Genomic DNA, 69056 nt, shown 5'->3' with positions numbered 1-69056 from the left:
TACTCAAGAAATCTAGCCTTTGCTCCGACAATCTGTTAAATCACCAGCCAATCTAAAACCTGTTTTTGGTAAAGTCTGCCTATCGGCGACATCATTTTCCAGAAAAGGCATTCCTTATGGTTGTCAACGGCTTGCAAACGGCTGTTGATGCAGGTGATTTTGCGCTACTTTTTTTTACTAGATCAAAGCTCTACCTTCGACACTATCAATCACTCCATCTTATTGAATCGCCTGTCCGTAAGGTACGGATTTACAAGAGTTGGGATTTTTTGGATCTCATCCTATATCTGTCGGACCGTTATCCATCTGTCACCCTCCGAGGTGTCTCATCTACTCCTAAACCTCTTTGATATAGCATTCCCCAAGGATTTTACTTGGCCCCATCCTTTACATCCTGTATACTGCACCGGTTTAAGGCATTGCTTATAAGTCCTGCTAGACTCTGAGGTGTCTCATCCACTACTAAACCTTTTCGATATGGCGTTCCTCAAGAATTAGCAATTGGCCCCCATCCTTTACATCCTGTACACCTGTGCCAGTTCACGACATTGCTAATAAGCACAACGTTCTGGTTATGACTCTGCACGTTTAAAACCTGAGGGTCCTTTCCAATTCTCCCGTCTAATTCAGTTCTCTTTCTTGGTGCTGAGCTTGATTCTCAGCTCTCCAGTATCCATAAAAGTCCAAATTTTCGCCATTTGTAAGAAGGTTCTATTTCAACTCAGCCGGTACCTTAGATGAAAAGTTTCATATCGAAACCCAACTTGGCTCAATTGCTTCTACGCATTTTTTCTCTCTACCCTCAACTGCAACAGCTCTATTCTGGTTTGTTGCCCGAAATCCAAGTTAGCTGTGCTTTAAAAGGTTCAAGTACACAACAATCCTTATCTTAAATCTCTCCATTAGCTTTCTTTCCCATCAGCGCATAGATTTCGAGACATCACTGCTTATGTTTCATTACCGAAATGGAACTGCACGATGCTGACTTCTCTTGTCACGTGGTATGAACCACCCATTTCTCCTCGTTTAATATCTTCACTAGGGTGTCCCATTTTTACATTTTGTTTTTTTATTTTTATGACGTTGATACCTGGGTTGGATAGCACTCTTTTAAATAGATTCCCAAAAAATAAAAAAATAATAAAAAATATTTAAACCCCCCACCATTAAAATTTTTTTGTTTTTGTCCATTTTTTGCACTTTTTTAACGATATCTCAGGAAGTAAACTAGTAAACTGTAAAGTAAAAAAGAAAACTATTAAACAAGTACGACAAGCAACATTGTTGACTGTACTTGAGTCGTAGAGGTCTTGACATGTTTCCCTAGCTGGTTGATTATATACCAACTGTGTCTCTGTGTGATCTATTATGGTCTAGATTACCAGGTCGTGAATTTTATTGAAACCAAGGAAAAAGTATCTCAACAGGATTGAAACAAAAACAAAAGAATCTGTACGGATGATTCTAGGGGGGAGTAAAGGGATTGACTTGGTGGAGACGTGGTTATTTTAGATTATTAATTGCAGATTGGTTCTGGAAAGGAAACTGAGGTTACGGAAAGGAAAAAGCGATGAAGAGGGATGAATCAATGCGCGGGGTGAATATGCATGTAAATTCGTTACAGTGCTTGACTTTCGTCCTGTTGATTTTTTTAAAAGATTATTCATTAGTTCTTTGAATTATAAATCATTCTTTTTAAAAATATATTTTTTCTTGAAATTTAGAAACGAATGGCTGCAACTCTCAATTGTTTTTTCTTGCTTCAATCCTCCCCCCATCTGAATTGCTGGAATGCTATTGAACCTGAGAAAACTTTGTGTAATAAAAGAATATGGGATGAAACATTGTAACAAAGGTTTTCTTGAAAAATCATTCCATAGTATCTTATGTCCTAATGGTAACTTGGTCTAAAAACTTCAGTTAAAGAGGGGAATTTATTGGTTCATTTTCACAGATAAAACCCTTGTTTAGTTGTGCATTTATGTTGTGCAGCTGTTGTGTCCACCCAAGAGGATATGATTGATTATCTCGTCTGTCGATATCCATATTTTAAGCTTCATGCAACTGAAAAGTTTGTGACTGACACCGACTGCGAGAAACTCATTGGTGTACTCGAGTTGGTTGGCGCTGCCTGTATTTTACATGGAAATGCCAATATCCGAAAATATGGATAATCTTGTTTGAGGGTGGCCATGAAATTTCAATTTCTTGAAGGAAGGATTGCCCTGCCAAAGCGCAGTATTCTTTCATCTTCTTTCGATTAGTTTAAAGGAATAAAAGAGAAATCGAGAAGGCTGAAGATCTTCGGGCATTGTCAAGGCAACAGCGAAAGCACTGTAGAACGCAAGCATTCTTCACCAGTTGACGTATTCTCAAGAAATTCGGATGCTATCCAAATCGATTTGTTATCAATAATCCATATAAATTTGTTCTCAATAATTGGGATACGTGAGACCTTCATTGTTCCTGGGATTATGACATCATATTTTTCTTCTTTGAACTATTTCTGGGACATTTCACCAATGGCGCTCCGTTGAAACACCTAGACTTAGTGTTGGTGATCGTAGGCGAGTTGAAAATATTATTTCAGGATCGCAAATGGCTTGAATCACAATTGACCAAGGAAGATACAGTGCTGACCTTTGATAGCCTGATCTTTTCGCTAAGATTTCTGTGCAGTTATTTGGAGACTATCTAGGAATATTTTCCGAAGGCATACTTATGAGAAGAAATTGGAATACATCTCAGATGTCATCATCATGGTCGGGAAGATTACTTTGACCTTACCGGAAACCAAAGAGCAGAAAGCTATACTACACAACTTGATCGAAAAGCACCTGCAGGTTTACGAACAAAGGTGCTCAAGTGTCGAGTCCAATCCCATTTTAAAGTTATCGACCAAAACTCCTCTACAGTACATTCAAGAAGAAGATCTTTTGCTAATCAGAGTTTTACTGAAAGAATGCGCCAACCCTAATTTAAAAAATCATGAACGTTGCACTGCACTCCATCTTCTTGCAGAAAATGAATGTCGGTACATCTTTAAGTGGGTAGTCCAAATTATCTATCACATTCAGAGAATTTCACTTCAGCAGTTAAAGCGATATAAAATTCAGGATTCTATAGTTACCAGATGAACATTCATGGCAACATAGTTTTTGAAACCTTTCAAAAACACCCGTGAAGAATACTTAAACGCTGATTTCTGCCTTTTGATTGACAAATATACCAAAGAACTCTTGAATTATTATTGAAGCACTGTTGCTTTTTACCACACAGCTATAAAGTTATTTTTATTGAAAGTTTTTGCAAACAATTTGGGCCAAAAATAGCAAAATTGATGCCAAAAACGGTTAATTTTGGTGTCGAAACGGTCAAATTTGGTGCCGGACGGACAACAATATTTCAATTACGATGAAGTGTGGTTACATGGGGTGCCGAAAACGACAAAATTAAAGTGCCGAAAAATAGTGCCGAAGCGGGTGGCAACCGGGTTTTTGTCGTTAAGTTTTTGAGAAAGCTTTCTCGGGTTCTTGCAGATTGTATCTTAAGTTAAGTAAGAAAATTTAGCTAAGATTTTTTAAGAAGAAATTATAATTTTACCCAGAAAATCTTTCAGGATAGGGTAAAAAAAACTTTCACAAAACGACAATTGATTCTCCAGAATCGAATAAACGGCTCCGGCCAACGATTACAATTAATCGCCCAATTCTTTGGGGACAACAGGCCATAAGGCCATTTTTCGTTGGTATTACTAGTCGTCAATTCCATTCTCAGACATTTTGACACCTTTTACTTAAAATGGGCCGTCAAACCATGACATTATGCGGCGGAACACTAGCTACTTTCCTATATAGGGATGGCACCCCTTTTAACAAAATTCTCTGAATTTGAACTTATTTATTTACTTTATGTCTACGGCATTAACTTACTTCTCGAAGAAATGGAAACTTTAATTTGCTTTCAACAAGATACAGCAGCATCTGACAGCCTCAGATGTTGCTGTATCTAAAAAAGTAAACAATGGATTGTCTGGCAAGAAAAGGGAAGACATACTTCCAGGTTAACGTTCTAAGGAGATCACTGTGCTTGAGTATATCTTGCTGAGGCCTAATGAATTCATAGGATCAGTGGAGGCTAGTTAGTTGTGGAGAGTGGCATAGTCGGATTATACACGATCTCGCGATCAGACAAAGGATTGCAACAAGTCATTGACCGATATTGTAAGGTATTTAAGATGAAAAGTGTCGAAAAAGCAAAACCACTTTGGAAAGATGACTTCATATATTTCAAAACAAAGAGTTACCATGCAAATCTCCAATTGTTGTGGAAGACTGCTGACCCCAATTAGTTAATTGTGGGCAAATGAGAAGAAAAATCAAATTTTCAAAAAGCTTCGTCCAGGCGTATATCTTTTAGATAACTGATCAGAATCACCAGTAAGATCTCGTTCTTCCTATTTCCAGTCTTTCGGGAAAGTAGAGGTTATCTGTAAAGGTTCCGAAATCCAAGCTGCAAATTTAAAGTCCTATTTTTTATGTGGATGGAGGGATTAATTATTTAATTTTTCAAGATGTTCTCAATAAAGATGGTTGCATTAAGAACATAAAAGCATTAAGAAGTTCAAATTTTTTATATTATAATGCAATCACAAATAAAATTTTGTTCGATGAAACCACAGAAAGAGATGAGGGAAGAATTTAAAAAAATATGATATGGAAAGCAAGTTAACAAAATGCATATTTCCATTCTTAAATATCAGGAGGGTTAGTCAGATTATCAATCCTTCCTCTAAACAGCCCTCTCAAATTAGCGTAGCCAAAAGAAATAGAAAACTTCACTTTGCTTGGGGGGCCTCCCTGCCGTCAGCTCAGCCCTCTAGCGGCTTTAAAAAAAACACAATACATAGCGACATCTGGGGTCATGAATGAATACAATTTAAGGGGAGAGTGGAGTCACTTGAGACACGTGATGTTAGTTTAGTTGATTTTTGAAACGTTAGCGTTATCCGTTAAGTTAACGGAGCTTTCTTTTTTTACGTTAAGTTAACGCATTAATTTATATTGTCCGTTTTTGAAAAATTTCAGGAATAAAATAAGAGGAAAAGAAAAGGACCGGATGAGCACACCAGTATAATTTCCGCCAATTTACATTGCAACAGGTTATACTTTTAATCCTGTTCAAGAAAATTCAAGGCGTGGCTGTAGAAGAGGCGATTGCAAGACAGGAGCTAGCAACGAGAAGAGTGAGTGAGTGCTCATGAGAGAATGACGAGAGAATTTGGGGTACTCAGAAGGCGATTATTATTTGAAGAAGATGAAAACAGAGATGAAGAAAATTTACGCCGAGCACTTGTAGAAAAAGGACTATGGGAAGGTAAGAAGAAAAAAACAGTACTTTTAGGAGTAATAGTATACCGAATATCGATAGACGTACGCAGTTACCAATAATCGGAATATTTCTTTAATGATTTAAACGTGCACTAGTAGAATTTAGTTCAGAGGCCACGGTTATGTCAGATAGGTTATGGAGGACAGAAGTTGGGGGAGAGCCCGTTTATAGTATAGGAGGAAAAGGTAGCAAGCTGGAAGTCCTAGGTCGAGGATGACGAAGAAGACATGAAAATAGGAAAGGGTTAATCAATTTAAAAAAAACATACTACGAAAAAAAACGTGCTGTACGATATCATCTGGGTAACGTTCATCTAAGAAACAAATAATGTGATTGTTAATCTTGGACAACAGAAATTCTCCTTCTCCCATTCTACGAGAAACGGCGAGGCAAATAGCAGGGTCAACTAAACCAGAAATAAAAAACCTCACTTAATGAGTAATAAATTTAGGATTTGAGAGTGGTGTGAACCTCACTTAATAAGGAGTAAATTTAAGACAATGTGATGAAATTAAAAATAAATTTTAAAAAACATAGTTCATTTCTGGATCAGATTTATTAGTTCTATCTGGCCAGATTATTTTTTTTATTACGCCTTATTTTTTAAGTTGGGAAAAAAGTTACAATTTTGAAATTACTAAGACAGTACAATTTTTCTATTTCAGTTTTTTGGTATTTTCTTCGATCATCCAGTTAAGATAATGTGAGCAATTAGCGTGTTTATGTCCTTGGTCGTTGCAATTATGGCATCGCATTTTCACAACTCAACTTTTTGGCTTAACCCGTGTGTGGTGGCCAATTTCGTAGCAGTTGAAGCCCTAAATAGCTATAAATGGGTGTTTTCACAAAAAATAAAAACAAAATAAAAACACGTTAACAATAAACATAGATTAGATTAATTGATGATAACCTATATATTTCGGAAATTCTTTTTCCTTCCCACCAACCATTCGTAGGGGCCTGTCAACTAGAATTGTATTCTCTACTACAAAAACAAAACAGAACAAATTTGTTATTTAATTGTTTGTAAATAGAGGAAGATATGTCTCAGAAGCAAGAAGATACATAAACAAAATAAATGGTACGTCGAGGTGATTTCTTTTCCCCAAAAATGGGAAAAAGAATCGTAATTTGCATCGCGCCTCTGATGGCAATCGCTCAAAGACATTCGTGCTGGCGTTTCATTTTTTTCTAACAAATGGTGGCCGGGATCGGCATCGATCGATTGTGCGCAGGGAATTCGAATGATGCCGCACATTTTTCTTCGTAGACAGAGAAATAAAAGAAATACAACGGGTCTCATCTGCATATCGTTCTCCGATGTGACCTTCTCCCCTTTTTTTATTTCAAATTTAGGAGCCGAACTATTCAAAATGTCATCGGAACAATCGGAGGATTTTTTCCGCGTTGGCCCGTCTGGCAACATACACACGCAACAGAGAAAAATCAAACGACATCCTCCAGCGGATGAGTAGTGGATGGATGCACTTCCGTTATCAAAACGAGAACACAAAGACACAAGCAAATGGGAAAAACTGGAGCACTTTATATCCTCATTTCCGAGTACATCATCCAGCAAAGCACCGGGTATTATTGAAAATTTAATTTTTTGTGTTTTTCTCCCTAAGCAATAGAGATTCCCTGGATTCATAAGAATTGGAATTGAAGAAAAAATTGAGCAAAATTTTCTTGCCAGCAACTGTGGCGCTCACGATGAAGAAGAAGAAGAGGCTTCTAACGAGTCATAACATCTCGAAAGGATGTTATTACTCTCGAGACGAGCCACTGGTCAAAGTCAATCAGGGTGGCTGACTTTGGTTAATAATGGCACATAATTTCTCCCCATTTTTCTGTCAGATCGGGTGGCAGCTTAGAATGTGACTTGACAGAGCAATCCTGGTGCCAACAGTTCATGGATTGTCCGCCATTTGAAAGGTCAGCAAGGGCGGCTTGAATTTCCACTGAATACACACAGAGTGATTCAAAATCCCCATCCTTGGGGTCGGCAAGCTGCATAAGGCTCTGAACGGTAGCTCAGAAGACTAAATGCGGGTTTCCGTATATTCTTTGGAGCCTCTCTCACGCTGTACTATACTGGTACTATACTTTCTAACGGTATTGTACTGCGATCCAAAGAGAGTTTGCCATGCTTTTTCGGACCCTTTCAGTCAAGTTATCTTTGAGAAAGACAATAAGTTGCGCGTCGTATTGGACTACATTATGCACCAAGCTCTTGAAATTTTGTTGGAAATAAGACCAATTTTTTGGATCTCCATCATACCTGGCAATTTTAATGCCAGTCATGCAGATGGGTAACTCCACGGGATAGACTAAGAAGCATCGGTAATCCAACCGTCTGAAGTTCGAGGCACATACAGCAGGTGTTGACGTGTGTTGCTGGTTGTGCCCTTGAAAGTTCATTCCGTTCCCAACGAAGGTGTTTGATTGGTCATTGACAGACGCTGGAGTGGGTTAAAAAGTCGGGAAGAAATCGTTTGATCGCTTATAAGGGTCCATGGCAAATCTGACGCCAGGCATAGAGGCAGCAGGACCAAGACAGATCGGGCCACCACTCCCACCAAAGATAGACGCCGGGTGAGCGTTAGGACGAGCTGAGTGGTAATAACCAGCTGTAGCTTAAGGTGTTGGGCCGGTGGTTACATGAGCCGGATAAACAGCATAGGTCGACCTGAATGGACCAGCAGGAATAACGGACGTCGTGTTGCAGGTGAAGACTGAGGTTGGATGACCGGCTGTAGCTGGTAGCAGGATGCCACCGGGTAAAAGTGCAGATTAGCTAGTGTAGGTTATTTGCCGGCTTTATCATTTTATGCATTATCATATAATATCATATCATATTTCATACATTATCATATTTTTATACATTATCATTTTAGGGCCTTGATTCTTTGTGCCAGAACTAAATTCAATCCGGAATTAACTTTTACTGAATCATTTAGTCAAACAAATCTCATTTGTGGACTTTAAGTTAACTTTCAAAGAGGAAATGGTAACCACATTTTACGAAAGTCTGATATTAAGGAACTCTTTAATATAATGGTTCAATGACTTTTTTCCCAACGTGGAATTGTATTGTTAGCAAGGAAATCTGGATTGAGAAGATTTCTCAAAGACGAGTTTAATTCATGTGCTTAACTAATTTTGACTGTGGGCCAGAAGGAAGGTTCTCCCATACGCTTTCGTGAAGGACGGAAATATTCTCCGTCCAGTGTTGGTGAGACTCCCTACGCCGTTAGCCCATTCAAACCGGATAAAGAAAAGGCTTCGGGCTAAAACTAGTGTTGTCGGGTGACTCGTAGACTATCGGGTAATAAAAACAAATTGAATAAAATCATTATATTTAACGCTCAATCTAAGGTCAGGAATTGAAGCAAAAAGAAAAAGAAAAAAATTTAAATTTTATTAACGTTTAAAAATAAGAGATATCAGGGTTTCCAAAGTAATAATTCTTCAGAAACAGACAATTCTAGCTGCCAAAATTTAAAATGCAAACAAGTTATTTTAAATATAATCTTGTTTATTGTTATCTGCTCATTATTAAATTTTTTTAAGGGAATAAAATGAAAATAATAAAAATTCCGTGGTTTTTCATAAAATTTGATACATTAATTTTAGTTTTCTTGTGTATAGATGATGAGAGAGATACAGCTATAACCCCAAAACGCAATCTGCTGGTACATGATTTTCTATTTTTCAACTGACATATCTCTATTTATTTATAAAACATAATCAAACGCGCGCTTTATAAAATAAATACTTGTTTACACAATAATTCCAGTTAATTACGTTTGGGGGAATCACACCTTCGTTTTTGACGTATTGATTGTTATTTGTTGCTTTGTGCAATTAATTGTTCAAAGTTTAAAATATGGCATCAACATCTCGAAATATTGGTGGTGATGCAGATGAAAACGATGTTGTCCAATTTAATTTGGTCATGGTCAGAATGACTTGCAAGACATAGCAGATGAATTACAAATCGAGGTAAGTCGTTATGCCCATATTCCCCTATGATTAAAGAACACAATAAGATGTGATTTCATGCGTCGTTTCCTTCAGATAGTTGAACCTGCTTCTGAGTCGTCCAAAAGTAAATTTTGGCTTTATTGCAAGATTATTGAAATAGGAGACCCACTTAACGACAAAAAGGCGATATGCAATTTTCTATTCGATTATGGTAGGGTTTGTGTTTAGTGCAGGATCGTTCAGGTGGTTCCACATTTAATATTATACGGCATCTGAAGTAAAAAAAACGGAGTTAACCCTGGTTGCAAACAAAAAGCTCGTGAAGATAACCCTTTGCACCCTCCTCCCAAGGCGTGCTAGTATAGTAACGGAATTGACTGAAAGTGAAAAAAAAAAACTTTATGGCCTGTACACAAGTACACTAGTATGTTTCAAAAGTTATCTGTCCTATCCATGTTCAAGTCTTTACTTAAGGCATTTATAAGTGCCTTGCATCCCGATTACGAGCTTCGTACTGCCCTTAGTGAATCTTTGGTTCTGGTAAGTATGGCATTGGAAATGGAGCTATGGCTAACGGAGACATTAACGATTTAGAAAATGTCTCTTCCGTTAATCTTAGATACTTAAACATCAAAAGCAACAGAAAACTATGAGGCAGTTTTTGCCCACTTTATTGAAAAAGATTATAAATTTTGATCCTGTAATTTCGGTAGATACTATCCAGTCATTAGCAAAAGTTGCTGTATATTTGTTTTATCCAATCTTATAATTTATTTAGTTTTGGTAATCTGAAACTTAAAAATATGGTTTTTAAAGATGCCACTTTTAAGATTCAATTCAAATAGACAAAGCTTAACAGCCAGACAATACCTGAGATGACTTTATTTGTTGAGGACCAGAGAACAAGAACCAGTATACAAGATGAGATAAGACAGAGAGAGAGGATAGACGACGTTGAAACGTTATAGAACGACAAAGAGACGATCTTGGTGAGTAGATGAAAGAGAGGTTGGTTTGCATGAATGACCCTAGATGTCATGAAACTTAACACATCCCCTCAAACCAAGCTATAAAAAAAAGACGAAAAGTTGAATTGAGAGATCGGTTCATCGGTATAGAAGTTTCGTGAAGAGTATCGGTTAGTTAATGTTTAGTACATTGAGTCTGAGCTGGCACTGAGTGCCACACCATTGCCGTCTTCGCTGTCGTATAAATTGACGAAATTGACTGCTTTAGCGAAATTCACTCGAGACGCCTTTTGACATTTTTAGACTTGTTTCTCTCGTTTGCTGAGGCATATTGTAAATATATTTTGGTGCAAGTTCAGTCCAAATGGCATAAGCAGTTTTTGCAGTTGACAAACGCCTGTTACTCTTTAGGAATAAGGATAACTCTGGCGTCAGTGTCTTGTTTCTTCCATTTTTTAATCTCTTTAAAATTTATGATGCTTCCGGAAACCATGTGAGGGTCTGGTTCCTTAGATCTTCCCCTGAGATGATAAAATTATGATTGGCACGATCTGACAATGATTGAACATGATTCATTTTCAGTGTAGTTGGGATAGAGTTTAGTTCATTTTTCAGTGTAGTATTGCGATTAGTACGATCTGATAATGATTGACATGATTCATTTCAGTGTAGTATTGCGATTAGTACGATCTGATAATGATGAACATTATTCATTTCAGTGTAGTTGCCTCAACGATTTCAGGTTAATCATGTTGTTCAAGAATTAGTCAGCAATTATATTTCCACAATTAAAAATTAGTGCAATTGAATTGTTCTACATGGCTCAATCTAGAAAAATTAGTGCAATTGAATTGTTCTACATGGCTCAATCTATACCTCCCAGACATGTCGGAACGTAACCTGGGCCCGTAACCGGTTAAGATTCAATTCAAATAGACAAAGCTTAACAGCCAGACAATACCTGAGATGACTGTATTTGTTGAGGACCAGAGAACAAGAACAAGTATACAAGATGAGACAGGATAAACGACGTTGAAACGTTATTGAATGACAAAGAGACGATCTTGGTGAGTAGATGAAAGAGAGGTTGGTTTGCATGAATGACCCTAGATGTCATGAAACTTAACAGCCACTGCTGTTGGCCACTTTGAGTTATCAGAAATTTTCTAGAAAAGCATGATGGCTTAAGCAAAACGAGGTGTATTTTCGTACAGAGAATGCCGAAGAAATGATACTCACAGCAAATCTCGTCAAATTTTGTTGGTTTGGCTGCTTCACACACACTTGAACTTAGTTATCAATTAAAGATGGGTTCAAAAATGATTTTCTTCGAGAACTGATAAATATGATCAAAGCCATTGTTTCCTATTTCAATAGAAGTGCAAAGGCATGTGATGCTTTAAAAAAAACCTTCAAAATAGCAAAAAATTTGAAGCTGCTCCGACTGATAGGGGATACCAACACCCGTTGGTCATCCACATTGGAATGCTAACTCGGTGTCTCAAAATTGAGCAGTTAGTTTACCGTTAGTTACCATAAAGCTTTGAAAGACCTAAAAATTCGTCTGCTAAATTTACATTCGGTCTCCCAAATAGTGGAGCTAAAAATGATAGTCGAAATCTTGGAGCCATTTCAAGTTTTGACAACTAATGATGTCATCTGAGACTAACGTCACTGCGTCATCAGTAAATTTTCAGTTTGATCATCTCGTAAATTAGCATTGATGTAATTTTTATTAGGTATAAAAGGTTATTTGCATGGAGAAGAACTCGCCCGTCACACAACGGAAATGAGGGAAAACTGTGCTGCGGATTTTCTACTAGCATACATGATATATGATCGGATGAGAACATAAATTACATCGAAACTTAATGTCTTACTTAAATGACGTAAAATGACGACGTTCTCATTTCCACAGTCTTAGATCCATGTTTTAACAAGCCGTCTACGACTCAAAGAGATCGTTTTGGGGGTTTTTAATTTTGCGGAAATCATCGCTCAGGGTCCTAAAAATTTAAAAATATATGGCTTTTTTGCGAAATTTTCCGCTTAGTCGATTGGTGAAAATCGCAATTGCCTAGCTTTTTTTAGTTTAGGAGATATTTGAAAAAAAAAATGAGAGGGGGTAGCCGAAATTTTGACTTTTTCTTGGTTTTTGTGCAGCAATTTTCTCGTTAACTGCTGCACCTACAAAAAATCTAATTGGTTTAAAATGATGGGATAGCCCGTCTCTTCAAATGATTTTAATATTTTTTAATACCCGGCTTAGAAGCCGAGATATAAAAGATTGAAATTTTGGAAAAAAATTCAAAAAATTTCTTCGTTTTTTTGCCATGCCAGGCTTCATCCTATTAGCCACCTAGCGCTCGCGAAAACAAAATTTTCTCCTCATTGCCTTTAGGGTCTGTTGGGGTGATCACCCCCCCCCCTCGATAGGTGTAGACTGACGCTATGAGGGAGACCACCCCAAGAGACCCTAAAAAATTTCGCACAAAACCCATCATGCGATTGAGATTACCATAACAACATAATTGTATCTGCTGAGCTCTGCTTCCATTTCCATTACGGATTGAAAGTAATCCACAGGAACAGAGCTTCCTTCGGAAATTCTTGTAACTGGGAAGATGTAGACCTCAACGTAGTGAATTATGCGATATTTTCGAGGTAGTGATTTGATGGAAGGATACATTTTGATAGCTGATGGCGGCAGACCATCAATGTGACATTGCTCGCGGGTTTTCATGAGTTATCTTTGTTTAATTTTGATCGCTTATTTCTTATGTTTTCTCTTTTACGGGAAACGGGAATGACGTGATGTTGAATTGGAGGAATTATCTAAATGTAGGAATGTAGGTGGTTAATGCACTGTATCAGTAACGGGTTGAATTTTTCGACGACTTCAGGCATCACTGCAACGAAATTTATGATCGCATTAACGAAATCAATTTATTATTAATGAACATGTTACTGTGCATGAGCGTGTGCTCCTGTTCCAGATTGCAACTTGCTTCTGAAGTTTTTCAGCAACTGTTAAAGCAGCATAAAGTTTTTTAGTGCCTCAAATGTTTTCTTTGACAAATCCAACGGATTAGTTAACTGTCTGATTTAACCAAGAGCAACATATTAACTTCATCACGTAAATCTTCATCGTCACTGCCACTTCTAGATAACGTGGATTTTTTTCATTGAATTTGTCTTCTTTCTGACAAAGCTGAACATGTCCAGAGCCAAAAAGTGGACTCTGGACATGATCATCAAAAGCCAATCCATCGGATACATGCTGCAAGAAACAAGAACAGTAATGCAGGGAATTATAGCATTAAGTTATTTAACAATATCAATTAGATTATTCTTTTTGCAGCCAAAGAATTTGCCTGTAAATGTGTAAAGCTATTTTTAAATAAAGTTAAATACTTAATTCAAAATTCAGAAATTATAAAAGCTGTTTTTATTGGGACACTATTGCAGCACTACACTTTAGACAGCATGATCCCTTTAGATTTGGGTAAGTAGGTCAACATTAGCTGTTTTCGATGTTACTGAATTGCGACTGCTTATTTTTTTGCTGTGTAGTTTAATGCTTGTTGATTTGTTGTTTTCTTGAGCCCTTGCGAGCACTTTTTAGTGTAATCACATTAAACATTTAGTTGCGAAACTTTTGTCTTATACATCACAAAAGAATTTGACATCCAACAACGTAAAATTTAAATTACTTTTAATGTTTAACAAAGCATCCCCGAAAAACTAAAAAACATACTTATGTGACGTTTAAGACTTAAACGTCACATAAGTATGTTATACTTATATGACGTTTAAGTGACCATACGAGCGAAACATTTTGTCATTTTCAGACATATTTTGCACCAATAAGTTTTTCTTTTATAGGCTGAATAGAAAGACATATCACTTCTATCATAAAAATCTTTAAAGCAAAGAAAATTAAACAAAAACTATACGTTACGTTTGCGAACTTTTTTTAAAAACTGCGTTGTCGATCGAATACGGAGGTTGCAGAATTGTGGGACTAGTTTTCTTTCGGCGTGGTACTCGTTTGACCAAGAAAACCCTTGACTCTTCCGGCTGATTTGGAGTGGCTTCGGCTCTGGTCCATCTCCACTTACGGCTACATCGGGAGGCTCTCATCCAAAGTAGCACAGATGAGGGATGTCTTACCGCTTGAAGCAGAACAAGCTTGTTTGTAAATCTGTTCTTTAGGATGTTTTCCAATTTATCAAGTTCTGTGTAAAAATTCAAAGCTGGTGAAATAGCTTGGTTAGCCGGCAGTGAAATTGGAGGGCAGTGAAATGCAGCTGTTGTCACTGCTGAGTAAGCCCGTTGTTGAAGAGGAAGTCAGTGCAATGATGTTGTTAGAGCTGGGTTATCCCGTTGTTGAAGAGGAGGCCAGTGCAATGATGTTATTTTTAGAGCTGGGTTAGCCTGTTGTGGGATAGAGGGCCATGATGCTGGGTTAGCCACTTGTGGAATGGGAGGCAAATGTGAACCATCTGACGCAACTGGGTCAGCCCGTGGGAGGGTAGGTGGCCAAAGAAATGTAGCTCTTGATATCACTGTGTCAGCCCGTAGTGGGATGGAAGAATGCCCATTAAAACGTGCTGGTCTCAGAATTCAGTTCCCCTGAGGTGGTATGGGAGGGCTAAAATTTATGCTGGCCTATCCATGACTTGTTACAATATCATTTTCAGCAGAGGTTCGTTGCTAACATAAGTTCTGTGCTAACATTCAAAGCTGGTGAAATAACTGGGTTAGCCTGCAGTGGAATTGGTGGACAATACAATGTAGCTGTTGTCACAGGTGGGTTAGCCCGTTGTGGAATAGGGGGCCAATCCATTGTCACAGCTGGGTTAGCCCGTTGTGGAAGAAGAGGCCAGTACAATGATGTTGTCAGAGCTGGGTTAGCCCGTTGTGGGATAGGCCATGATACTGGGTTAGCCACTTGTGGAATAGGAGGCCAATGTAAACTATCTGACACAACTGGGTTAGCCCGTGGGAGGGTAGGAGGCCAAAGAAATGTAGCTCTTGATATCACTGTGTTAGACCATAGTGGGATGGAAGAGTGCCAATGCCAATCTTGCTGGTTTCAGAATTGAGTTCCCCTAAGATGGTATGGGAGGGCTAACATTTATGCTGGCCTCTCCATGACTTGTTACAATATCATCTTCAATTGTTCATTTTACTGTTCTCGCCAGTGTGACATCATCACATACACGGTCAGACTTCCTTTTCAATCCTCTCTCTGCCATCTCGGAAATACTTCTTCACTAAAACTCGTTTTAATTTTCTTTAACTTCTGGGGAAATACTTCTTCACTAAAATTCGTTTTCTTCTTTACTCAAACTCGGTAAATGCCTTCGCCATTTGTCGTCATACATCACTGTGAATTCCATTTTTACGGTCTTTTCATCATGAACAGTGTGCTCGTAGAAAAGGTAAAGATTGATATGCTTTATTAATTATTACATTTTCTTTCATTAATGTAATAATTTTTTTTTACAGATGACGCAAGATATCTGTAGCTTGTTCTGGCCTTCGTTAAATAACGATTAAATGTAGGAGGGACCTCGGGAGGGACTTCCACCAACGTTCTTCCCCATCCTTTTCTTCCCAACGTCCGCTCATCTAGCTTCACTGCTTCGTACTTTCTTACATCATTGACGAGTTGGATCACTTCAGTGTTCGCTTCCTCCCGCTGTGACACACTTGTCATCATTCACCACGGGATTATGCCCAGGTACCCATCAATTGAATTATTTTCATAGGTTATCTACCAATAGTCTTTAGTTGCGTTAGACTCTGTCTGTGTAGTTTCCAAAACAGGCCCTTCTTACGCGCCAACGAAGTTTTACTTAGACGTTTCTTTTTTCTAACGCTAGATGGCTTTTTGAAAATTTGCAGCTGTCAAAACAGTCAGTTCAGTTACTTTGCACATCTCTTTAAATTTAAACATTGATCGACCGTTTTTTGGTGGTAATTTTGTAGTGATAACAAAAGATAACTATTCCCCCAACAAAGCTCACTTGTTAGATTTTCGAATAATGTGTTTTTTTCTACTTCCGGTTTACTTATTTCTGTCAGTAGTTTAGTAAATACTGATCTGACGCACAAAAGAACCACATATTCGTGATCCTCGTAAAATATGTGGTAAAGTTCATGTTCTGTTTTTTACGTATTCGTACTTCCGGTTTTTAGAATTTTCCTAAACTAGTTCAGGAAAATTCTCGATTTTTGCCTGATAGATAAAGTTCCCGTGTGAAAATGGCCCCGTTTGGCCGTTTCGCTGTTGCTGCGATTTTTACAACCCTGGTAGGCTGGAAATCAACGAGATGCTGGGGACAGGAAGAAGTAGAAGATACTGCACAACTTCTAATTAAATCCAGCCAGCCAGTACCAAGTCCATTACGATGCACACCGAGAGAAAACAAACAAAACAACATCCCCCCCCCCCAAAAAAAAAAAAAAAAATGAGAGCAAAAAACTTGGGTTGAGTAAAAGGTGGCCCTCTGATGACATCACCACAAACTTCAAACCGTCTGGCCATCGAAAAACGACGAGAGAAGAAGAAAAAAATCAGACACACATTGACCTAGAAAAAATGTAATGTGGAAATGATAACCCACAGCCTGTCTACCTCCCCTCCTGCGCGCACAGTAGTCATTTGTATCAACAACTACCAGTGACAGCTGAAGAAAAACTCAAAAAAATCCAAATCGGAGGGGATGCTGTTTTGGTAGACAGTAGACCCCCCCTCGTCATCCGATATCCCACCACCAGCACATCTTGATTTCATTTTCTCAAGAAAAGCCAACCGAAAAAAAGTCGCCCTCATTTTTTTTTCTTCCCTTCCAAAAACAAAAGAAAAACGGTCAAAACTCAAATCACACACACACACAGCGCGCCGTGTCCTCAAAACTCGGCAAACTCCTATTAAGTATTAACATCCTGTTGTCATTTCGAATAATTTATAAGAAAATAACAACTTAGTCATTCTGCCTTCGTGAGTGCACTGTAACGTTCAGAAGAAAAATAAAAAGAAGATAAGATTGATCGGCGATCTTTTTTCTTTCCTCCGTTGCCATCGAGCCACGGTTGCGCTTTTTGTGTGTGTGTCTTCTGCCTTCTCTTATGATTCTCGCTCATCATCAAGTGCGCACACAACTGCAGGCTCCGATAAAAAAAAAAGAACAGAACAGATGGGAGGTGGCACAGAATAGAAACACAAAAAAAAAGATGCGCAAACTGCACCGTGAGCGCGTTCGATCCGTCGTGATGCATCGTCGTCATTTCCTTGCTCTCTCTCTCTTTCTCTATCACCCCTTTTAGCATTATATTATGCCTTGTGCGTAGCTGTACGTGTACTGTATCTCTTCTATTTTCTCTGTTCACGCCATCCGGCACCTTCACGATTAATCAAATGCGGCGAACTTACATTTCTAAGGATGGCCCTGAAAAGAAAAACAAAAAAGGAAAAAGAATTTCAAATGCAACTTTCAGCACGGGTTGCACAAGCTGAGCAATTTGATGCCAAATCCTATGTTGAAGGAATTATCAGAATTGCAAAAGAAGATTTAACTGTAAAATGTAAACCTCATCCAACTCACAAGAATCCTTGCTTGCATGAGGATGGTAAAAGAATCATGTTGAACCAACATATGTATGGAAGGAAATGATAATTTAGTTGTAGATGCAGAACATTTGGAAAATAAAATAGTTGAATGTACAACATTTATTCATTCCTTTTGACCACTATCAAAATTGAACCTAAAGCTATTATCATAATGCTGAAAAGAAAATTTATCTTTATGTTCTTGATCAATAACAAGGTGGGATTTCCTCATAAACTGACCAGTACTTGTTGAAGCCATTCCTATAGAAGCATTTTGTAACCCTAAATAGACAAATAACGTCATTAAACTGAACTTAACAGATAACTCTTGCAACATACGCCATACAATAGCCAGAAATGGTATTACCCCCCAGATTCTGGAGGGCAATAGATTTTACCTTAAAACTTGGTTGTACTTATCCACGCACAACAGAAAAAGGAAAAATAGTTTGGCACGTAATATCCAATTAACATACATGAGCAAATATGGATTACTTAATCCGGTGGGGTTAAGAACTTAAGAACGATAGCGCTTCAAAATTCACAATATAAAAAAAAGACAAAGAAAGAAAAAAACAACAGTTCGTGATAATATCGTTAATCTTTCACGTTTTGTGAAATCAGAACTTGTTTGAAGTACATTGGGTAATTTAAATTCGCTTCCCTCGTCGACATTTGAGTGCCTTTTGTTTTAGCCGTTCACGGTATTCTGTCAGCTTTTGAGTGCAGTGCTTTAGATGTTCGTAAGGTTCCCAGGTGTTGTCTTCTTCGCCGTAACCCTCCCACGAAACGAGGTACTCGTAATCTTCTTCTAGTGGATTGAAATCTTCAACTTCGTAAAGCAACCGACGATCTAAGATCTTGCCAACAACGAACTCGTTTCCGCTTAACGGTTCATCCGCAGTGGCATTATTTCCCCACTCGTCTGTCAAAAAATTATTGAAAGTTAATGAAATAGGCGCAGAAATGTTAAGAATTTAATTTACCAGATGCGTTATCAAGATTTTCAAAACCTTTGGCGGCTTCTGCGAGTAAGTCAACATCAGGCACTCCTCTGACTGAACGGTCCAATTCGTAATCCATTTCGGGTGTAAAATCTACTCCACTGTCTGATATGGGTGTCGTAACGGAGTCTTCTCTACTATTTGTTAGGCGGGACTGTTCTGTCGCATCCACACTGGGAGGCAACACTGGCATCACGTCTATTCCATGGTCGGACACGGGCGTTTCCGGAGTGAAGTGATACTGAGTAGTGTTGCTGCTCGTCTCATCCTGATCATTGATAAGTCCTCGGATGGCAAGATCTGTTTCGGTTGTCTTTTTGGCGTTCTTACTGTTTGGCCTGCCACGAGTCTTTCTCTTCTTCGATACAGATGGTTTTTCAGATTTGGATGAGTTTGGATCTGCGACTGACTGATCCGTGTCAGAATCAATCTTGACACGCTTTTTCGGTTGCTGGAGAATAATAGACAAACAATGAATGCAGTGATATAATTTCACTAGTGGTTATAAAACTACCTTAGGTTTAATTGCTCTGACACGATGAAGTTCGTTGGCGACAGCGTTCGTAACCCACCTACGAGAGACTATGGCTACAGCAGCTCGAATAAAAATTTCACGACATTTAAGCATGGGCTCAAAAGACCCAGATAACCAAATCTGATTTAGTTCGTTATGCAAGTGTCCTTCGTGTTGCTCTTGAAAACAAAAGGGGAAAATAAAATTATGAAGCACATTTTTAGGGAAAAATAGTAATGCAATTTACTTAAATTTTGCCAGATTGGCGTATTCTGTAATTCTTTTAAGAAAACAGATTTCCACAAGGAGCGGGCAAGCTGATCCATGGCAGCTTGATCCATTTTTTGCTTAAGTTCAACTCCTGGCGGAGAGCAGCAGGTCTGAATGTGCACTTGAAAGGGCGATATGTCTTGAAAGATTTCATGACAAAAATTGCAAATAAGCAACGGGGACTTGCAGACTTTGTCCAAATAATCTGGAGGATGAAACAAAACTGAGATTAGTGAACATATTAATAGTTATTTTTTATTTATTGCCTTACGTTTTACTGTGTCAGCATCCAACATGACAAGAATTTCTTTTTCTGCTGCCTGACTATAGCCAATAAAAACATTTTGGAACGCCTCATCTTTAAAAATTAATTAATTAAATGAATGAAGAAATCAATGGGAAGAAACTATATATACCAATCTCTTCTTCATTTGGATCTTCCGAGTGTAACATTTCGGGTGCATGCGGAACCACACCATTTACAACCCTGTATGGCTCGCTAGTCACACCCTCGTAGTTTTGACTGGTACTAGGCGTGGCCATCAGTTGGTTTTGGCCAATCACTGATATACCTCTACGGATGACAGTACCCAATGGTGGTTCTTTTGTGGATAAAAAAGGATTAAATAGGAGAATGCTGTACGTATGATAAAATAGCAAAACAATTTTTACCTGGCCCACTTGTGCCTTCTTCGGGTTCTCCGATTCGAATTTGAAAACTCAGCGAAGGTGTACTTGTTGATGAATCTACGATTATACAAAGTTGAAAATGTACGATTAGATTACGAGCGAGCAGCAGTTTAAATATCGTTGAATTTACCGTGATTTGAAGATGGGCAGTCTTGGTTATTGCTGGTGGATGGAGAGTGGTTATTGGACTGATTTATCTGAAATATGGTATCCCCATTATGACCTAATAATTACAAGAAAATGCATTAAGCCTGATTGTTTTGCAATAATTGAGAAAACCGTCGTTAGCAAACTGAAAAACAACTTGAACGTACCATGATTTGCAGGTCGGAATTCTTGATTTTTGTTGTTGGAATGATGCTCCACACAAAGTTCAGGGGGGATCAATTCAGAATTTGAACTATGACCAAGCGTATTATAAATTGCATTGACATGATCATTATTCTGGCAGAATTCATCAAGGCCGGGCAGAGAGGGTAGTCCATTCGCATCGAGCATCACACTCTCGTGAATACCATTCTCACTGATCACATTAACAGGAAGCAGATTTGAGAAAGAAGATCCACTATCTCCAGTGTTATCATTCACTGAGAAAACTGAGGAACTCATGGTGTCGACTAGTGATCACGAAAGAAAAATTACAGATGATTATTACATAATTCTCAGGTTCACTTGATGCTTTCTGTTACTAACTAGATAAATGATCTTTTGATACTCAAAGAAGGGTAAGAATAACACATGTGATAAACCAGCCTGAAAAGATGGAAATTTAAGCACCGGAAGTGTGTAACAATTGGGTTGAGTTTACTTGGATAACAATCACCAAATAAAAAATTCATTTTTAAAGGAACACACAGTGAAATCATCACTTATCTTAATTTTAAAAAACTAATTTACCTGTTTTTTAAAGCCCTCGACGAACAATTGAAAGATTTGTACAGCTGTCATATCGATTCGAATAGGTACTCCAAAACAAGTAAAACCACGTGTCGACTGATTCTCGTTCACTCTGTTTGTTTAATATTCTCGGAACTGGATACCGATCAATTCAATGAAAAGAGTATATAATTTTATGGATCCAGACTTGTTTCAACATTTAAAGTTTAAAGTAAACTTTATTTCAGTTCGGGCAACATGACTTCTTCCTAGTCCCATCAATAGCTCTAGCTGGCGCGTCAGTCGGCACCCACTACCCGATCATCAATTAATCAGCAGCCGACAAAACATTCATTGATGGCGTTGCCAGTTTAACAGTTTTCTATATTTTTGTTTTTCGTCTAATTCTAATCAGAGTCTAATTAAAATTTTGTAAGAAATTTACTCAGATGAACCTGTTGAACATGGCTCTTCTGTTGAATATAAAATACATCATAACTTAAAAAAAATTGTGGACGGCTTAGCTCCTCCTGTGTTATCGACATTTGCCAAATGTGTTACTTGATGAACGGTGTATACAACCCATAATTTTATCACAGCTGAATAACATCTTGAACTTAAGGTAACATCTTGGGAATCGGATTCTCAGCAATCTACATCTGGATTCCCGGAATCCAGATATAGATTGTTAACCACCAGCTTAAATGGTCATCACATTTATATATCTGGAGGCGGTGGACCAGATTATGTGTGTGAAGAAAACACAAATTATCATAATTAATTGAAGTAATATATCTCCCTTTCCTTACCTAAATGGGTACCTGAATTGCGATAACTTTAATCGCAACGTTATCTGTTAACTCTCATTATCCAGTTATTCATTATTATATACCAGAATTGCCACCATTTCCAGGAAGCGAGTTCATTAATCAGACTTGTAATATATAAAATCATGATTGAAAGAACTTTATCGGAAAAAATGACGTTAATTTGATTAAGGGGGGGGGGACACTCTGTGCCGACGTGTGGATGGAACGCCCCCGAGTATTACACGAGTAATTACGCTGCCCCCGACTACTACACTGAAGCTCCAAAGTACTACACCATCAATGCACAACCATTTCGCGACCATGGGTAAATATGCTGTGTTTTTGCGTAGAGTTTGAATCATTATATATTTTTATAATTGTTAATTAATCATTCATAACTGAAATGTTTATTTTTGTTGATATTAGTTAATCTTTGCGTCGTGTTGCTGTTGGGGTTCTATCGTTGGTAGCGGGTCGACTATTGCATTCTTCCAATCCTTAATCATAGGTAAATATTTGGTTTTTTCGATTCATATTTTTTATATAGTAATATACTACTTATCATTCAATATTAATGTTCCCGTTATTTATTGTATAGTAAGCTGTGGCGTCGTGCTGCTGTTGGGTTTTGTATCGTTGATGGCTGAACCGACCACTGGTGTACCGATATCTCCTGAGAATGGTGGATGCGAAATCGCAACGCCGTCGCCTAACCATGACAACACAGGCAACAACCAGTTACTTCACCAAAGCATCGGAGGACTACACCAAAACCTGTTCTGCTCCAGCTTGATGTCTTGAGACTACCTAAAGTTACTCCGCTCCCAGCTACTACACCGAGGCTCCAGCTTGCTACACCACCGAAGCATCGGATTATTACACACCTACCCACGCTGATCCAGTCTCCTACACAGAGTATCCCAAGCGTAAACAACCAGGGCATCGGCGTACTGCACGACTACGTATGCTGCCCATGCTGACTACACCAAGGCTCCCAAGTGATCTCTGCTCAGTTACTACACCGAGGCACCAAAATTCTACTCTGCCCCCAGCTGCACACTCGCAACTGAGCCGGCCAACTATTACGCAGCACCTACAAACCACTGCTTCTCCGACCTACTACACCGAAGTATTACTCTGCCCCGAATTACTACATCAGTAAGGCACTTGAAAGTTATACTATAATGTGAAATGTAAAATTTTGGTTTTATGTTTATGTGGTCAAATCTTAATAGTTATTGTCAATTGAAATTTATTGTTGATTTTAAATGAGAAAATTGGAGCAAATAAAATTGGTAATGCGAATAATCATCTTGTAGGACTTCTCAACACCTCCAACCATTTAAACACTGCGACGTTTCTGAATATGCTTTTGGATGTTGCCTATTTTAGGTGATTGATATGATTTGCTTCAATCGCTCTGCTTAAGGACTTCTTTTATGATAAGAAAAATTTCAATTTCTAGGTAATTTACGCAAAGCTTTCAGTATCAACTTGTTAAAGACACATAAAACAATCAATTTAAAAAGAGTTGCTTTATTGTCCCACCTCCACCCACGATTCCACCACCTTTTAAAGTCACATACATAGTAGATATATACATACACTTACACACATACATATACATACATATATAGATTTAAGTTAACCCGTTGGCTGCCACGCCATACAACCCGTAGGTTGTACTCTCTACTCACTACGCGCCACGTCTGAAGGATCCATGGCCAAGGTGGGACTTGCCATTGCTGACAAGTCCGGGCTGACACGGTGACAGGAGAAGATGAAATGCACGCCTCTAGAATCCATCACCGTATCGACAAGGGGGAAGTCCCTATGGTGCACTGCCTAACAGGGCCTTTCGGCGAATCAAGCTAAGGAGCTAACAGGGGAGAACAAAGGCGTGGCAGACAACGGGTTAACAAACACAAACATATTACCAACAACAAATGATGATCGGCGCTGACATCTTGGAGGTATCGGCGACGTTTTGGTGTCCATCTTCTCAACGTTTCCTCTGCATTACCTGAATAAAGATAGAACAATTCTTATTTAGTGACATGCCAATAAAAGTTACATAATACAGATCGAAACAATAATCAGGTTTTTTAGCTCAAAGTTTTAAAGGTGCAATTTTTTAAACTTAAATTCAAGCTTACAATATTGAGAAGTATACACAGAACAAAGCTCACTTGCTAGTTTGTCGAAAATTTTCCGGAAGTATACCGGAAGTAGCAATAGCTCCTCAACTGTTGACCTGTCGTCAAAATAAACCAGATATTCGTGATCCCCATGAAAATTGGGGTCGATCTGATATGTTTTAAACGAAATCCAGAATTTGACCAAAATCGAGAATTTTCCTGAAAGTAGTTCAGGAAAATTCTCAAAACCGGAAGTACGAAATCGTACAAAAAATTACATGAACTTTACCACAAATTTTACGAGGATCACGAATATGTGGTTCTTTTGTACGTAGAATGAATATTTACTAAACTACTGACTGAAATGAGAAAACCGGAAGTAGAAAAAAATGCAATTTTCGAAAATCTAACAAGTGAGCTTTGTTAGGGGAATAGTTAACGTCAGTTTTCACTAAAATATTTCCACACAATAGCTACCGATAACTGTTGAAGAGATTTACAAAGTAACTAAAACTGACTCGTTTTGACAGCTGAAAATATAGAAAAGCCATCTAGCGTTAGAAAGAGAAACTTCAAAGTTGCACTTCGTTTACGCGCGAGAAGGTCCTAATTTTTGAACTATTACACAGAAATGGAGTTTAACGCAAATAGATTGCTAGTAGATAATCTAAAAAAAAATAAGTAAATTGTCGGGTACCTGGGCAATGCATAATCCCGTGGTGAATGACTACAGTCACAGCGGACGGAAGCGACTACTGAAGTGATCCAACTCGTCAGTGAAGCAAGAAAAGTAGTGTAGCAGCATAAGAAGAAATGAAGCTAGATGAGTGGACGTCGCGAGGATAAGGATGGAACAGAACGTTGGTGGAAGTCTTCTGTCATGGCCAGCGACCGCGTGATTGATGTCGTAGGCCGTGATGCGGCTGGTCTGGCTGTCAACTTGGGAGCGGCCGGCCGTCTGTTCTTGAATTAGCTGGAAGCGGAAGGTATCCTCCCATTGCACGTTGAAAATGTAGTTGATCATGCCATTGATGAGCGTCGTCTTGCCGGAACCGGTTGCTCCCATCACCAAAATCCGTTCGATGCTGAATCTTTCCTTTCTGCTGGCCGGCTCCACCTTTCCTCCCATCGGTTTTTCCGAAAGCGAAACGATCGGCCGTCGAACGCGATCCAGTTACTTTTGTAAGAGGAACAGCAAAAAGTTCCATGCCGTTTCAGCTGATAGGTAGTTTATATCACCGTTGGTTTCGGTAACCTCAATCTAAACATTAATCAATTAACAATTTAATTTGAAGTCATTATGGTGTTTTAAAAACTTTTCTTACGGTTAGGTTAATGGGAATTATTTCTTCATTGAAACAGCGATGGAAATAAAGGTTAAGTACATGCCTTCTTCTTCTGAATGTCTTATGTTTACTGTGAACTAAAATATGGGAAAGTTTTCATTAAAAAGTATTAAGAAAGATGAACTATTTATCCATACATTTGTTGAAAAGGAATTTCCATCTGAAGAAGAAAGTGGAATTTTCAGTGTGTTGCAAGTAACACTAACATTTGAAGCCTCAGCAACATCTAGAGATTCATTAAGTATGTTTCTTTTGGTTCTAGCATTTCGACTGAACAAACTAGAATCACTAAGTTTCTCAGCCACTGAATTTCTTTTAATTTCTTGGGTCATCCACAGTAATAATGTTGCCAATGAAATTAAACCTGCTGGATCACCGAACTTTCAATCTGTAATATTTTTTCATACATTTATTTATTGAACCAAGGCACAAACAAAAATGTAACTTTTTACTTACATTTTGTCTTTGAAATCAAATTCAAATCGAGCAACAGCTGTGTGATCTAGTTCTTCATTTATTTCCAATCTTGAACTACAGATATCCCGTTTGCTATCTAAGTATGGGTTTGCAGCATCACTAAGTGTCCTATCCAAGCTAAACCCCAGTCCTGATGTTTCTTGTGCTTGTTTCGAGATTGCCAAGTTAGATACTGTAACATTCAAGATGCCACCTCGAAGAAATCCGAACATACTAACAGGTATGCTTTTTCGAGTCTCATCCTAGGAAAAGTCAAAAAGGAAAAAAAAGACAATTGCATGACAATTGACAAAAACGAATGTTTTCATTTCAATAATTATATTTACCTTTAGATCAAGATGATGTTTTCTACCAACTGAATTATTAATGGAAATTGATATGATGAGCAGAAACAGTAAAAAGTTTTTCCTTAAATACACAATTGGTGTGTTGGTTTTCCCATGGATCCTCTGACGATAGTGACAGGGGGAGGAGCCTAGGCCGCCTTGCGCTCTTTAATCGATATAATTCGCCTGTTAAATCGATTCACATTTCAATCGACACAATTTTGGAGCCAAATTTCAATTTAAAAGGTTAAGATGTGTTCATAGGTTAAGATTGCCTCACCAATTTCGAATAATATCTTTGAAATCTTCAAACAAACAAAATAAAAAACAATTCAAATAATTGTCTGTAATATTTCCTGATTTTGAAAAGTGACAAATTATCAAATTAATTAATTTTTTCCTGCATACGAAAAAAGATCCATGTCGATTCTGGCAAAACAAATTCGGCCAATCGGTATTTGTCGATTCGGCAAAAGTTGCCGAACCAACCTGATAATTCGGCAACACCGATTCTGATTTGTCTGGTTAGAAGCCTTAAGATAAAAAGTGTATAACAAATAATTCGTAACTTATGGACTTATGGTTTGAGTGTAATTTTTCAATTCACAAAATAAATAAAATATTTTGTAATTCCTTAAAATATCCAAACAGTAACAGCCGGTAGAAATAAAATCTTCAAACGGTTAAAACGGATTAAAAAAAACTTTTATGTGCGCTCAGATTTGAACCAATCCTATAGAAGAAATTTTTGTTATTTTTGGCTTAGTAGCCTATTCTCAATCAGTAATCAGTTATAGAAAATCAAATTTTATAATATATTTGTCAATACATTTTACTATCAGATACGCTTAGAGTTACAGAACATTAGTGTATAACAAAAAAAAAAGAAAAACACTTACAAGGTGTAAGTCAGAGGCAAATAATAAGACGGCTATAGAGGCTGTCTCGGCGGTGCTAGTGCAATTCTAATATTCCTTATTATTGCTTATTAGAAACACGGCATACCCATGGATATCATGATTGTGGGCACCCGGACGGTGAACACTAGTATATTATACCTGGTCAAGCGTTACACACAGCGTTTTTAAAACCGCCAGCCCAAATTTGCGCAAATTTCGACCATCATCCGCAGATGTGTTCGGACGCCATAACCACTAGGCCATGGACATCTATTGATAAACGTCAACTGTAGAAATAAACTATCTAGTTGTCCTAACCCAATCAGTTGTATTGTGTTATTAGCGTGGCTTGGTTTTTAATCTGAAAATAATCATATTCATTATCGAAAAAAATAACTTTAAAAATTCCAATTTCATAATACAGGCCTTTAAATTTTTTTAGTGTTATTACTGATGGCGAGTAGGTTAGCAATACATAAGATTTACAACATTGCCAAGCACATTGAATTTACCCATTTTGTATTTTATTATCCCCTGAATACATATGAAAAATTGATAAGAGCACAAAAAGACGTCATTGATACTGTGTCTCATATAAGACCAGTATGAATAAACACGATATCTTAATCTCCCATTTAGTGTCACCTATTTAGTGACCTAAATTTCCCGCTGCGATTAATTCTCGAAATAACTATTCCAATCCATTTAAATTCAGAGGTTAACCATATCAGTGCCTAAGGCCTTTTAGTGTACATTTCGTCTTGAGTAACGAAGACACTCGCAGTGTCAGTGTGTCCTCACTAGCAGACACAATTTTAGCCACCTAGTGACAGCCTACATACCTTTGCATTCATGCGACTGGACGGAACGGATGGATTGCTTTCGACCCCTTAACAGCTCAACGTCATCCGACTATCAAGATTCAAGTGTAAAAGAGAAATTATTATTCGAAAAAATAATCAATCTTACATGTTAAATAGAGTGGAAAGGCTGAAAAACGATCTATCAACATTTTTAACGTGTTTGAAGCAGTTAAAGATCACACTATGCTACATGTATCATTTTTTTATAACTGCTCAACGTGTAACCTGCAATAAATTTACTCCTTTAACAACAATCTCAAGACTTCTCAACGTGAAAAAGGCCATCTAAACTAGGAAGAGACTATTGTTCAGAGGTATTTACTTAATGTAATAGTAATACCTTACGATTATCATTTTCAATTGAGCATACGTAGTACGTTTCAAAGGCAAAAAAAGCGCTGCATCGGGAAAGTTGTGAAAGGGTTGACTGTTGCATTTTTTTGTAAAAAATCTACATTTCGATGGATGAAAATTAATAATTGTTAAATGCGATACAAAATACGATTCAGTTTCCAGTTCAGTCAAAGATTAGATAAAATCTTTCTGTATTGGTTGTTGAAAATTCGCCTGGGGTAAGAGCACATAATTTCATAATATCACATTAACATTTTAATCACACATGGTCAGCAAAGCCATTCGGCTCAACCCTAAAATCAAAATCCAGGCAAAGTAAATGCCGAAACTAACAGGGGAAAAAATCTCAATTAGAAAATAGTTGCTTCTATCGAAAAACATTGACAAATATCGTACCGTTAATCTCTTGGCTTGTATCATTTCTTCATTTGGAAGAGGAAATTCTACAGAGATTGCCGTTAGGACTGTATACAGACGATTCGCTTCAGCCGGCGAATGTTTGTACGTTACCCAAGGCTCCCGACCGTCCGTCCGATTCCGCAGAAGTTTGCTGAATTTCCAGGGTTTTCTTCATTTCCAAAATTTCTTGCTGGTGTAACGAGCGACATCGTTCTAAGTCCATTTGTAATTGAACAATTGTGGCTTCCAAATTCCCAGCAGAACTCATTTCTTGCATCAATGTCTCCAAGGTGTTGCGGACCTACACAAGTTGAATTAAATCGCTTAAAACATATTTCAAATATGATTAAAAAGAATTATACCATATCTGAAATTTGCTGTGTCCTGGAGGCCAACTGGGCGGTAAGCGGTCCACATTCAGCTTTGTTTTGCACCTGAGCTGAAGACGAAGTGGAATTCGCACCTGTTGCTGCAAACGTGGGCGCAGAGCGATTAAAGGTGAGCAAAAGTCCGCCAGTCCCAAATCCCGATTCCGGACCAACAGTATGCATCGTGTTCAGAGTAAGAGTACTACTGCCGGTACTATTGGCTGTCGTCGCTGATGTTGAATTCGGTTGTTTCATGGCAGCAGTAATCACACTGATGGATGCTGTATCAGAAGAACCTGGCTGAAGAATGATGCTAGGTTGGGCTGCAGGCATCTGCGTCACAGGTCGGACGGTAATTGAAGGAATGCGAGTTGAAGTCGATTGCTGAGTTGTTGGTCGGGCGATCTCCATACCCAAGTGACGACTGGGAATCGACACCATAGGAGGTACGGGATGTTTCTGAGAGGATTTTTGCGATGAAGGTTGTCCTGGATGGCCAAATTGGCGTGCTTTGGCAGGACAGGACTTGCGCGCTTTTGCTGGTTGAGTTGGTAGTCTAGCTTTTTGAAGAGCGGCTGGATCCACTTCGATCACCATAGGTTGGTCTACAGCCTCGTTCTCCTTAGATCTAGCACCGCCTGCTGGTGTTGATCCCACTTTTCTTTTAGGCACAACTGTGATGGACACATTCTCTCCCAGAGCATTCAAGGCCTAACAAGAAACAATTTTGAAAAATTTCTTTATATACCAAAGGAAACAAAATTAATACCTGAAGGTCGCTGGAACTAATAGAACTAGCACTCGAAACATCATTGACGTGTTTGCTCACTGCTTTCTTCTCATCGTTATTAATCAGAGTTATTGAGGTCGTGGGATCCAGGTACATTGCCGGGTCGAGATCTTCATCCTCGTCATCACCAACCAGACGACGATTCGCCTTAGCATTCATTTTCGAGGCAGAAATAATTTTCCCACCCGAAGGTCGATTTGGAGTAGTCTTAGGTGTGGATCTGGCCAGAAGCTTTTGAGTCGATGGTTTAGAACCCGATGGTTTGGAAGAGGTAGATTTTCCGACAGACTTTGGAGTAGATTTCGTTGATGCTTCAGGTTTGGGTTTCACAACCACTGTAGGCTTGTAGTTTCCGACAACGTTATCGATGGCTAGGGAAATTGAACAAGCCTTGGATCCCGTCACGGAACAGGAATCATCTTCGTCTTCAGGATCTGCAGGTTCCGTTTTCACAGCAGGGATCTCTTTCGATGTCGAGGATCTTCGTGACGGCTGAAAGCGAAAGATTTTCAATCAGTTTTACAGTAACGTTGTTTTTTTAACAATTAAAAACTACCGAAGCTAGTTGAGGTTTGGTTAATTTGATGATTTCACAAGCAGCTTCATTGATACTGTTATCGTTCGCAGGCGCACCTGCATTTTTGGTGAGCACATCTTCAACTGTTTCGCCGCAATTCGTTTTAGTGTTGGCAACACGTCCAGTTTTGCTATTTTTAACCTGAAATTTAAAAAAATATATCCAACTATTAAAAATAAAACAAAAGATATTATTTTTTTTAAACAAAAATACCTGTAGGCTACTTTTACGGCAGCAGTCGATGTCGTATTGGGCGTTGGTTGTTTAGAGACTGAAACAGGAGCCATATTCTGACTCGGGGTCGGTGATGCGGATGTTGAAGTGGGAGTAGCTGTTCTTGGCGTGGCAGCTTCGGCAGCAGTTCGAGGTGCAAGTTGTAACATGGCCAAGAAGTTTCGACCTTCAGAACGATTTTCTTCTGTACGATCACCTTCAGGCAGGTTAGCTTGAGGAATCAGGTCGTTATCGGCAGCATCTCCTGCATCTGAATCAGAATTCATCGATTCCGCTTCACCAGACTCCCCAACTCGGCCAGACTTGCATAGTGAGCTTTGTGAGTGTTCTGATACTTTATAACTACCGACCCAACACGAAATCAAAAACAAATACATGACATGATATGAAGTTGATGAATAATTCACGTCAATTACCCAGGAATAAGTTGTTGTAATTGCTCGTCCTCCTTATTTGGGTTGTAAGCCGTACGTGGCGAGGGGTAAGCGAAAGAACCGTAGCGCTCAACAAGCTTTTTGATGTGTTGGTCAACTTCTTCAACTGAAGCAATCAAATTTGCTTTGCGCTGATTTTTTAACTGCATAGGCATTTCGCGGCTGCAAACAAACAAACATTGACATACATTTTTTTTCAAAAAGATAAACCTTGTTCTTGTTTTACCTGTACAAAAAACAATCTTTAGCGGGCACCCAAGCTCGATCGTGTGCACCGAAAAAGCGCACGTCCACATTGCCTTCTTTATTTGCTTTCATCGCTTTAGCCGGCCAATGAGGAAACCCCTGGGGAAAACAACACATCATTAAATAATTTTTGTTCTGCTCATCGGACGTGTCTATCAAGCCACTTAAAACACTTAAAACTAGATTTGTGAGAAAGACTTGAGATTAAATTTACTTTGAGTTTGGCCCAGAGCAGTAAATGAGGCCTTTGACACGGTTCCAGGAACCAGGTTTCTCGTTTGGTGTGAGCATGCACATAGCAATCGGCACAAGTATCAATCTCAGCCATTTCATGTTTACACACCTGCAATTGGGAAATTTGATTTGGTTACGATTTTGAAATAAATCATATTTAACCTTAAAATACCTTCATCAACGTTCTTGCCGTGCTAGTCAATTTTGAGTGAGACGAATTAAAGATTATGCAATTGTGCAAGATCCAGCGGAAATCAGCCAGGAAAGCTCTAGTGGAAGTGTAAGATCTTTGAACAATCTTTTCCTCCAGCTGGCTGATATCCACCGGACTAACAATATACTCGGTGTAGTGCGGGAATTCTTCCGTGTCAACAGGTTTAAAGAAAGGTTGCTCGTCAGCCACCGACTTGATTCGCTCCATAGCGAAGTTGAGCATTTCAGTTAACTGGTCCATTTCGAGATGGTTATGTTTTTCGGCATTGCGAACAGAGCAACATTCCGTACATGTCCAATCAGTCGGAATTCGGGACTGAAGTTGAACGCATCGTTGATGAAACACACGCGGGCACTGTCTGCATTCCAATACCTAATCAGAAACTTCATTTTAATCCATCACAGAAACGTTGGGACTTTTTTCTCATTACCTGGCCATCCATATGACACACCCAGCAAAAAGTGTCATGGCGCGTAAATGTCTTGCTTTGCAATTCCATGAAATGGCTACCAACTTTGGTCGATGGGGTACTTGCTGTTGATGGAGTGCTTGTTATTGATCTAAAGTTTGCAAAAGTGCTAGTTAATTACAAATGCTTCGTAACGCCAGCTTCATTTTTTAGTTACTTTTTGTTTCTTTTCTCTTGAATTGGAGAACTATGAGGAGAATGCACGGCATCTGTCCCTCCTGTATCCTCCCATTTGCGCTTTGTGGCTTGTGTTTCCACTTTAACCTGTTCAACTTCGCTAGTTGCACTTCGAACATACGAGTCCATAGAGCTTTTGACAGCAATTTGGTATTTATGCATGAAAGACCTGTAAGAGAAATCGATCTCCAATATATGGCTTTAAAAAACAAGTTCAGATTTCCTTACTTTTGCTTTGCGATTATGTCAGGATTGATCTGTGATCGCGTGGTACGTCCTGCGGAAAGTGACACGTCGTTTGGAGATGGGCTGATGGGTAATTTAGTCCGGCTAGATCTTCTTAGAGCTGCTGATGGAGTTCCTTGCAGTTTAATGCTAGATGAAACATTTACAAAGAGTTTTTAGAAATTTTTGCCATGTGGAACCCTTGAGAAGGATAGAAACAATAATCAGGTTTTTTAGCTCAAAGATTTAAAGGTGCAATTTTTTAAACTTAAATTTAAGCTTACAATATTGAGAACTATACACAGAACAAAGCTCACTTGCTAGTTTGTTGAAAATTTTCCGGAAGTATACCGGAAGTAGCAATAGCTCAACTGTTGACCTGTCGTCAAAATAAACCAGATATTCGTGATCCCCATGAAAATTGGGGTCGATCTGATATGTTTTAAACGAAATCCAGAATTTGACCAAAATCGAGAATTTTCCTGAAAGTAGTTCAGGAAAATTCTCAAAACCGGAAGTACGAAATCGTACAAAAAATTACATGAACTTTACCACAAATTTTACGAGGATCACGAATATGTGGTTCTTTTGTACGTAGAATGAATATTTACTAAACTACTGACTGAAATGAGAAAACCGGAAGTAGAAAAAAATGCAATTTTCGAAAATCTAACAAGTGAGCTTTGTTAGGGGAATAGTTAACGTCAGTTTTCACTAAAATATTTCCACACAATAGCTACCGATAACTGTTGAAGAGATTTACAAAGTAACTAAAACTGACTCGTTTTGACAGCTGAAAATATAGAAAAGCCATCTAGCGTTAGAAAGAGAAACTTCAAAGTTGCACTTCGTTTACGCGCCAGAAGGTCCTAATTTTTGAACTATTACACAGAAATGGAGTTTAACGCAAATAGATTGCTAGTAGATAATCTAAAAAAAAAATAAGTAAATTGTCGGGTACCTGGGCAATGCATAATCCCGTGGTGAATGACTACAGTCACAGCGGACGGAAGCGACTACTGAAGTGATCCAACTCGTCAGTGAAGCAAGAAAAGTAGTGTAGCAGCATAAGAAGAAATGAAGCTAGATGAGTGGACGTCGCGAGGATAAGGATGGAACAGAACGTTGGTGGAAGTCTTCTGTCATGGCCAGCGAACGCTCAAGGATCTCAATGCTAGGACCATACAATCCCATAAAGATATTAGATATAGACATTGGCCGTCGAATTGCGATCTCAAGGAGGTTACAAATATTTCTGTAAAAAACGAGTTGGAAATTAAAAGGAAGCTTAAACAAAAACAAGATTTCTGTGTCTTACTTGAAGATTTTGGATTAAACCAATTCGACTGTCCACTAAAGAACGGCTTCTGGCAAGAAAGTATGTCATATCTGCATCCGCAATAAGACCAAATGTTGACCGGAATGTTGACCAAAAAAGAAGATCCACGAACTATGATGTACGGCAACGTCTCTTCTGCTTCTGTCCTCTGGGCAGCAACTTCTCAGTCATTATCAAAACTAAAAAAAAAAAAAGCCTTTAGAAAGTAATTTTAAATAATAAGCTGACTAGTGCTGAGGTTACATTTTACATATTCAACACCACGGTTAGGTTTTGTAGAAATACGAGAGGCTGGAGCAAGCTCATACATAAATGGGGATCTTCTCGGCTGGGTTGCCTTCTGAACAGAAGTAGAAACAGTCATAACAACATGCTGCTGCAGGTTACAAAGTTGCGAGATTGGGAATAGATCCTATGTTCATGAGCAAGAGTACCTGTGTTAAACGAAAATCTGAATTATAATGATCTTAATGCATCATTCTGGTGATGGGGAAATACCTTATCTCGGCTCACTTTTATTCCACTAAATGTTGGCTTCAAACTTGAGTTTTAGACTTTTGATGGCAATGGATGGAAAGTGACTCAGCGCTAAGTCAACTTGTTGGAATGATTGACAGTATGCATCTAGAATTTGAAGAAATAAATTGGTTTAATATACAGAATAAGGAAACTGGGTCAAGATAAACCTACATAAGATATCCAGTTCAATTTGGTAAATGAATCACAGAAAAATAGGTATAAATTAGCAATAATTAGTTTCGCCCATTTTCGCCATGTTTTTATCACGATGCAGACGATGGCAAACAGAGCGACCCTAGCGACGTCTAGTAATGAGTTTTTAATCTTGAGTAGGATGCACAGTGACAGCAGACATGAACATACTGCCATATACACATCGTAAGTTCGTAACGTTCATAAATCAATAAATCATAAGGTTACTTCAAAACAAATAATAATAATAAAACACGCCATAACTGTTGTAGACTCATCCGCAGGCGGAGAGAGTTAGCCGACACATGTTTTTCTCTCCCACCACCACAGCATCCAGCAGCACATCTGATCGATCCTGCGCTGGAAGGCTTTCATTCTTAAAAGGGGCAACTTCAATTTTATGCTGGGCTGACTTCCAACTTACATGCTAATAAATAAATTACGGAGGCTGGCTGCTGCTGCTTCGTGAACAAAACAAATATTTATTAATTTATTTAAAAACAGTATTTATCTCTGATTGATGAAGCACATGCTGCTCCCCCCTACATCAGTCCCGGGAGACTTTAACATACAACAGATAGAGAGAGAGAAAAGAAGATAACTGTCAGGGTATTAGCAGGACGACACATAGATATAGGCAAGCAGAACAACCCCATTTAATAAAAGCGATATAGTAGGCCTATAGCTTGCCTTGAGTCTCTTCTGGCTCTTTTGTGTACATCGCCGTAGAGCGTATACAGGGAGGCTACTGTATATCATCCAGGCCAAGATTCTAGGGAGAGTGGCAAATCCCGCGGGATCCATATTTACCCTGATTATGCGCACTCTACAACGACGACAGCTTTTACACCGCGTTAATTCACATTGGGACATTTCGTATAGATTATAATAGACTTTCTCATTTGTATATACGTGCGTAAGGGACCCGCACTATTAATCTATTACCATTATACCGTTAACACAAACAAATGTGTGATGCGGTCTATATATTTAGGCTGCTTTATTGTGTATTGGCACAACTCTCGAGTGTTGATACCCGTTGATACCCCTCATTTACATAATAAGGGTTTATTATGCAATACACTACGCTCTCGGTATGTGCGTAAGCAGCACTCGACATTTTCCCCGGTTTTGAAATTCATTTCAGTAATTATTACGCGCCACACAAAAGAGTCCAATCAGCCCGGTTGGTCGTCTTTAATACAAGCGACAGAACTTTGTGGATAGCCTCCTTCCAATTCCCGCTCTCTTTATTTGGTTAGCATTGTCGAGAAGAGATTGCAAATCTTTTTTTTTCCCTGCTCGTCCCTGCTCCGGGATAAGCCCTCGTTCGTTTAATATTGGATATTATATACCATCTCTATAAGCCTTCGGGGCGCAGTGTGTATAAAGCTGAGCTGCTACTTTCTAGCAGTCACAACAGGAAATAAGTTCTGAAAGAGAAGAATCAATGTGCAACTCTATATGAAAGAAGAGGACAGCCAAGAAAAAAAAAGGAGGGACAACAACACAACAAATTTGTTGTTGGGGAAATAAGGAAACGGAAGTTGTTGGTCCTCCACCCTATTACGAGCTGGCGGAGGGACCAGCAGAATAAACCTTGTTGTCATACACGTAGGTGACACAGAGCTTTTGTGTCTATTAAACATCTCGTCAGTGCCAAGTCGTCTCTGCAGATGGTTTTCATGTCTATAGGCCCCATCTTCCTGTATGTATTTGTTAGTTACTAAGGGAAACATATTTTCCACTCTGTTTCTCTCACTGAATGGTGACTGCAAGTCTCTGACAAGAGTTTCGATTGTGGTCCTTCTGCATCTGCATATATATATACAAGCACTTGAATCGCGCACTTATATATACAATTATTATGTAAGGGAATCTATTTGTATCTAAGCGCGGGCTATATATACATGCATGTGTCTCTAGTAGGATAGCCAAAGCGGAACCGATCAAGCGCCAGTCCCCAAGCTGTATTGGGTATTCATACAGGCCACTAATGCCCACTTTCAATGACCGTCATCAATTAGGGATTAGACGAGAGAAATATAAGTCTCTAACCCTCCGTGCTGCTGTGTATACGTTTGTACACAAGGCCGGGGGGACCCTTTTTTGATCAATATTGATGGGCTCTTATCCGCCTATGCACTGGCTGCAATATCCATTTCTCGATTAAATCGAATCAAGACAAACAACAAAGAGGCTTTCAATTTTTCCTTTTTTTTTTGTTCTTTCTATCTCTCCCCCCGTTGACGACGTTACAAATTTCTTGTCCTATATACAAAAGAAATTACTTTTTTTTTCTTTCTTCCTATAAAGCTCATCGATCCTTTTTTATAGTTGGCTGATGATGGCTTGGAACGGTCGTTGTATACCAGCAGGAACACCCAGGGCCATCCGCATTTTGGATCTAGTTGAATTACAAGCGTAACAGTTAGGCAGCCGAGCAGAGCGGTTAAAAACGAGCCATTGTGATACGTCGAATGATGACTACTAGAGTAGTATCCCAAGTCAGAGGAGGGAATAGTGCGGTCCGCTCGATTGACCAGCCAAACTCGCTAATATTCAAATTCTGGCGCCCGCCCATTTTTACACTGTCTACTGATCTACTGCTACCATACCATCGTCTAATATCCTCCTATCGATCGAGATGGAAATAATCCATGCGACCAAGAGCGGGGGAGAGCTAGTTGTACTACTGCACGATGGCAGATGCATTCCGCAAGACATGGAAGAAAAAAAAATGCAACCGTCACCTACCAGTCGTAGATCCATGAAGTAAAAATTCGTGTCCGAGTCATTGGCTTTTCTCTTTGGCTAGACCAGACCTTAGACAACGAGTAGCACTCCCCCTCCCTCGACTCCTCCCTTGCCTATACCTTATATTCCTAGGCCTATATGGACAAGAGAGAGAGAGAGTCTATTGCAGTAAATTCTGGGTGATTCAGGACGACTCATTCGGGGCGAGCCGCAAAAGCCCCAAAAAGCGGAGCCGGGAATATATGGTGAACGGCCATGATGGCCGCTCTTGACGAGCCAAAAGCGCGCCGTGCAGCAGCCAGGCCAGCCAGCGGCTGGCTGGCCATATAGTCGCCCGAGAGAGAAAAGCCGTTCATCTTGATTATCTGTCAAAGTGGTTTGTAACCGGGAGCATCCCCCCGCCGAGCGCGTCAACGGCCAAGTGCTCGGGTCACGATAGGACATTGGGGGGAGGTCAGTGATTTTCTACCCGTCGTTTTGCTCTCCCCCCAGCACCGCTCTCTCTCTCTCCCACAACAAATAATATTGCTGTATACATGTAACCAGCATCATCGTAGGCCGATTAATGGATTGTCTACCCCCAGCACGGAGTGTATAGACCAGCAGACGACGCTGTCCCCCCTCGCATAGATTTCCCTCTTTTCTTTTTTGATGTTATTTTACGTGTTATTATCAAGTCATTGCTTCTCGTTATCGTAGGAGCGGCTATGCTGTTCCAAAACATGAATATACGTCTAGTAGCACGCAGTAGCATCCCCCCTCTCAGACGAGCAAAGAGAGGGGGCATACTGTGCGCCACATAAGAATAAGGAGATCCATCTTGTTGTTTGGCTTCCATTCGATTGTCAATTAGACGAGATGCCACAGTTCGACACGGTCCTCTCTTGTAGTACACCGAGAAGAACTCTTATGCGCTTGTTTGTGTGTGTCTGTTTTTTCACTGGCTGGGAGAGATAGATAATTGAAGAAGCTTCTTCTTCTCTGTTGAGGGCGGTAGCGATTCTTTGTCAGCGACGCGTCTGATGTTGTTTACAAGGAGATCGCTTCTATTGGGACGATCTTGTTTGTTTTTTTCTTCTTCTTCTTTTCCTTGTTTGTTTGTTTTTCGGGGTGGCTGATCCTTGTCTTTTTCATCGCAGGCGGGGTTTGTGTGTGTGTGTGTGTGTGTGTATGTTTTCGAAGGAAAAGGGCATCATCATACAAGCCTATTATCGCCTTTGCATCTTTTCTACTCTTTTGTTTCGACAAACGACAATACCCAGACGATGCGCGCTCGCTCGGTGAAATCCGTTTGTGGATATTCAACAGAAGGGCAGCAGAGAAAAAACAGAGTGGAGACACTCGAGAATCTTAGACTTGCGTAAGATATCGATCCCCGTGTTTGGAGCACTCGACGTAAAGAATACCCAAAACATCAGCCAGCATCAGTCAGTCATACTTGTATTGCGTATAATGTACGCAATAATGCAGACGACACAAACATTCGAATTAACCGCAATTAATAAGATATTGGTATAGAAAATCCGCCCTCCCCGCCCATCTCACTACCCACCAAAATAAAATCAAATAGGCCTAAACCCCTTCCCTAAAACCAAACCGCAAAAAACGGGTTGATCGCCAGTGATCAAGATCCGCTGGACAGATCAGAATTTTTTTCATATAAAACTGTTTTTCTCGACAAGTTTCATCAAGCCCAACATAGACGCCAACAGGCAACAAGATACGAGTAAAAATTTTCACGAAACATGCAAATACATAGACTGACAATCCCCCCTCATAAGTCATAATACCCGTAAATAAGCTACCTTCGAGGCTACCTTAGACTGCCTTCGTTCGACTGAAAAGGATGCTCTCCAATTGTCTAACGATGCGTCATTCTATAATCTGAAGAGCTTCATCCAACTATTTTTTCTCCCAATAATTCTAATTTGATAATAAATGAACATTTATCAGCGTAAAATTTTCGATTTAGGCATATCAAATCAAATAGGTTTTCGGCCATAATCAAACATTCGTATCTTTTGACACGTAGCCCCATACGCTTTTCTTATTTAGAAATTTAACTTATTCATATTTTGGATGGAATTTCCATTGTTTTACGAGTAGTCGAGTACTGGGTGCTCATCATGCCCATTCGTTTCCAATTAACTGTTCCTTTGGATACCATATGTTCACTGTCCGCTAATATTACCAGGAACACCTTGACAGTAAGTGAATAAGTAGGACAGAATATCTAGAAATGGCGATATATCGTCAGGTGCAGATTTTAGATATATCGATATCGGTATCTATATTATACAGATGTATCGGTATCGATTGTGTTAGATATCTTAGTGGATAATTAGATTTTGTATATAAGAGGCAGAAACATTCTATCGCGTCAGTGGTATAGCTTCAGCTTGCCAATTTTAAAAAGATTGTTGGTTCAATACTTGTTCTGGACGATAATCGTCTTTTTTCAAATTTACTTTTGAACGACAGAGGAATCGCATATCGTTCAAGATTCACGCTAAATATCTATTAGCTGATAGCTGAAGAGCGTGATAAAAAGAGGGGATGTTCGGGAGGGGAAAACGATGTTGCTAATAAATAGTTCATTTTTTTATCACTAGATGGCGGTCTAAATAGTTTGTTAATTTATCGCTAGATGGCGGTCTTTAAATAGTTCATTTTTTATCACTAGATGGGTACGTGTCGTTTGATATCTGTATCTATTGATACAGACAATCGTGATCGTCAGTAACGATATCGATACATCTAAAAGAACTGATATATCTATATGAACATTGAACATAGATATATCGCCACCTCTAAGAATATCCCGCATCAGGATGACTAATGTGCGATCGTTGTATCAAGTTTATATCCTCACCTGGATATTTCAATAACGAAATAAGTCACTCGTATCGATGCAGCGCTCTGTAATTGATATTATTCACTTTCAAAAATAAATTTATCAAACACATTTCAAAATTATTAAACATGGTTTTCAAAATCTGCGCCGGAAAGAGTTTTTTTGTGTCTGTGTGAAGCGTCTTGTCCACATGTGCCAATCCCAAATTTCCTATAAATTTACCGACCAAATCTGAAGAATTTCATTCAACTACTGTTTCTTCAAATAATTGTAATTTAATCATTAATGAACATTTTTCAGCATATTATTTTCGAGTATGACAAATGTAGTTATATAGGATTTCGGCCATTGTCGTTCATTCATATTTTTTGGCATGAAACCCGATACGCTCGTCAGTTGAAAGATCCGAATTAATTTATAACATGGATGGATAATTCTCCAAATTACGGTTCTCAACGCTCGTTCACGATCCCGATAACATGAATGTAGAATTGCCTTACCATTCCTCCCATGTGACTGTTATCCATTGATCAAACTTAAATTCCTTGGAAGGAAGGAAGCCGATTTCGGATTCTTCGTTTGATGAGCGTCAGAACAACTGTTATTTCATCAAACAAATTCAAATGGTTATGTAGGACTCTTTCTCCCGCATTAGATGACTACTGTGCGTTCCTTGTAACAAGGAAATACCCTCACCTAGATATATTAATATCGAAAAATGACACCCGTATCGATGCAGCGCCATGCAATTAATATTGTTCACTTTCAAATTGGAATTATCACACATATTTCAAAATTATCAAACATGGTTTTCAAAATCTGCGCTGGAAAGAGTTTTTCTTGTGTCTGTGTGAAGTGTCTTATCCACATCTGTCAATCCCAAATTTACCGCCGGAGGCCATTGCATTCTTGCAAAAGTTGTCATAGCTAGTGAGTAGTGAGACTAATGGTATAGTGGCTATGGTGCTGGCTTCGTGAAATAAAGTTGTGGGTTTTAAGCTTACTTCTCGACACCGTCGTTTATCGTGATCATTTCCGTGTATAGGAATGGGAATGGGAATGTGTAGCAAAGGCTCGGTACGGACGAAATAACGAAATATCGTGATTAAAAAATTTTCACGCTAAAACACGACATGACGCACAAATAACCATTTCTATCGGAAAATAAAATAATACATAGACAATAAACGGTGAAGTGGTTATAGCACTGGCGTGATTCCAGTCAATTGCCAACAAAAAATTGCTCACAACTTTAAATGAATAATCAATAAATATTAACAAAAAAAAATTGCTCACTCTGGCAAGATTCGGTTTGGCAGGTTGAAAATTAACGGGCAAATTGAGACCGATGGGAAGTAAAGAAACAACAAAAAACCGAGCGGAGACACTCGAGAATCTAAGACTTTGCGTGGAGTGTGCGTAAGATTTCGATCCCGGTGTTTGGAGCACTCGACCAATTTCAAAACATCAGCCATCAGAGAGTCATATACTACTTGCAATGCTTATAATGTACACATGTGTAGCGCGGATGATATAGTCAAATATATAAGACACACACACAATAAGCTTCGGGATATGGCTGTGTCGAAAAAAATGTACTTGTGCGTCAGAAGAACCGAGTAGCCTATCGAGCAGCGACTTGACGGGATATGCCAATTTACACCTTTTTTACCGGGAACTGCTTCTCTTCTCTTCTTTTTGGTTTCTTTCAACAGTTGCGTGATGGGGTCACGCAACCCTGTGTCGACTCTTGTTCTTAGGTCGAGTTATAACTAACAGAGACAAAAAAAAAGCGACGTGAGTTTTGCTCGCCCTAATTAGCCATTGGCTTCTTCTCCTCTTCTTTTATATACACATGGCGTCGCCACTCGAATCGTTATCGAGATAGCCTACTATACACAATTTTTCAGACCGAGACAAGTGGACGGATATGCGATGCAGAGGATCGAAATTCTACGTGGGCGTACGTGGGAATTATAAATGGACTTACATTCCTATCATGTTCTTTTTTTAGTTTTAAAAGATTGAAATCAACCGAATGACTTGGCTAATTATCAATTCAGAATTTTAAAAAAAAAGAAAAAAGTTGAACGCTCAAATAATCCAAATGTCCAGGAATCATCAAAAACAAAATTTTGTAAAGTTCACTATACACTTATATTTATTGGTCCCTTTATTACAACAGGACGAAACTATAGTACTCCATGCGCGCTGTATCACAGGAAAGACTTAGACAAAGAGTTGAATCATCGGAGTGACGCCATGGCGTTACATGACGGGCCATTGGATAAATTTCCGAGTATAGAGAATCAAAAATCGAGATGGGGGGGACGAGTTTCATGCTGCACACATATGAAATGATGGGGACGAAAATATTACGCAGAGAGAGAGAGTAGTAAAATAAAAATGAGCTCTATACGAGAGTAGTATAGCGCTGGGGGTACATTAAGTTGCTATCGGAAGGGAGAATGATATAAAAGAGAATAGTCGGGAGCCGGGAAGTTCGAATGGGGTTCTCTTTTCTCTCTCGTCTATGTGTGCTCGTAATCGAATTATGAACAACTTTTCTTCTTTCCATGGGTTGGAGGGTGAAATTTCCCACTGCTGCGCCCGCGCAAGTAGAGGAAGAAGGACGGACACACACATAAGAGGGATGCTGGTGAAATAAAAAAAAAAAAAAAAAGAAAAAAGGAACGGGTTAGCTGTGAACGTGTCGTTCAAAAGGCTGTAAACGATCAGAAGAAGAATGTTTTTTTTTTGTTTTTTTTAAAGAGAAATACAATTAAAGATCGGAATGGATTGGTGCTGGGCCATTAAAATAAAAAAGGCAAAGGTTTGGTGTGGTGAGTGTCTGCCGTCTGGGAGACGGGCGAACGAACGAACCTGAGGCCTAGAGACATTTGATCGATAATGTCGACGTAATGAGTTGTAGCTTCGTCGTTCATGCACCAGCCGCCGTTGATGAACTCGAAACGCCCTTGGCTGACCAAATCACGCACAACGTCCAACGTCGATTCATCCTACTCCTCCCACCACTGCCAGAAGAAAGCCATTTCCACGTAGATGAATCTGATTCGTTTTTTTGAATTGTAATGAACAAACGATCAGAACGAAAAGCAAAAATCAGAAAATGACAGAATTTTGTGATTTGAGATACCTGCGTTCGGGATTGGCCTGTAATTCTTGGATGACGCTGTCCAGGATGTACTGGACGCCAGCTTTGTGAATTCCGGTGCGAGCTAAGGATAATAAATTGTGTCATATTGTAATTTACTTGGCACTAGGTGGACGTTGATGAAGCCAGGTTTCGTAGCGTGGCAACTCTACGCGGTTATTAAAAAAAAAAAAAAAAAAAACAGAAAAAAAGAAGAAGAAGTTCAATAATTATATTCACGTCGTATATACAATTGCTTCCAAACGGACTGTGGCCTGTGGCAGCGCACTGAAGATGCGTGAATAATCGCTAATAAAGTCTCAACCTTCTTCTCTTTCCTCCCCAGATATTTCGACCGCGTCATTAGTTTTTTCTTTTAAATTGTATCCGTTATTACGCAGGTGGGTCAACAATTGAGTGAAAAAACAATCTCGATGAACTAAATTATTTTTTCTCCATTTAACCCTGGAACACATTGGCGAAAACTAGGCTACCAACCGACGATACCACAGTGTCAGACATCCACAAAAACCACTGGATCTCACGACTCAGTTGTCGTTCCTTCTTGAGTGAGAGTCCTTCAAGTGACATCTTGTTGCCTGATTTGGAACTGTCGTCAGTGTTGATACCAAATATAGGCTGAAGATTGGAATTCCTCTAACAATAGGCAAATTATTTCTTTCAATTCAATTTCAACTACAAAATATTTAAAAAGTTTTCTTTAGTGGAAGCCCAATCCTATCCATTTTTATTCTGAAATGTCTCGGTATGATTTGGTAATATTCTTCAGATCTCACAATTTCAACCAAGTGAAATACAAAAGCAGAATTTCAAATAGATTAGATAGATTCTTCAAGATTTGTTGTTTTAGGAAAAGAGTTATTTAAGTTATCATCCACATGATAGTTTAGAATTAAATACATTTCACGTTGGAATTTAATTCGGAAAGGTTAATTAGTCAGTGAAGTTTACCGGGAATGTGGCAAGAGCAGGCCGATGGCAACTTGTAGATGTCGATGAAGATTCCCTTCTGAGGATCACAAGGATCGAAGGAAAGCATCCGCTGGTAAACATATGTTTGCAGACATTTGCTGCCGAAACAAGGAGCCAGGGTGCGACAAGATGCACCGGGGAACAAACAAGTTTCGACGCGTTGAGTCTGGGTGTATCCAGGCCAGGCGTTTTCTTGGACGATAATCCGCCATTCTCCATCGACATTCACTGCTCGGAGTGGGCGAGCATAAACGACGTCGCTAGGGCAGATGTATCCCTCGTCACCAGACCAGTGGCCCTTCTCGAAGAATTTCCCTTTGTAGTTGGAGTAGTAGAAGTGCGCCTCAGCCAAAGAGGTCAGTCCATCGACCAAATTATCGGCCGACTGATCGGAAACATCGGCGTATTTCTTGAGCACCAACGGGTCGTAATCGATGGCGTACTGAATCGAAATCAATAAGGCAAAAGTAAATAAAACAGTTTGAGAAGTGAATTAAAGTGAGAACTAAACTTACCTTGACTTCTTTCGCCGGATATTCGGTGTCTTTCAGACAAAAAATTTCAGTGCCGGTTTTGGCGCAGGTTGGTGCCTTTCGCGGGTTGCAGTAATTGTTGTACTTCTGACCATGAGCTGCTGGATAAGCTTGTTTGGGATATTGTTAGGGCTCAGCAGCTAGGCCTACCTCTGGATCGGCAAACACTCCAGCAAGCAAGATGGCACTGATGCATAACTGTAAATGTTAAAAAATTGTGAAATTAGGATGACGTTAAAGAGATTGAACAACATTCCGCCATTCGATTGTAGAATAAATTAATCGCAAATGAAAATAATTACTATTATTTCTGTTTGCGATTATGTTATATCTTACTATAGCAGTCTTCATTTTGATTATGCTTTTCCTGAATGCAACTGTGTGAATTAACAAGCTGTACTTTTGATTGTCAGTTGTAAACTGATGCAGATTAGCCAAAGGACGAGGGTTTTATACGTCTCCAGCAATTCAGTGAAAAATGCCCTCCATTCACACTGTCGAGTTTACTTAATTGCAGTTTCACTCGTGGTAAACCTATTCTCACCTGATGAACGAACTCACTTTCCATTATATTTCCAATGGAAGCTGCAATTGTCATTGAAAGCACCTCAATTACCACAACAACTCTACAACCTAGTTGATTTCGTGTCAGTTATTACCACACTAAATAATTTGAATTACTACATCAGCATTGCATAACGGAACATTTAAATTGGTTTAGGTAAAATGCGGTTCACCTCATTTCTACCTATGGTGCTTAAATAGAGATGGTCAGCCAATCAGAACGGAAAGGTTGCAACATACGCAGCAGTGAAGACACAATAGGTAAAAAAGCTCGCCTGGTTGTTTTTTTAATCAGTCGTGTTCTGAGCAGACAACTGAAACAAATAAAATATTTAACACTGGCTAACAGAATGTCCATCAAATTGACTGTAAGTTGTTTGGTTTTGTTTCTGATTGTTTTTAATCGAGAAATATTATTCGGGTGTTAATGTTTTCTGAAAAATAACGCCTACGAATGATAAATATTTTTTTAAAACCCAGATTATTGCTTTGCTGATGGTGATTGGCGTTTTCTCCGATCCTGAGCCCAGCCACTACAAAGCTCCTCCTCCCTACGGTGCCCAGCCAAAGTACGTCGAGATTCCGCACTGCGCCAAAAACACTACCAAGTCCTGGTGCCTGGAAGACTCAGAATATCCCCAACATGAAGTGCAACAAGCCCTGGACCAACACTACCAGGCCGGCGTGGCTTTCTACAAGGACAAACTGGCCAAGTTGAACGACGAGGTTTACCTTTGCCCGAGTTCCGCCTATTACGTCCGTCCTTTCCGGGCCATCAACGTCGACGGCAAGCGGCGCACCATTGTCAACGGCGCCGAGTCTTACGGCATCAAGTACACGCAAACTGCTCGAATTGAAGAATGCGACGTAGTTGTGGGCACCACCTGCCCCTTGGTCCCGTCCTGCTACGAGTCCAAATGCATTCAGAAAATTTTTTTCCATCGCTTCTTGGTCTACAACCCACAAGACTACACCTTCCCTTTCGCCATTGAAAAATTCAAGTTGCCAGGATCGTGCGGATGCGTTGTTGGAGCTTTTCACCTTTAAAGTTTAAATTATGACTTTAAATAAAATTATGACTTTATGACACAATACATAATATGGATTTTTGCTATATAATTTTGACTCCAAATCACTTTTTTAAAAGGGGGTTTGTAGATAAAATGCAAAGGCCCTAACAGTTCAGACGTAAGACATGTCAAGTGATCAATAAGGTTCTATGGTAAAGATTTGAATCGAAATTACATAAAGCCTTAACATAGGTTATTTTTTTCATAATATTCGACGATTGCATGAATTGTCGTAATTATCAGAATCGTCTTACAATGAGAAGAGATTCTCGTTTCGCATGTAACGTGTGCACTACCACTCTTTTAAAAAAACAAAACAGGGGTGATGCAACTCGATTAAATAGAAATGTTCATACCTTTGTGCATAATCTTCGACGATAACTTTTCGGTCGAACGGTCGTCCTCGTGGAGAACTTCTTTCAAATTCAGATGCAGTTGTAGGAAAATATCAACAACATTGTTCCTAAAAAGGCAACGAAAAAAGGATCAATATGTTTCACTTATAATGAGAATTCCAAGTAAAATATATATATTTACTCCAGTAGCCTATAAGTGAATGCTGATAAATGTTTCGTTTTGATGGCGTAGAGATATCAGGGGTGTAAATATCTGGGACATTCCTTTTCACTGTTGTTTTGAGTCTATGTATCTCCATTTCTTTCGGGATAATCTTTAATGAGATGACAAATTTAGTTGTTAATCTCAAGTTTCAGTATAGACTAGTGATGGCGAAAATTCTATTGCACCGTCAGGCTGACGGTGCTCGAATGGGGTTTTGCGCTATTGCACCGTCAGGCCGCTAGAGGCGCTCTGACGGTTGGGGGTACCCCTCTCTAGTCTCTACATCTGACGGCTGGGTATACGGACCCTATCCCCCCTTTCCAGAACCGTCAGGCCGTTAGGGGCGCTGTGACGGCCGGGTGTGCCCTCCCCCTATCTGACGGCTGGGTGTGCCCTCCCTCTTTCTGACGGCTGGGTGTACCCACCTTTCCAGAACCGTCAGGCCGCTAGAGGCGCTGTGACATTTAATCGGGGATACCTTATTCAAAATGTTGTTTTTTTAAACTAATATTTGTATGTTCCAGTTACCTATCCAGAAGTACTTTGCTCAGCGTTACGTAATTTTTAGAAAAAATAAAATGAAATTGAATATGTTTACACAATAAGTACTCTCAGCAACATACTCATCATAAAATTTAATTTAACGTACTTAAATTTACATAACTCCTGTTCAATACTTACGATTAGAACCAATTATTTTTTTATTACCTTTAACGCTGAGCAAAGTACTTACACTGTGAGGTCCTCGTGTGTAAATGATAGAAAGTAAAGTAATTAAAGTTTCATTAAGCATATAAATTTTTAAAGTACGATTTGCCCAAACACCCACACTATATTCTTCCCTCGACCTTACTGAAAGATTTTCATTTCTACACTCCAACTTTAACCACATTCTGTGCAGACTGAAATTGTACAATGCAAATATTAAAAAAAAATTATGAATAAGGTAATAGATCCCCGATTAAATGTCACAGCGCCTCTAGCGGCCTGGCGGTTCTGGTACACGGTACGGTACACCCAGCCGTCAGAAAGGGGAAGGGTTATTCCAGCCGTCAGAAAGGGGTAGGGTATACCCAGCCGTAGAGAGGGCACCCCCAACCGTCAGCCTTCACAGCGCCTCTAGCGGCCTGACGGTTCAGGAAAGGGGGAAAGGGTCCGTACAACACCCAGTCGTCAGAAAAGGGTAGGGTAGCTGGGTAGCTCCAGCCGTCAGATGTAGAGACTAGAGGGGTACCCCCAACCGTCAGCCGTCAGAGCACCCCTAGCGGCCTGACGGTGCGATAGCGCAAAACTCCATTCGAGCACCGTCAGCCCGACGGTGCAATAGACTCGACCATTAGGCCTCGAGACGCACGTGAGGAAGGTTGTCTTAGGTCGTCGTTGATAATTGTATTGTTTTTGTTATCAATTTAACTTGCGGTTTCGGTTTTGAATTTTTGATCGTTTATTCTGCCATGTCGTTAGCCATTGCTTCTCCTAAGCCTCCTTCTCCTTTCGTCAATTTCACGTAACCCAACTGGGTTGCGTCGAATGCTTTCCTTTCTCTCAACATTTTGTCAACATATTGCGGATTCTTTTTTTCTTCTACTTTAAATTTTCTTTTTATTTCATTTCGCTCACGGCCGGGAAAATGCTGCGCTATGAAATCAAAATGCATTTGAAGTGCAAGAAAGAAGCGAGCAGTATCTAATAAAGAAAATATGTTAGGAATTGATTAATCAATAAATTTAATTTTTGCAACCTTGTGCATTCCATCTACCAGCACGTCGTCCCTTACGCCCTGAATCAGAATTCCCTATATCAATGACTTGTGGACTAGTACGTAGTGGACGAGTACTAGGTATTAGGGGAAACAAACAAATTAGAAACTGAAAAAGTGGCCCCAACAGAAATGTTGCCTGGACTTCACAATACTTTCGCCCTCCCCAAGAAGAATGCTGGAAAATCTCAAAAAGTTAACAAAGGAAAAACCTCTCCAGAAGTTGAGGATGATGTAAAAACTGCTCCTGTGGAGAAGAAGACGCCAGAAACAGTTGAAACTAATGGTGATGTCATTGACACTGTCGTTGCAAAGGGGAAAAAGGGAAGAGGAAAGAAGCCTGGCAAAAAAGAAGTTGTCGAAGAAAATCATCTGAATGGAGTCGTTAGCCATTGCTTCTCCTTAGCCTCCTTCTCCTTTCGTCTCTTTCACGTAACCCAACTGGGTTGCGTCGAATGCTTTCCTTTCTCTCAACATTTTGTCAACATATTGCGGATTCTTTTTTTCTTCTACTTTAAATTTTCTTTTTATTTCATTTCGCTCACGGCCGGGAAAATGCTGCGCTATGAAATCAAAATGCATTTGAAGTGCAAGAAAGAAGCGAGCAGTATCTAATAAAGAAAATATGTTAGGAATTGATTAATCAATAAATTTAATTTTTGCAACCTTGTGCATTCCATCTACCAGCACGTCGTCCCTTACGCCCTGAATCAGAATTCCCTATATCAATGACTTGTGGACTAGTACGTAGTGGACGAGTACTAGGTATTAGGGGAAACAAACAAATTAGAAACTGAAAAAGTGGCCCCAACAGAAATGTTGCCTGGACTTCACAATACTTTCGCCCTCCCCAAGAAGAATGCTGGAAAATCTCAAAAAGTTAACAAAGGAAAAACCTCTCCAGAAGTTGAGGATGATGTAAAAACTGCTCCTGTGGAGAAGAAGACGCCAGAAACAGTTGAAACTAATGGTGATGTCATTGACACTGTAGTTGCAAAGGGGAAAAAGGGAAGAGGAAAGAAGCCTGGCAAAAAAGAAGTTGTCGAAGAAAATCATCTGAATGGAGTCGTTAGCCATTGCTTCTCCTTAGCCTCCTTCTCCTTTCGTCTCTTTCACGTAACCCAACTGGGTTGCGTCGAATGCTTTCCTTTCTCTCAACATTTTGTCAACATATTGCGGATTCTTTTTTTCTTCTACTTTAAATTTTCTTTTTATTTCATTTCGCTCACGGCCGGGAAAATGCTGCGCTATGAAATCAAAATGCATTTGAAGTGCAAGAAAGAAGCGAGCAGTATCTAATAAAGAAAATATGTTAGGAATTGATTAATCAATAAATTTAATTTTTGCAACCTTGTGCATTCCATCTACCAGCACGTCGTCCCTTACGCCCTGAATCAGAATTCCCTATATCAATGACTTGTGGACTAGTACGTAGTGGACGAGTACTAGGTATTAGGGGAAACAAACAAATTAGAAACTGAAAAAGTGGCCCCAACAGAAATGTTGCCTGGACTTCACAATACTTTCGCCCTCCCCAAGAAGAATGCTGGAAAATCTCAAAAAGTTAACAAAGGAAAAACCTCTCCAGAAGTTGAGGATGATGTAAAAACTGCTCCTGTGGAGAAGAAGACGCCAGAAACAGTTGAAACTAATGGTGATGTCATTGACACTGTCGTTGCAAAGGGGAAAAAGGGAAGAGGAAAGAAGCCTGGCAAAAAAAAAGTTGTCGAAGAAAATCATCTGAATGGAGTAGAAGCTGCAGCTCCAGCTCCAGTTGCTGAAACCAAGGAGAAAAGAGGACGTGGAAAGAAAGCTCAACCACCAGTAGCAAAATCTGAAGAAATGAGTTCATCACCCAAAGTTAATCCTGAACCAGTTGAGGAAACTGCACAAGAAAAGGACGTTCAGGTGTGGGTGTTCAAGGTGGTTGCAGAGCCTAAATCAAAGCCTGGACCAAAATCTAAAACAGGGCCTAAATCCAAAATGAAAACTAAACCAACTGAAGCGGAATCTGAAACTACTCAGGTTGTTGAACCAGAAGTTGTGGAGAAGAAAGGGCGAGGGAAAAGGGGTAACCAAGTGCTCGATACAGCGCCTCCAACCGTCACAGAGGTGGTTACTGATCAACCCGAAGTCCAAGCTCCGCCAGTCGTTGCTGCAGCAACTGAAGTTTCTCCAGCTCCGAAGGCAAGAAAGGACGTGGAAAAGTAAAGGCCACAGTCGAAGAAGTCCCAGAACCAAAGGAATCAGAAAATCTAGTCACAAACGAACCAGACACTAAAGAGAAACGGGGCCGAGGCAGACAAGCTTCATCGAAAGACGGAGCCAAAAAAGCTGCCAAGGCCAGTGAGGAGCCGCTACCTAATGACGAGACTGAATCTCCTCTTCCCGCATCTCCTGTAGCTGAAACTAAAGAAAAGCGAGGCAGAGGACCACAGGCCAAGGCGCAAGCTGAAGCTCCTGTCGAAGAAACGACCGAAGCTGTAGAAGTTGTTCCAGCCAAAAGAGGTCGTGGGAAGAAGGCAGCCGCTCCAGCTGCGTCCAAAGCTGACGCCGAGGAGGAAGCAGTTGAAGAGGTAAAGGAGACTAAACCCAAAGGAAAGAAAGGTGCCGCTGCTGCCAAGAAACATGTTGAAGAAGAAGAGAAACCTGCAGTCCCAGAAGAACCGGCTGCGTCCAAGGTTGACGCCGAGGAGGAAGCAGTTGAAGAGGTGAAGGAGGCTAAAGCGAAGGGAAAGAAAGGAGCTGCTGCTGCCAAGAAACATGTTGAAGAAGAAGAAGAGAAACCTGCAGTTCCAGAAGAACCAGCTGCTCCTGTTAAAACTGTGGTGGAATCGCCGGAAACTTCGAAAGCTGTTCCAGCCAAGAGAGGTCGCAGAAAGAAGGCAACCCCACTGGCCAAGGTGGCTGCGGATGAAGAAGCCGAGGCAGTTGAAGAGGTTAAAGAGACTAAAGCCAAAGGAAAGAAAGGACCTGCGGCGAAGAAACAGGCTGAGGAAAAAGTTGCTGCCGTTCCGGAAGCAGCGGAAAAGCCCCAGAAAACTACCAAAAGAGGAAAAGCTGCTGTTGCTACTCCGGATGAATCAGAGGCGAGTCCAACCAAGAAACCAAAAGGAGCACCGCTCGAAACGGAAGGTGTTAGGAAGTCTTCAAGAACCCAAGTGGTCAAGACTTATGCAGATGAATCTTCAGAGTCACTTGATCAGCCCGCTTCCAAGAAACGTGGCGGAAGGAAGAAGGCAGCAGCCAACGGCATGGATGGAGTCGCTGAAGAGGCCGAGGATACAAACAAATTTGCATCTTAATTTGACAGAACTTTTGAGTTTCGCATAGTCTGCAGCAATTACGACAACGATGTGGATTTGGGTAGAACTGGTAGACTTCTATGTCACCCGTTTCTCCCAAATGTTGTGAGTAACAATCGCCACCACACTGGCTTGATGGACACCTGAAATAAAAATAAATAATAATAATAATAATAATGGTATAAAAATCTTTCCGCGAAACAGTTTTTGACTTATTCAGTTAATATGCATTGACGCAGGGAAGGAAAGTATCTATGCTAGTTTCTCTAGACACTTGTAGATTCAAACAATTGTTTGTTGAAGTTCCTTTGACGTACTGATCTGTTACCATGCGGGATTTAATTTTCAATAAATGAGCTTCATTTTACAGTGGATAGAAAAGCCGATGCTTTATACTGTGGAGCCCCTGTGTGTAGCAAAATATGTTTAGAAACACTAGTATAATTAAGGTTTTACAGGCTGTCAATGGAAAGGCCACATGTATAATAATTTTTTTTTGAAAATTACGCTGCCCAAGTTCATTACGGTCACGGTCAAGGATGCTTTGACAGAAAATATATTTGAAACGATAATAAAATAGATTAATGTTCTCTTATTTAAGTATTCGATCAAAGAACTGTCTTGCTTACTAAACTTTCGAGCGAGAAATCATGAGGTGGTCGGGAAACGATTATGCCGTACACTAGTCATACATTGTTCCCTATCTGGGTCCTTCGTTTATTTTCTAAGCGCATTCACCCTGTTACAGGTTGAAAAATGTCGTGTCATGAGTACAGTTGCTGAATCAACAGACGATTTGAAACTAATTTAAACCACAAGCAAATTTATTTAAGTCGATGAAGAAGTGAAGAGAATCTAAATTCAAGTTTATTTCATATTTTTGTGAAATTTAAGTTCAATATCAATCATGAGTAGCGACAAAAATACGCAAGTCTCAACACCTTACTTGAAACGGCTCCGTAGCTGTATGCTCACCTCTCCCAATTAAAATCCCAATGTATATCATTACATCATGCGTAGACGTACATAGTTCGTTAAAATAAATCTCAACTGCAATGGGGAACTAAAGCCAAACATCTATTTTGTCTGACATAAACAGCATTTTTCAGTTTTTGATAGAAAGAAAAGTTTTCCATCTGCTTTGGCAACGGGAAATGAATTTGGCAAGATAACATATATATTGATGATTATGTTGATGTAAAATTTCACTTAATTTATCATGTGACTAAAGAACTGTCTCACTTATACAATTGTCGAGTGATAAATCACGGGATTGGCAATGGTTTCGCTGCTCGCATTGGGGTAAACTAATCCTTAGTTCGTTTTAGTTTACCACCGTTGTCTTTTTAGGTGCTTAGTTGATATTCTGAGTGTTAATGCCCATCAAGTCCGTACTTAAACTAAAACATTTTGGCACTGGCATATCCTTTTCTTTATCCAATCATTTCTATAAAAAATACTCCATAGGGTATGGAGCAAAGAATCGTGCTAATGAAATGTTCTTCATTTGGGATAATGAAATATCAATCTAATTTTATTCGTGAGGAGCGACCAATTTATACTTGTCACCTTATTCGAAATAGCTCCGATGCCGTATTCTCACATCTCCGACTCAAAATTTCAATGAATATCATTACATCATTTTTAGACGAAAATAGCCCGCTAAAATGAATCTCAATTTTCAACTGCGATGAGGAAATAAAGCCAAACGAGACAATTTAGAAGAAAATTAAGCTTTCTTAGAAAGGTAGTCAAAGAGCCATAAATTAGATTAGTTTTAGAGTTAGCTATCAATGGGCTAGAAAGATGATTTTTTTCTTGAGGAAAGGAACGCGTATGCTACAACAACGCGACAATTAGGCCTACTTGCAATTTGCTAATGATTTTTTAGTGTAAATATGCATTGTGCATACAGTTTTTTTCATTTTTTGTCAACTTAAAAAACGGAATTTTAAATATCTTGATAGTGGACTGAGTTGTAATCAATTGCATGGACTTAAAAAAAAAGTGTTGCGTTTAATTCAATTAACCTGTTTCTAGCGCTAAATTTGTAAGCTGAAGAATTTTTCCATCTTTAGCAGATCTCGATCGCTACACTTTTAAGTGAGAGTGAATTTCCTATTTTGATTATGAATACAAATATGTCGTAACATTGGTACAGCCTAAAAATGATTGATCCAAGCAGTGTTCGTTCCCAATTAGATGGGATAATTGTGTGACTGTTACTTCACCTTACTAAGGATGAATTTTAAAATACTCCAAAATTTACAGGAAATGTTCAACTTCATCAAACATATAAAACTACTGAAACTTAAGTTGAAAAATAAGTTGAAAATAAATACGCGAGATCATTTAAGTCAGTTGGTAAAATCTCCACCCTTAAAGTGACTTCGCTGTGTGAGTGTATGCAACTAAAGATGGTTATATTAATCCCTTACTTCGATCCAATGCTTGTTGAATCCAGTTCCCAATGGTAGTTTCGCATTTGTGATCAGGAACCTAAGCAAACGAGAATAAAATTGTCTTTATATCGTCTTTATTACGCAGTTTTGTTTCACTACCGAACCCCCACCCCCAAGCCAATTGCATAAAATAACATTGGCGACTAGGGTCATAGGCGTAGAGTACGGAAGGCTATAGAGCTAGAGACCCCCCGCCCGGAATTGGAAGCAATTTAATTTCTTAAACTTTTTTTTTGGCAACAAAATTAATATAACATTAGAAAATGATTGATTGTACGGTTTTAAGGAGTCTTCTATCAATTGTGCATTAAAAAATAGTGCAAAACGGAAATAAAAAACCAAAATTTCTAAATTAGATTCGAACCTAAGTCTTCTAACATAGACCGACAGCTCTTCCAGATAGGCTGTCTTGTCGCATTTTAAAATTGCTAACAACAAACCATTTCTGGGGTACAAAACAATAGTCCAGTTCGTTGTCTATGGTTGAATTGTTCTGACGAATCTGATCAGTGATCTCCCAAAATGCTAGTTAGTTTTAGTTAAGTGACAGTGAATTTTTGGCTTGCAGATATAAATATCATATTTTGATTACTTCATTTGAAAGGTATATTAACCTAAGTTTTATATTCTGGCATATTAACAAGTTTCAGTAACTAAATTTCCATAATTACGAAAGCTTTGATCTACAATCCCTGTTTCCAAAAAAATTGCAGTGGCGATTGTTATTAGTAAGCAGGGGGATTAGGACGATAATACTAAACCATAAATCATATTATTTTATTAGAAAGCGTCCATCAATAACCAAATTTGTCAATTTTGTGTGAGGAACTACATCGGTATTACTCTACATTTACTATTATACGGCCATTATATTAACTTTAACTGGAACTCTGCGTCATGTTTAATAAATTTCAACGTTATAAATTGAGAATGAATCATTCCAGAATGCAAAAGCAATCAAAATAATTAAAATTTGCTTCATCAGCCCAAAAAATCCTTCCGCTTGTTGATTCAAGCAATTCGCCCACCCAGCACAGTATGGATGTATCATAATATTTCCCCCCGGTTTGAACCCAACGTCAAATATTTGAAAAGTAGGCCTACACCAAGCGACACAAATGAAATCAGTCGTGCTGGCTGCTAAAAAAATATTTGTATTGAGTACAACAGTTCGTATCCTATCTATTTCATAGCATAATTATTTGCAGTTGATAATGTACCTTTAGTAGGAATAATTGTTGTGTATCACACGTTGTGTGTTTAGTCTACCATAAAGAAATGAAATTCTCTTCAATTTTTTTTGGATGACAACATTCTTCTCCATTGGCATGTCAAAATCACAAGAAAAAAAGGTGAATAATAAATGCACGAGTTCATTTAACTTGATTGGCGAAACACCATTTTTGTTACTTTGCTGTGTGGACGTATGGAACTCGAGATGGTTAAATGTGTCCCTTTCGACGGTCTAATACAAGATGAATGCAGTTCGCAATTAAATATTCGCATTTGTGGTATGATTAATATGATTGATATGATTCCTACGTTAAGTTTTCAGATAAAAAGGCTATAGTTACTTAGTGTACTTAGTGTGAACTTGTTATTAAAATTAAATACCAAGAGCAAGGGCCATCCATAAATGACGTCACGCGCCAGAGGGGGGAGGGTGTTCATGATTCTGTGATGGTCTGTGATGGCAGGGGAAGGGGGAGATTCTCTAAAGTGTGATGTCACAAATGCAAAATTTAAAAACAAATTAAATCGAAAAAAATTCTGCGATTTTTTTCACTTAAATGATCTCCTGATCTATAATTTTTTTTTACTCAAATGATACGAAGGGGTGTCAAAATTCAAGATAAAATGCTTTTATCTTGAATTAATTATAGCCTAATATTTCAGGGGGTTTAGCAATTTGTGACGTCATTTTAATAGGAGGAGACACTTTTTTGTGACAGTCCGTGACAGAAGGGGAGGGGGAAGTTGAAAAACCTGGAAAAACGCGTGACGTCATTTATGGACGGCCCCAGAGTCTACTAAGAATTCTAAACGCTCATATCAGGGGCAAAATATTTCCATTTTTTGTGAGTACGTGCCTCTAGCTGTTATGACCGAGTGAACGAGTAGGTAGGTCAATCATGGAATCTTTGTATTTCACATAATATACTTGTGGGAAAAAGATCTTGTAGAAGTCAGAAATGAATTTTCAAACAAGGTCGTTTTCCTATAGTATAGTAGCAAGCTCGAAAAGTGTAGTAGCAAGCCAATGCGTAATCAAGTAGTTCAAGTCAATTTCGTAATTAGTTGCTAGAACGTTCCGGGCCGCTATCTTTCCGTGCAGCAGCTTGCTTGGGAATAAGTATAAATCTCACAAATCGAATTTCTAGTTGCAAAATTTACCTTTTGTTTAGTAAAGAAGTTCGTTTGGGACGCGGTTTTGTATTACCATTCCATCAAGTCTTGAGTGCAGGCGACCGGAATACTTTGCTCCTTGTCGCTCATATGTTACAAACAAATTGATAATAATTTGAACTAATTCGTAACAAAATTTGATTTTGATTATTTGTCAATGTTAATTATTTCAGGATGGCTTGTGATTCGGCACTATTTCTAAAGATGATTGTCGATCATGGACTTGAAACTTAAAAAAAAAATGTGTATGATAAATTCATCTGCTTACAATCTCCGGTGAAGCGCTGGACAAGGATGCTGGAGAGATGTCTTCTGGCAAATTTCTATGACGGGGTTCCCCTAATATTGCTTTCGCGTGCCCTTCCAAGGATCTATTTCACCTTAAAAAAGCAGACGATACAAATTGAAATGCAAGCTGGAAACTATGGAAAAAACTAAAACTTTTGCTGTCTCTGAAGTGGGAAAATAGGAAAGAGAAAACGGTGGCGAAACTGCCTCTCCATTTACTTATTAATTCCACTAATTGTTATTTGCATTCCATCAATAAATATTGACTTTATAATATTTATTTTTTCGTGTAGGCACGTCAGCGATCATTACATGATGAGAATTTTTGAAATCACGTCGTCATACACATATATCCCCTTCAATATTCATCAATGGTACATCAAACATTTTGAACACATATGTTCTAGGTGTTACAGCGTTGTCTCAAACTTTAAAAACTTTGAGAACAAAATCTCAATAAAAACCTCAATCAATATTACATTGATGGTCTGCCGCAATAAGCTATCAATCTGTATTCTTCCATGAAATCACTATCTGGAAAATATCACATCATTCATTACGTTGAGTTCTACATCTTTCCAGTTACACGAATTTCCGATGGAAGTTCTGTTTTCGTGGATTACTTTCAATCCGTTATTATGGAAATGGTAGCAGAGCTCAGCAGGAAAAATAATGTTGTTATGGTATTCTCAATCGCTGTGGTGAAGATGAACGGAGTGTAACGTTCTGTGAGTCGTTGTACTTTGGAGTGTCCACCATGTCCAGAGTCTGCCAATGTCAGAGCATGCAAATGATGGGCGTAGCCATTCCTTGTTTGATTAAATAGTGTCCGTTTGTTGAATGATTTTCGACTGCGGGTCGAACTGCGTGAGAACCGGGGGACTGATGAGCATATTTTGGGGGTTTTGGAACGCTTTCTCTTAGTCTGGGGTCTAGATGAAGGGGTTCGACATGCGTAGCATCCGGCGGAGATTATTAAGCTCCGCTTATGGAACTGGAGAAACCGGCGAGGTGTTGCACCAAGCCCAAAAATGAGCAGAGCCCAATGATGTCCTGTGGCCAAGGTCAATTGGCGATCGCTTTTAGTTTGGTGGGATTGGCGCAAAATGCCGCCGCGTTGGACGATGTAGCCGACACGTTCTACGCTTTCCTGCGCAAAGAAGAATTTTTTCGGATTCAACGTGAAGCCTGCGTTCGGTCCGCTTGGAGCACGGAGCCGACACCTCGCACGTGAGCAGAAAAAGTAGCGGTTGAAGCGCAACAGGCTGTCCACGACGCGCATAGTGTTGAATAAGTGGCTGGAGTCGGCATCTGCTCAAGTCACAAGATAAATTTTGATCATTGGAACATCGACGTAAGATGGCGGGGCTAAGCCGTGTGCGCTAGATACGGTAACAAGATCGCTGCCAGAGTGATGGGAGACACCACGCAAAAGGGGAGTGGTAGGCGACAAACCATAACAAACGATACGCACGAGTCAGGGCTACCGATGAGTTCAGAAAGGGAGAAAAAACACCAAGGAAATACGTACGTGTTTCCTGACAACTGCTCCATGTTATGATTGAATGGACGAGTAGAGGTCGACCATGGAATCTTTATTGTATTTCACTAGAGAATACGATTACCTTAGCGTAGCTTATTGGTCGTCACGAGACTGATGTCTAGCTTCTAGCTTTGGGCTCAACATAGGGGAGCTCTAGCGGCCAAGACGAGTCACAAAACTAGCAGCAGGTTCTTGTTCTGAAATTCGTTCTTGAGAACTATTTCTAACGCGTCCTTGAACATTTCAGAAGTCGGAATGATTTCGAGTTTCATCCTCTAAGAAGGTCGGTCGTAGATCCAACAAAATGATGGTAAATTCTGATAAAATTGTGTGTTTTTCTCTGTTTAGAGTGAGCGGCCAGTCGACTAGATAGAGACTAGAAACATATCAGTTTCAAACTGTATAAAAATGAGGCATCTCGGGTATCAAGAAGCAGTTAATACCGCGGTTGCTGCTGGTGCCTACGCTGCGCTGCTCTCATTTGGTCATCGCGCCCAAAACTGTTTGCCGCCCATCCCATAGAGTCTCTCTCTTTTCCCGGCCGCCCAAGTGCCCATATCAACAAAGTTCCACGGTTACAGTTGCCTCTTGAACCTTTCATGGGAATTAGCTAGATTGCGTAACTATCAATTTTTTATAGATAACCCGAGGCAAAAACGCGGTGTTCTTGGGATACGTGTAGTAGTATTAAAGAAAAGGGCTTGTTTTGTATTTATAGGTATATCAGGCAATTCGACGAAAAAGAATATGACCACCACCGGCTTATTCAATCGTCGACACATGACGGAATCCTGAAATGTGCACCAATGTTTTTGAATATTACACACCCGTCAAAATCAAACTACTATAGTATTAGATACTGGAGGTGGAGGTGATTCTGGCTGAAGGCTGGAGAATGATTTGGAGCCCTGAAACTCAACATTTTGGGTATTTTAGGGCCATGTTTGAAGTTCAAAAGATTTTGCTTACCACGCGAGTAACCACTCCGAAGCCTTCTACCAGTAAAAATAATAATTTTTTTTGAAATATCGTTAAACGTACCTTTTTGATTTTTGAAAAAAAAATCTATTTTATTAAACTTTTCTCAGGGAGGGGGATGATGGCTGAAAATGACCAGCTGATTTAGTATTCAGCAATTCAGCTGCTGAAAATAGCTGCTAACCAAAATGCGACCTTAGGTCAAGCTCGAAAAAAAGGGAGCAGACCATTGGCCGCCTTTCTCTTGAAAGTCTCGGTCTTAGTCGCAAGTCAACGAAGTTGTGTAACTTATGGACTTATGGTTTGAGTGTAATTTTTCAATTCGCAAAATAAATAAAATATTTTGTAATTCCTTAAAATATCCTAACAGCCGGTAGAAATAAAATCTTCAAGCGGTTAAAACGGATTTTAAAAAACTTTTATGTGCGCTCAGATTTTAACCAATCCTATAGAAGAAATTGTTGTTATTTTTGGCTTAGTAGCCTAATCTCAATCAGTAATCAGTTATAGAAAATAAATTTTTTTAAATATTTGTCAATACATTTTACTACCAGATATGCTTAGAATTACGGAACATTAGTGTATAACAAGAAAAAACAAAAGAAAAACACTTACAAGTTGTTAGTCAGAGGCAAATAATAAGACGGCTATAGGGGCTGTCTCGCCGGTGTTAGTCTAATTCTAATATTCCTTATTATTGCTTATTAGAAACATGGCATACCCATGAATATCATGATTGTGGGCACCCAGACGGAGAACACTTGTATATTATACTTGGTCAAGCGTTACACACAGCGTTTTTAAAACCACCAACCCAAATTTCTCACGACCATCATCCGCAGATGTGTTCGGACCCATAACCACTAGGTCATGGACATCTGTTGATAAACGACAACTTTAGAAATAAACTTTCTAGCTGTCCTAACCCAATCAGTTGTACACTCACTTCCATAAATAACGATACAGGCCAAAGCGCAAAACAACGCACCTATTTTGGCTTTATCCAAAATTCTTCTTTCTTACAAAGAAAAAAATTTAACCCTTCCCTCTCGATAACAAACAACAAAGGCTGTACACCACTGTGTCCAATATAGGTGCGTTGTTTTGCGCTTTCCCCTGTATCGTTATTTATGGAAGTGAGTGTACTGTGTTATTAGCGTGGCTTGGTTTTTGCTCTGAAAATAATCATATTCATCATTAAAAAAAAATAACTCACACACAGAACCAGATGCTCTGGGGCTGTTCATAAATTACGTAGTAGCTTTTGGGTGTTTTTGTACCCCCTCCCCCCTCCAATTGTGGTAAGCTGAGTAAAATCGGATACCCCCTCCCCCCTAATTACGTAGTAAACGCGAAGACCCCCCCTAAAACCCATGTATAAAAAATTAGGCTATAAAAGGTAAAAAAAAAAACTGTATTTTAACAACTGTTTTAAGTTATAGGCAGAGCTATAGAATACTGGTACCGGCACTCATATGGCGAGCCCTTCCATGGCTTTTTTTCTCTGGAAGTGAAGCCTGCTTGCCTGCCCTGCTCCTTAGCTATAAGCGCCACGGCGGGTGTTTGGGGAAGTAAGGTAAGGAATGGAGGGAAAAGTGGAGGAGTGGCAAGGAGCGAGATCGATATGTTAGCTCCGATTTTCACTATCGATTGCTAAAGTTGGCTTCAGCCCCAGAGAAAATTTCCGAGAGGAGGAGTTAACATGGCAGTGGCGCAACCAGTATTCTATAGCTCTGTCGACAATTTTAAAAAAATTATGTCCATTCTCGACACTCTAGTTCCTTTTCCTACTGTGCAGTATTTAAGAATTTCACTAGCAGCCGACAATAAAACACTGCCGCCAGTGATATTCTAACGGCAAAGCGAATGCGAACTAAAGCTAGTTTGTTTGAAAAGTAATTTTTTCTAATTTTCTCAAACATAATTCAAAGTTCATCAGTAACCCTGTTGAATGACTTGAATCTCATTGAAATCAATCCATTAATCATTGATCAGTTAATTTAATAAACGGAACTGGACTGGACCACCCAACAAATCATAACAAAATTTCTTTTACTTTTTTTAAATTCTACTATTCACAAATTCACCAGATATTATGCGTAGCTTCACTAGCTTGACTAAGTAAACAAAAGAAGGTCGTAGAAAAAAAAAGTATTTGTATTTTATTTTATTTTATTTGGTATTTTTTACTTTTCAAATGAATATTAAAATACTGTATTTTATTTGGTATTTTATTTTATTTTATTTGGTATTTTTGAAAAACCCGAGAACTTGTATTTTCCAACCCCACTATTTTAAAATAAATGTATTTTATTTTAAAAATACGTTAATTTTTTTCAAATACAGAACACTTTTAATTCACACAAAAATAATTAATACAAGAACATCCAAGAATCCAAACATCAATTAACATTTTTACGAAGAAAAATGTAGGAAAGAAAAGTACGCCATATTGAGTATCCAACGATACGTTTTCAACATCAGTGTAAAAATCAGTGTCTCATGATTATGGCACGCCGGTTCCATCACAACAAAAAAGTTTCAGAAAAACCAAAACAAGTTTCACCGAAACACCATCTAGCGGTCAAATATGGAAATACATGCTAAAATTCACTTTTCTTGCCCCAAAACGCGGAAATTTTTTTCAAAAAATTGCGCGTCAAACGAATCGTTTTTTTTTGTCGATTGGTGGCAGTAAGGATAATGAAACGCTGTGAAACTCCCATTTTCCATTTGCCCATTTCGACATTTCGTTTCCACTTGTCTCTACTCTCTAGTTTAAGCCTAGATTAGAAGCTAGAAGTGGTAATTTGCGATTTAAGTTTCTATCAATTAGCACGATGAGAAGGGCAAGGCCAAAAATAGCCCCCCAATTTGGTGTCGGTTGCCCGTTCGTCGAATGTGGTCACAAAATTTGCCAAATCAAACGAAGATGTCGTAGCAACAACCTCAAACTTAGAAAAAAAATTCAACACAAGATCAAGTAATGTTAATGATTTTTGAGGAGGTTTCTAGAGACAATCAAGCTACTGATTAAGTAATTGAGCCAGGGCCTTCAATAAAACAAATTCAACCCATTAGCAATGCACCTCATCGTACAAGGACATTCTCTAGTGCTAGTGAATCTGAAGATGATGCAATCGTCTAGTATTTCTCCCTTGGGGCGATCTTCCGGCACTGCTGGCATGGTGCATTGCGAAACGGCGTCTTCTTCTTCCTCAACTTCCTGTGAAACTCTTGCTCTGGCAACAAAACAAAAATTATATAAAAATGGTAGCAATCAAAATGTTATTTGCTTTACGGTCTTTGTCCATCAGCTGGACTGTAGTAAATAAGGTCAAGCATTGGGAGCTTGGAAAAATCAATTACTTCTTTACTGGCCATTTTTTTCTTCGTGATATCCTTTTTTATCAGAAGTGGTAGTTTTTCATCAGATTTCTTTTGATTTCTTTTCTCCCTCTCTGATGGATTAGATGGCAATGGATCTTCTTTGGCAGGGGATTTTTGGACTGGAGTAAGTGGTGTCCTTGATTGTCCCTTAAACACCCTTTCAATATCAGCGAATGACTTTTGATTTTCTGGCATTCCTATATTTGGTCGCCAGATCGTGTATAATAAGGCTGTGCCACTCTTCGCAGCTAACTGCACTATTACCAGTTTCTAAATAATTAAAATCGAATTAGTTTATTTTCAATTATTTGAAAATGATTGAAAGAATTCACTTACCGGTTTCGAGATATAAAAAACCATCCTTTTCCCCATTGAAAACTTTGAATTTTCGGAGTGCTGCCTTCCAAGACATTTCTTTGTCTATAAGAAATCTTTGTCAGCAAGTGTCAATGTAATTCACTTTGGAATGACATTGCTCTTTTAAACAAAGACTATTGTAACAATTGGAGAGAAAGTATTCCAGAATTACGTTTGCTGGAGGGGATTATTATGACTGCAAATAACCATCACTAAATAGCATAATTTGAACATGAGAAATACGTACCTCAGATGGTAAAAGAGAAACTATTTTTAAAATTTTAGGGTTGGAAATTTTACAAACAATTTTCCAATTTGCTGATATTTAGGGAAAAGAGGGGATCTAGTCATCAGCAAATGATAACATTACATCAGAGACGTCGAACACTGAGAAAGAGTGCTCCATTTAACACGTCGTAAATAGTATTCACAAGAAATATCCCAGAAATGTTTTTATTTCATTGTCATTCTCAAATCACAACTGACATACCTTGTCATGTCATAGTTGCTTCCCAGCTAGCACAATGATATAGATTAAACATAGGGAGAGTGTCAGTCATACGATATGGTAACGACATAAACATTCACCTAAACCTTCATATCGCTAGGATGTTTTTGGCCAATATCGTCTGCACATCCCTACGATATTAAATTCCTGAATTTAATATACATCTACGACATTTTACTCAAACTGTAATAAGCAGAAATTCAAATTGATTAAAAAAATAGCAAAATTGCTTGTTTATTCGAATTAGATTGCAATTTCTCGGCATCAATTTCAATGCATTAACAACACCAATTAATAATAATTTAAAAAAACTGAAAACAGATAAAAGACAAACATTTATAATTCAATATCATCTCTCACCACCTTATTCTTTTTCTTCCTAGGATCCTTAGCCTCTGTTAACCATCTCTCTACGCGTTTTGAAAATTGTTCATTATATGCATCCGGGAACTTGGATCGGATAGATGCTAATAGAAACGAGATAAGAGAAAGTGTAAGAGTGTTGATACAACACACACAAGTACCTTTGACGGAATTGCAGATGCGGAGGTCTTGGAAAGTGCGGCAGTTTTTTTATGCCCCAAGTAGGTGAATTGATTAGCAATTCGTATGGACAACAAATGGTCCGTTACTTTAAAGGACATTTGGTCAAACGTTTTCCATCGACCAATCTTAGTTCGTTAGTCTAAAAGAAAGAGCCACAATTATAACTATAACTGAAAAAAAATGAAGGAAAACTACAATTTTTACCAGCTTAGATCAATATGAATGGTCCTTTTCTAACTTCCGTTCCATTTCTTCGAAGTCCTCCTCTGTTTATATCTGCAACAGCTGAACAAACTCATTTCATTCACACTCGTCCAAAGGAACAGTACTACCTCTGCTTTTAACAGTTAACAGCTTCCGTACCTCCGACGCATTTTGATCGAGGCGCAGGATGATCCATGAGAGTTGTTTGGAATTCCTGAAAATAAATATCAACAGTGATATTGATGAAAAAAACACACAAACAATTTTAATTGTTACAGAGGTCCTATGTGTTCCAGGACCCGTTTCTGTTGGTCACGAACCACCACGTTGATAATTTGTATTTAGTAGACTACTAAATACATATGCACATGACGCCCCCTCTAGAAAAATAAAGATTATTTACTAGTTTAATCGACCGGTTTTCTGCAGGGTCCACAAACAACGATTCATTGTATTAATTTTTTCTCTAATGGGAACGAGGAGAACTTTGCCAATGATGGAGACTTTGCCCAACGATGTCTTATTAAAAACATCATTATGCTGGCAGATCTGGACTAGAGGCACCCATGAATGGACTGACGGGCATGAGACTTATGAGAAAATTTGTTGGAGGTGTTTCAATGGGATCCATTCTTTGTTTATGCAGAGAAGACTACCAGGAGGGCATGAAGGATTTCATGGTCCCCCTCATTCAGCTAGTCAGCGTTTCCAAGTACCGCCACTAACAGGCATGGCCCAGATGGGAGGACCACGAGGGCCATTTCCAAGCCTGATGCAAGGCTATAATCAACAGCAGTAGAATAGTGGTTGCAGTGGAGATTCAATTTATGGTTCTGGTGGTTGGGATATGGTAATCTTGGAGTGTTTGTGTGTGTCAACTGTAGTCATGCAACTAACAACAATTCTCCTTACAGCAAAGTCCACGTAATCAAAAAATGGCGGCGATGTCAACAAGGACCACCTTCAAGCTATGGTAATGTACCATCTCCTCATGATCAACATTTTGGACATAGTATGCCTTTTCAACAGCCTCCAGCGCGTGGATAGGGTAATGGTTAGTTGTCTTGAAATATTTATAGTTTTTCATGGTACTCAAGTTTCACCAAAGGATGATATAGATGGTTATCGTGTAGATGCCTTTTTCAACTGGTAGGTACCAGCAAGCAGCCACATCAACTATGGACTACTTTGACCAGAACCGGAGGTCCAAACGGAAAGGTTTAGACGCAGTTAATGCGTAGAACCAATCGTCCGTCTTAATATATAACCCTACAAGTTGAAAATTTGGCACGGTCTGAAACATCAAAGCCCACAGAAAACAGTAAAATCATTTCTATTTTCTTGTAAAAATAAAACTAATTTTAAAATTGAAATAGCAGGAATGTCTGGATACTGCGATGGAGGCCGTAGTACTAGCTGTGTTTTTCAAACTTTATTTTTGGTTTTCGATTTCTCACATGGGGAAAAAAATTACACAAAGTCGTTTTCGATTCCCGACATTTGTTGCTGACATCCGAAGAAAGCAAGAACTTAACTTTACATTCAAAATTGTCTAAAATTGCAACTCTGTGGGGAGCACAGCGTACCTGAAGGGTTGAAGAAGAGTGTCGGGAGAAGCAAAATCTGATGAAGGAGAAAAGAGACGACTTCCACCGGCTGATAAAAGATATGAAATTCAACAGAATTAAGTCAACTCAAAGAGAAAGACAGTTTTTTAATGGTTGAAAGATATTTTCGTTCCGTTTTATTTTAATTTGTTTTGTCTAGTAATTTTATTTCACTCACAGGTTTTTATTGACTCAAAAGGGAATCCAGTGCAGATTAGGTCGGATGTAAAGTTCTGTTCTGAGTTGCAAAAAAATATTGCCTGTCTGCCCTTATCATCGATATTTTTTCAAGGCGCAACATCTCTTATAGAGGAACTGCTACTCCGCAACACCACAGAATAAACTCGTCCGCAGTTGCTCTACATTGGATAGGTCGTTGGCAATTTTTAAATTCAACCTAAAATTTCACTTGCCTTTTTGTCACTGCCAATGTAAATTAGTGAGAAAACTTGACCACGGTATTATTGGTCAGACTTCAAGCGTAATTTGAAGGTATGGGTATTGCCTTGCAATACTTACATCGTTAAATAAAACTTTGCGTAGACTAATCGTCGTTATACAGAAATTTGTTTTGAGCTTGTCTAGGGATAAAGATCATGTTGGAAATTGCCGCAAAAGTTACAGTGAAGGTAAATTAGTTCTCACGACGAGTGTCGTGAAATATCCATTTGCAACTAGTGGTCCATGTCAAGGCTGTTCAACGACTATGGATTTCTACTTTGACAAAAGTTTTACTGGCATGCACAGAAGGATTTAGAAAGTAAGTTGTGTCGGTTTCACATTTTAGAAAGTCAGAAAAAATCATTCCGCTTCTTTCAAGTTTCTTTTCAATTTTCATTCTCTCTTGTTCCCAAAAAATATATCCTTTTAAAAGTAAGCTTTGTTTTGAGGAGTCATTTGTAAAGAATTGTTTAGTTGAGATGCCAGAACTACAAAAAGCATGATTTCTTGTGCTTTTCGTTTGAGTAAATCGAGCCTATTAAAAATTTCGTTAAGCTAACTTGAGATGGGTAAAGGAAGTAAAAATCAATTTCGAGGAGTGTTTGCGTATTTTCCATGAAAGTTTGCTAAATTTTAAAACAACCTTTTGTATTAGCTAGTGATTGTCAGGTAGGTTGTTGTTAATGTCGCGTTTGAGGGTTCGAGAGTACATTTTCATCTTCTTTGGGTTATTTCCTCCCAGTGATTCTGTCTTATATTCAAATGGCATCAGTGATCTGAAATGATTCTCGTTTTTGAGATCGCTAAAGTGCTAAGGAGTTGGGATTCTTTTTATTTCTGCTGTTTCAGGGTTAACGTGTTGATGACTGGGACAAGTTATCTTGTCTTCTGTTATGGTTGATTATTTACTGAATCTTCTTGTTAATAAAAGGTTGTTGGAGTCGTTGCATGACTTACGTGAGGCACTGTGAATAGTTTGGCTTGTGCATTATAAGGTCTCAGCCAGAATTCTCGTGACGCCATGAGCGGTGGTTGTCTATGTAACGATATACTTGTTTCCCTCATGGTATTAACTTCTCTTTTTTCAGGCACAGGCTTGACTGTATTGAGATGGGCATTGATTGTATTGAGATGGGCACATGGAGGACCTTAATTTGCTCTAGTGAAATCGTCGTGATATCAGCATTTCGGCATATACTTTGTCTTCTGGGTGTGCCATACTTAGAGCCATAAGAGTAGTCTGGATTGAGAGAATAGTTAGTATTGCGCTTAAATAGTTGCGTTTCTTTTCAATCAGCAAAGATATTGGAGACGGTGAACGACACTTAGATTTGAGATAAGATAAAAGGTTTTTTTATTATAAACACCGTATAGTTTGGCAGTGAGACCAAAAATTCAAGAAACTTCTCTTCTGCAAGGTCATCTAAGACACGTTTACCGGCCCACCCGGTTCATAAATTAGCTCGTCCGGTTTAGGATATATGATATAGAAAAGGATAGTAAGGATTGAAAGTTTGCTTTTTTCCCAATTTCATCATCAGATTGATAAGGTTTTTTCTTTGCTTTCTCTTGTGGATTGCGATTGAAGGTTCAAGAAGGGTTTATGCTAAACTCTTCGTTAAAACGTTAAAACAGAGTTTTCTATTCAAAGACGGTTGCTGCACCAAGAACCAATATCCCCGTTAAAACCTCAACCATGCATTCCTATGCAATCTCTCTATGTTCATGTTTACGCTAACGAACTTTAGATATTTCCTTCCCCATCGCTCATCCATGGTGTGAATCTTTTTTATTTTCCACAGATCGAATTAATGGACGTTACTATG

General features: G+C 39.0%; 5 protein-coding genes and 2 long non-coding RNA genes across 9 annotated transcripts; 3 read left to right on the top strand and 4 right to left on the bottom strand.

The window, feature by feature from the left end:
• Positions 1 to 18072: 18072 nt before the first annotated feature.
• On the bottom strand, positions 18073 to 21651 carry LOC124209877. Of its 2 annotated transcripts, none has more exons than XM_046608108.1 (10): positions 21343 to 21651; positions 20760 to 21062; positions 20576 to 20668; positions 20428 to 20502; positions 20172 to 20357; positions 20027 to 20113; positions 19733 to 19960; positions 19486 to 19664; positions 18954 to 19422; positions 18073 to 18892 (listed from the first exon to the last, which is right to left on the bottom strand). In XM_046608108.1, the coding sequence occupies exons 2-10, from the start codon at positions 21052 to 21054 to the stop codon at positions 18618 to 18620; spliced, it is 1887 nt and encodes a 628-aa protein (XP_046464064.1). In that variant the 5' UTR covers positions 21055 to 21062; positions 21343 to 21651; the 3' UTR covers positions 18073 to 18617. The 2 variants fall into 2 exon arrangements, with proteins under 2 accessions (XP_046464064.1, XP_046464065.1); XM_046608109.1 differs by lacking the exon at positions 21343 to 21651 and adding an exon at positions 21139 to 21249.
• A 674-nt stretch (positions 21652 to 22325) lies between these two features.
• LOC124209876 lies at positions 22326 to 23370 on the top strand. Its single transcript, XR_006881093.1, has 3 exons — positions 22326 to 22455; positions 22557 to 22638; positions 22729 to 23370. It is a non-coding gene; the product is annotated as an uncharacterized LOC124209876 (long non-coding RNA).
• A 280-nt stretch (positions 23371 to 23650) lies between these two features.
• On the bottom strand, positions 23651 to 26568 carry LOC124209875. The gene is made up of 6 exons (XR_006881092.1): positions 26418 to 26568; positions 26071 to 26333; positions 25752 to 26002; positions 25594 to 25691; positions 24966 to 25529; positions 23651 to 24153 (listed from the first exon to the last, which is right to left on the bottom strand). It is a non-coding gene; the product is annotated as an uncharacterized LOC124209875 (long non-coding RNA).
• A 1250-nt stretch (positions 26569 to 27818) lies between these two features.
• Positions 27819 to 35006, bottom strand: LOC124209874 (protein kinase C-binding protein 1-like). Of its 2 annotated transcripts, XM_046608106.1 has the most exons (18): positions 34930 to 35006; positions 34738 to 34863; positions 34483 to 34673; positions 34219 to 34418; positions 33862 to 34155; positions 32904 to 33050; positions 32656 to 32844; positions 32460 to 32589; positions 31988 to 32401; positions 31796 to 31924; positions 31562 to 31680; positions 31318 to 31497; positions 30892 to 31243; positions 30647 to 30808; positions 30070 to 30582; positions 29295 to 30011; positions 28930 to 29233; positions 27819 to 28861 (listed from the first exon to the last, which is right to left on the bottom strand). In XM_046608106.1, exons 7-17 carry the CDS (start codon positions 32835 to 32837, stop codon positions 29018 to 29020), a joined length of 3114 nt encoding a protein of 1037 aa, XP_046464062.1. In that variant the 5' UTR covers positions 32838 to 32844; positions 32904 to 33050; positions 33862 to 34155; positions 34219 to 34418; positions 34483 to 34673; positions 34738 to 34863; positions 34930 to 35006; the 3' UTR covers positions 27819 to 28861; positions 28930 to 29017. The 2 variants fall into 2 exon arrangements, with proteins under 2 accessions (XP_046464062.1, XP_046464061.1); XM_046608105.1 differs by lacking the exons at positions 33862 to 34155; positions 34219 to 34418; positions 34483 to 34673; positions 34738 to 34863; positions 34930 to 35006 and adding an exon at positions 33641 to 33729.
• Positions 35007 to 42690: 7684 nt separating this feature from the next.
• Positions 42691 to 45364, bottom strand: LOC124209977 (the record flags this gene model as incomplete). The annotated part of the gene is made up of 5 exons (XM_046608228.1): positions 42691 to 43217; positions 43445 to 43630; positions 43719 to 43884; positions 44688 to 45150; positions 45224 to 45364. Coding segments are annotated over 3 exons (657 nt in total), but the record flags the coding sequence as incomplete, so codon positions are not given.
• A 715-nt stretch (positions 45365 to 46079) lies between these two features.
• Positions 46080 to 46887, top strand: LOC124209873. Its single transcript, XM_046608104.1, has 2 exons — positions 46080 to 46173; positions 46286 to 46887. Exons 1-2 carry the CDS (start codon positions 46156 to 46158, stop codon positions 46850 to 46852), a joined length of 585 nt encoding a protein of 194 aa, XP_046464060.1. The 5' UTR covers positions 46080 to 46155; the 3' UTR covers positions 46853 to 46887.
• Positions 46888 to 50695: 3808 nt separating this feature from the next.
• LOC124209976 (nucleolar and coiled-body phosphoprotein 1-like) lies at positions 50696 to 52500 on the top strand. Its single transcript, XM_046608227.1, has 4 exons — positions 50696 to 50849; positions 50949 to 51382; positions 51439 to 51906; positions 52063 to 52500. Exons 1-4 carry the CDS (start codon positions 50696 to 50698, stop codon positions 52498 to 52500), a joined length of 1494 nt encoding a protein of 497 aa, XP_046464183.1.
• The last annotated feature ends 16556 nt before the right edge of the window (positions 52501 to 69056 follow it).

This window comes from Daphnia pulex, chromosome 12 (genome assembly GCF_021134715.1).
Source record: "Daphnia pulex isolate KAP4 chromosome 12, ASM2113471v1".
Classification (NCBI taxonomy): Eukaryota; Metazoa; Arthropoda; class Branchiopoda; order Diplostraca; family Daphniidae; genus Daphnia; species Daphnia pulex.
Note: the sequence above shows the minus strand (reverse complement) of the source record. Positions and strands in the feature narration are given on the sequence as shown.

Bases quoted from the DNA above. Each gene is read 5' to 3' on its own strand.
- LOC124209976 (XM_046608227.1), top strand. From the start codon at position 50,696: ATGTTGCCTGGACTTCACAATACTTTCGCCCTCCCCAAGAAGAATGCT. The intron at 51,383-51,438 runs GCAAGAAAGGAC...CCAGAACCAAAG, and splicing joins AAGTTTCTCCAGCTCCGAAG to GAATCAGAAAATCTAGTCAC. The intron at 51,907-52,062 runs GTGAAGGAGGCT...GTTCCAGCCAAG, and splicing joins AGGAGGAAGCAGTTGAAGAG to AGAGGTCGCAGAAAGAAGGC.
- LOC124209877 (XM_046608108.1), bottom strand. From the start codon at position 21,054: ATGAGTTCCTCAGTTTTCTCAGTGAATGATAACACTGGAGATAGTGGA. The intron at 20,669-20,759 runs GTACGTTCAAGT...TGTAATTATTAG, and splicing joins ATTCCGACCTGCAAATCATG to GTCATAATGGGGATACCATA. The intron at 18,893-18,953 runs GTAAATTAAATT...ATTTTTTGACAG, and splicing joins AAATCTTGATAACGCATCTG to ACGAGTGGGGAAATAATGCC.
- LOC124209874 (XM_046608105.1), bottom strand. From the start codon at position 33,714: ATGGCTTTTCTATATTTTCAGCTGTCAAAACGAGTCAGTTTTAGTTAC. The intron at 33,051-33,640 runs GTAGCTATTGTG...TGTTTCATCTAG, and splicing joins AATCTCTTCAACAGTTATCG to CATTAAACTGCAAGGAACTC. The intron at 30,583-30,646 runs GTAGTTTTTAAT...TTTCGCTTTCAG, and splicing joins CCAAACCTCAACTAGCTTCG to CCGTCACGAAGATCCTCGAC.